At 42.9% G+C, this 72,089-nt stretch overlaps 1 protein-coding gene, 1 non-coding gene and 1 pseudogene across 2 annotated transcripts in view; all 3 read left to right on the top strand.

Moving 5' to 3' along the window:
• The window catches only part of SDK1 (sidekick cell adhesion molecule 1), an 819,863-nt gene extending 815,358 nt beyond the window's left edge, over positions 1–4,505 (top strand). Inside the window, exon 44 of the mRNA XM_004385956.1 lies at positions 4,236–4,505. Coding sequence (XP_004386013.1) covers positions 4,236–4,505 — 270 coding nt within the window. The remainder of the gene's footprint in view (positions 1–4,235) is intronic.
• An 11,927-nt stretch (positions 4,506–16,432) lies between these two features.
• LOC101350745 (cytochrome P450 3A21-like) lies at positions 16,433–62,475 on the top strand (annotated as a pseudogene).
• TRNAG-UCC (transfer RNA glycine (anticodon UCC)) lies at positions 56,876–56,946 on the top strand. The gene has a single exon. It is a non-coding gene; the product is annotated as a tRNA-Gly (tRNA).
• Positions 62,476–72,089: the final 9,614 nt, after the last annotated feature.

Raw genomic sequence — 72,089 nt, 5'->3', positions numbered from 1 at the left:
CTGTTTTTCCTTGGTGGTGGTTGTGGGATCCTGTCTCTGCTCTGGAATTGGCTCTCTTTTAAGCCTAGCAGGATGGCAAAACTGACCAATCCCCTTGGTGGGCCAAAATTGCCTTAATTGCACAGTTCCATACAGTCACTTAGGTGGGACTTATAAGACTGTGGCGAGAAATGCCACACAAAAGCGATCCATTGCACTGCAGTCCACTCCCTGGCTTTTCTAGCCACAGTTCTTTCATGTTTGGAGGATAACTCCCCCCTCCCAATCATTTTACCAGTCCAAAACAGTCATTAACAATTAGTCCTTCAGCAGAGCAAAAAAGTCCTAAGGGTGAGGTTACTCAGGCCTGATGCAGGTATCCATCCAATTTGGTCAGGTTCTCCAATAATTTGTTTCATCATCACCCTTTTGGATGTCTGATAAAATTTAACTGAGAGAAGATTATATTCCCTTACTCTGTGCCTCAGGAGATATCAAAATAGCAAAAGCTTCAAGGGACTTTAGGTTCAGCCACTCTACTCGAGTCCAGCAGTGCCTCCCCCTTAGTCCACTCTTTCACACTTACAGCTTCTACACTTACAGTTTTTGTAATCACAATTAACCCTGTTAACAATCATTACTCACAACTGAATTATATAATCCTATCAGCACCTTCCCCCACCCTCCCTTCCTCAGACCCATGAAGAAAACAGGAATCTATTCAGTGGGGATCCTCTCTTGTCCCCCTAAGTTAATGTAAGCATGCCCACAAAAGCGTGTAAGCCAGCCACTTCATGCCTTTATCTCTCCTGTTTTAGATAGCCAGTGTTTAAATTGCCTGTCCCTATCCAACCAGTTTTTTGTTTTTTTTTTTTTTAAATCAAACTGGTACTCTGAGGAGATAAGCATGTTCCTTGGTCTTGAAGAATCTTCTGTTCCGTTTGGAACTTTGAACATCTGCATCCGTAAACAAACTCCAGTCCAGAACAAGCCATCAAATTGCAGCAGTCTGCACCAGCTCATGGTGTCACACATCTTTCTCTTCATTCGGTCAGGTTCTGGTCAGCTCATCCCTAGCCATCCAAGCCAGGTCACAATGGGTAGCAGCCTTAGGCTGGAGCATTCACACACACCTCCTGGCACTTCAGACAGCCCCTTTACACACTCTCATCCCTAGCCCCCTTGGGCTAGGTCAACAGGTGCCAGTGGAACATGTCCAAACTTATCCCGTCTCTTCATTGCTGCACTTCCCCCACTTCCACTCATGAGTGGACCCAGGTGGTCACCAACAAGCAAATATACCAAGCTGTCTACTCGTCAGCTCCCTTTAACTTCCAGTCCTGGAAAGCGTTTCCTTCTGATGGGCACTGACTTTTCCTGCCTTGATGCATCCAACAGCATGCTTGAAATTCAAAAAGCAAAACAGTAACTTTTTTCTGCAGGTCCTTCCTTCAAATACAAATCTCCTGTTCTCTCAGTACTTCTAGGTGGTTCTTATGTCTTTGCAAATGCAAAATCTGGGTGGGGTTCAGGTTTTCAACCTAAGTTCCCACTCTATACACAGGGTTACTGGCTTGAAACAAAAAGCCTGTTTCTCCCTGGCAAATCCTAGTTCCCCTTTTAGCATATCCAATCAAGTATTGGCTGAAGGCAGAGTTATATACTCTCTGTAATCTATAATACCCAATATTCATTTCTACCATACATTTAAGTCTGCTTTACAACACTAGGTGGGAGAAACATTCAGTATCAATAGCAGATAAACACATAACTGCTATTTAAAACATTCCAGTTTCATCTTCTCTTCTCCATCCCTCAACTATCTTCCCATTCATATGAATATGGCCTTAGACCTCTGGCTGGGTGGAACTAGTAGACCCTGGCCCCTATCAATCATCCTGCTTATCTGGCCTGGCTTTTGCCCTCACTCCAGATGTGGCTTTTCAGCCATTAGAGGTAACAACAAAAAAATAACCATCTAAGAATCAAAAGTTTCACTTTCCAAGCCCCTTCATTTTTGTCTTACAAAGTTCCATGCTTCCATGAATCTGGAGCCATTGCAAAGAATCCCACTTTTGACACCAACTGTAAAAATGGCATGGGGGTGGTGTCTGACCTCCTTGTCTAACTTCGCAAGGGAGAAGGAGAATCAAGATCAACAGACCAAGGCTGATTCCTATGAGGTGGAGATCAGACATGCCTCCTTTCTCTGCCATCTCTACCAATTCTGACACCAACTGTCCCACCTACAGCACCCTCTACTTCTGTGCTGGGTTTGATAATTCATTGCAATGGTCACATGGAACTCACATACAATTCTCATGATTAGGGGGTTTATTAGGGAAGTAACAGATTACAGTTCAGGCTCAGGACAGCCTCTTCCCAGCCGTGCTACAGGCACGCCTCTCTCTGGCCCCTTGGCCTCTGCCCTGCTCAGGCAAGTGTTACACAGCTTTTTTAGCTCTGCCAATAAGTGCCCAGAGGTACCCGTCTCTGCCAGTAAGGCTTGGCTCCAAAGCAGTCAGCTTCCTCACTCTGTGGGCCAGGAAGACCACTGCACTGTCTCCTGCCAGTCTCTCTTGTCATTCTCTCTTGCTGCCGCTTCTCTGCCACTGCTTCTGGCTGCCTTCAGTGTTACAGCTGTCTCTCTCTCGGGTCTGGGAGCTTCTCAACGCAGGGATCTTGGGTCCAAAGGATGCGTTCTCCACTCCTGGCTGTTCTTCCTTGGTGGCGGTAAGGTCCTCTCTCTGCTCTGGAATTGGCTCTCTTTTAAGCCTAGCGGGATGGAAAAACTGACCAATCCCCTTAGGGGCCACGGTTGCCTTATTGCACAGTCTCAGCCATCACTTGGGTGGGAATTACAAGACCATGGCTAGAAAGGTCACACAAAAGCGAATTTAGCTTATCTTTTTGGGGGGCACAACTTAGATCGTCCAAGCCAAACCAACTGCCATCAAATCAATTTCGACTCATGGTGACCCCAGGTGTGTCAGATTAGAACTGTGCTCCATAGGGTTTCCAATGGCTGATTTTGCAAAAGTGGAATTGCCAGACCTTTCTTCTGAAGTGCCTGTGGGTGGACTCCAACCTCCAACCTTTTAGTTAGCAGCTAAGTGCATGAACCATTTACACCACCCAGGGACTCCAAATTCAATCCATAACACCTGCCGTAACACCACCCAGGGCACATTTCACCACCAAGTGGCTTACAAAAAGGGTTTTGGAATTACAAATAGGGGGTTGTGAACCTGTTCAACCAATGCCAAGATGCTACCAGAGCTGGGACTGAGTCCTCCTGTGTGCTGAGGCTGCAGGTCCCAGGGGTTCTAAGGCTCCACTGTCTGTGGAAATGCTCTCATCTGCCTCCACATTCTTCTTCACTAATCTTTCAAAGGGCTGAAGTCAGCCTGAAAGACCATAACATCAAATTTTGCTTTAAGGAAATGAGCAGAGAAATCATGTGGACTAAGTGTTCTTAAGGGACCATGCTGATTCATTTTATGAAAAGAAAAATAAAAACTTGAAGGGACTGTCTTCCAACACCAATGGGCTGCCCAGCTCAGCCACCAGCATTTCTGACCCAGGGGCCTGGGGTGTGGGGCAGGGGTACCGAGATGTGTTAGGAGTATTTGTGCTGCAGTGACTCCTTCTTCTGCAGACCCTCCATGTCTTCTTTTGCCTGGGGGGAGGTTAGGGGGTGATCTCAGGGAGGCACGGGGGACCCGCCATCCTCACCTCCACACTCGCACTTCACGTTGATCTGCAGCTGCCTCAGGTAAGCAAAGCTAAGACCTTGGGCCTTTCCCACACCTGTTTCTCTTCTATGCACTAAAAGGACAGACAGAGTGTCCCCTCGGAACAGCAGTGACCATATGCTGCGTAGACCTCTTACATGGCTGGGGAGCTGTGTAGACCACCCCTGGGGCAGGGGAGCCATGTAGATTGCCCCTCGGGTAGGGAAGTCATGAGGATCACCCCTGGCAGTGATGCTGTGTGGACTGCCCCTGGGACAGGTGTCCCAAAGCTCTGAGACCAGCCCGATCCAATGAGGAGCAGCAGCTCAGAAAGCGCATGGCTGCCAGCCGGCAGCATGATGAGGGCCAACCTGAGCCAGTGCTGGACATGGGGCTGAGGACAACCCAGGGTGCTGGGTTCTCACCTGAGCTCCGTGTGGGGGACGTGGGGGACAGCGGCATTAGCAGATGCCATGCACCCCTCCCACCTTTGTGTGAATAACAGCGTCCCTCTCCCTGCAGGCCACTGACTCTGACTATGAGGATGAGCTGCCCAAGCACTCCTTTGTCAACCACTACATGAGCGACCCCACCTACTACAACTCCTGGAAGCGCAGGCCCCCCAGCAGCAAGGCCCCAGCGCCCTACCGCTACGAGGAGTGTGAGGCGAGCGAGCCCGGGCCCCGCTTCCAGACAGTGGTCACCACGCAGAGCTCGGGCGGTGTGTACACGCCTGCGGGCCCCCAGCCCAGCACCCGTACGCCCCTCACTGGCTTCTCCTCGTTCGTGTGAGCACGGCTGTGGGCCGCTATCAGGGTACAATGGATGTGGACACTCATACGTCTATTTTTTTTAAGACAATCAACTCTGATAACTTGAGCTGAGGTTTTTGTTTAAAAAAAAATTCTGATAAGTGATGCTTTTAACTACTTGTGAATACTAGATTTCAATTAGAATGGTTTTTTTAATGGCTTTTTGTAACATCACTGCAGGAAGCAGATTTCGTTCCTTTTTCTTTTCTTTTTACGAGAAGGTGTATCTCCCTGGTGCACTGGCATTCGGCACCTCTGTGACTCTGAGGAACCTCGGAGCTCCCCAGTCCTGGGCTCTCCATCCTAAAGTCCATCTAGGAAGGCTGGAGGTGGGGGAGAATGGCGGGGGGGAGTGCAGGGAAATCTCAGAGCCGCCTCCTGGCCGACTCCTTTCTTTTTTCTACCTCCTCTTTGGACGAAGCAGCTAAATCTCATTCTTCTCCATCTTCCAACACCTTCCAGCTGAAGTTCACTCCTGGGGTTCCAATCACAAATGTTTCACCTGGGCTTAGTACTTTTGACTCAACTCCATGCATTTCTAAAATATTCTCACTTGGCAGTCTCCAGGGGCAGAAACAGCTCTAAGGTTCCAGGCAACAGGGCAGGTGAGTCTAAAATAAGATGGTCCTCTTGGTCCCTATTGAGACCTCGCTATTGCATTCTTTGACATTGCAGTGGTAAAATATTCGGGGCTCCCCACTCTTTTAAGCCTGTTAGAAAGGAGCTTGGTTTGGGCAAATGGTTAAGAGTTCGGCTGCTAACTGAAAGGTTGGTGGTTCGAACCCATCAGCAACTCTGTGAGAGAAAAGACCTGATAGTCTGCTCCCGTAGTGGTTACAGCCTAGGAAACCTCATGGAGCAGTTTGACTGTCACATGGGGTGGCTATGAGTCTAATTCGATTCAGTGGCACCCAACAACAAGGCTGGTAGTAAGGAGCAGGAAGCCTGCCCCAAGGCGGGGAGCCACTGTACTGGTCCTTAGTGAGCTAGTCCCTCCACGTGAATATAACTCTAGCCAGCTCCGCTAAGCAAGAGCAAGAAAGAAGGCATTCCCGGAATCGCTTGTGATGTAAACAGTGTGCATTGTTAACAGAGTATTTTTAAAATCTTTTTATCTTTTTTTTAAAAGAGATGCCACATGAAATGAATGAGTTTTTGCTGTCTCCAGGTGCCTTTCTATTCATTGTTCTGCTTTGTACGTGGGAAAAGAGAAACAACAACGGTGTCCACATGAAATAAAGTAAAACAGCTTGGAAAAATCAAGGTCACAGATGACCTGGTGCGCACCAGAGCCCTGTCCTCTGAGCACGGCTTCCATCCCTCCCCTGTTCCTGCCTGCCCCTGCCCCCTGACCCTGGTGCTGCTATCTGTCCATCCCCTGTTCACTGAGGCCTGATTTTAGCCTTAACAGCTTTTCTGGAAAAGTTTGTTATTTTGTTTTTAGCTAAATGAAAATGTTATGAACTGCTTTGAAACATACAAAGTTCAGACCTTACCAGGCCTCAGCTCACCACATCAATTCTGCAACAGGTTTGAGATGGTTGAGGTACAGGTGGGCCAGGCTCTCCTTCCCAGGCCCAGTTCTAGATGGAACTGAGGTGCTGCTGGTACTGACCAAGGTATGTGCCTGGGCCAGCACCAAGTCATAGCCAGGGCCAATGTCCCTGCTACAGCAGTAGGCATGGGGGATGGGGTGACATGATGTCCTCCTAGGTGACTGGCCAGTGCCCTGAGGGTGTAGGAAACATGGTCTCTACTTGGCCATTTTCTTTGTACACCCCGTGGAGCAGAGGACGTGAGCACTGTCTTGATGTGCTGCTCTCAAGGTTGCTAGGTGTGGCCCCAGGAGACAAGGAGAGTTTTGTGTTGGGTGAAAAACATCTTTTCAGTTTTTCCAAAATTAGAAGGTGTGGAAAAATTTCTCTCTTTCCCATCCCATCCTCCTTCCCTCGCTTTCTCCCTCCCTACCTCAGTCTTGCATCTTTCCTTCCTTCCTTTCTTCTTTTTCTGAGTGAGGGGGAAATACTCTCAACCAAAAATCCTAGGCGCTCTGTCCAAAGCCCCTTTAGTGTGAGAATCACCACCTGCCATCCTCTGGACAGGACCTGCCTCGGCTGAAGGACCCACCGTCCTCATCTCTGGCTCCAAGACGGCAAAGTAGAAGGAACCCGCCACGGAACCACTGGGATCTCTCGGAAGACAGACCATAAATGGAGAACATGGACAAACATGGCCTTTGTGCCCTCTGGCCACTCTCTTAAGCCATATGGACATTGCTTTAAATGAGGGGGAAGTGTCTGAAACATCGTAGTTTGGGGAAGGGTTGGTTGGAGGTTTGCTTTTTTTCTTTGGGTTTCTGTGTTGACAACATGATGGGGTTTTTTAGGCTCATTGTATTTCCTGTATCCCCTCTATTTTTAGTAATTTTTTTTTTTTTTTTTTTTTGGTATGGAATTGCCTATACGGTGTTGCAACGGTCGCTTGGCGGCTGGTGGACCGTTCGTATTTGCACGCGGCCCTGCCACCTGGGCTATGCCCCTGAGAGGCCCCACACCACAGGACTGGGGTTGGATGTTTTGATTCCAGCCTCCTGGAGCAAAATGGGCATTGAGACGCCGAGTCCATTCCAGAAGAAAACAATCACAAAGCAGGACAATGGATATCGGATTCTAAGTTCGGTTCTGAAAAAAGGACAGGCAAGATGTCTATAGCCAAGGCAGGATGTTTCCTTCTTACATTTCTCTTGTGGCATTGAAAGTTGCCTCACTGAGCAGCAGCTGTGTCTCCCCAATGAAGCCCTCAACGGGGTCACCTAGGGACCTGTCTGCAGAAGAGCTGCCAGCAGGGGGCACAGGGATGGGTTTGCAGGGAGCACCCTGTCTTCACCCAGGAGCGCCAGGGGCACAGGTTTCCAGAAAGCAGAGCGGTGGGGACGGAAAGCCATCTTGACCTCCTGCAACTCCCACCCCCTCCCCGGAATGAATCACCCCATCTGAGCCCCTTTCTGCCCCAGCCTTCCCTGCAGCTCCTCTCCCTCATGCTTTCAAGGAGGCGTTATTAGATGTCATGTCATAGCAACCTAAGACGTGATGTAGGGGACATGGAGGTCTTCCTCACTGTGAGCACGGGCAGCCGCCACCGCCGCTAAAGCTTCCCTGCAACAAAGTGACGCTCCCTCTGTGCTTGCTCTTGATCGCTAACGGACTGAAGCATGGGTTTGTTTGCATAGTGGTTTGCAGCACGGATTGTAGCTGTTCCCAGATCTTGGTGCACAGTGTAGTTATTTTCCCAATGAGCAATCAACCCATGTATCCAAATGGGGCTCTCTCCAACCCCGCGTCCCTGCAGCATGGAGGGGGAGAGGGAGGTAGACATTCTCGACTGGAGCTCGTCTGCGGAGGCCGGTTCCTTTCCCGCCCGTCATCTTCTGGTTTACAATAGCTTAGGTCAGTCCAGAGGTTTCCCTACAACACTTCCTGGAATTGTGCAGGAAACCAGATCTCATTTCAAAAAGCAAAATCAACTTGTAGGAAGACAGAGAGGTGCTATGGGTACAATTTTTAATAAAAACATCATTTTGTTCCTTAAGCTCTTGTGGTTTTCTTCAGTGGGTCTTTATTACACGACTCAGGAATCCTGTGGACATTCATGAATTCTAAGACTGTAAAGATGAGACACTCAAACTTAACTCTGATGTTGAATATAACAAACACACGCACATTCGTGCACACACACATGCACACACGTGCACATACAAGTATATGCACAAACGTGCATACATGCACTCATATACACACACACATCTACACACTTGGACACATGCACATAAATATCCTTGGACACACATTACACATGCACAAATGCACACGTGTATACACACAAATACACACACGTGCACACACATACATACATGCCCATACGTGCACACACATGCCTATATGCACACACATATACACCCATAAGCACACACACATACATTGTTACCTGAACCGCATTCCTGTTGAAATGCAGTGGTACACGTACATTGACAATACCTCCAAACTGGAGTTGAGTTTAAAGGGACCCTGACCACGGAGCCAGACAGCTGGCGGCAGCAGGAGCCTGAGCTTGGGCCCTGGATGGATGGGTGGCCATTCTCAGAGCCAGCGCCAGTCCTCCACCTGGCTGTCACCCCCAAAGACTTGGCACCCCTTCCCATCATGTCTACAAGGGGAGCATGCTCCTCACCAAGCTCACCTTAGCCAGGTGGAGGAAGCCCTGTGGGCAAGACTGCCTTCCTCCCTGAAGGAGCTGGCCTTATGGGGGGCCTCACAGGCGCTCAGCAGGTGCCCTGTATGAAGGTGAGGATACAAGGCCATTCCCTTCCCTCTCTGGAATGGAATTTTCAAATCCATGTCTTTTCTTCAGCCATGAAATTGCTGGGTGTGTGAACAGGGCTGGTGCAGCTGCAGTCCCAGGAGTCCACCAGGAGGGGGGGTGCTTCCCTTTATCATCCAGCCCTGCCCAGCCTTGGGCAGTTCTCACCTTGGCTGCCCAATGGAATCACCCAGAACTTTAAAAAATCCCAATGGCTGGGCCACATCCAGACCAATTGGGTTAGAATCTCTGGGGGCTGGACCCAGGCATCCGACTTATTTTTTCAGGCTCTCCAAGTGATTCCCAGTTGAGGCCAAGAAAGAGGGGGACGGGGCAGGGTCCCAGGAGAAGCGAGGGTTGTGCAGGACCCACTGTGGCCGATGGAGCATTTTGCTCCAAATGAGGGACTTCTGGGTGAGCCAGAGGTGAGAACACTTCCATTTTTCTCTCTTTTCCCCACCAATTTTCTGCCTACATTCCACCACCCACAAATACGGAATTAAAATCCACATATTTCAGAAATCCCAGCTGTCGTGTAAAAGGTAGTTGGCATCCACTGAACACTGCTTTATGAAGACAATGCTCCTGTAGAATTCCCACCAGAGTCCCTGGGTAGTACAAATGGTTAAGTGCTGAAAGGTTGGCAGTTTGAACCCACTCCATGGTGCCTTGGAAGAAAATCCTGGCAACCAGCTTCCCTAAGGTCACAGCCTTGAAAACCCTACGGAGTACAATTCTGCTCTGCAAACGTGGGATTGCCCTGAGTCTTAGTCGACTCAACAGCAACTGACAACCACAACAACAGAACTCCCAGCATGAGCACATGAGGCAGGTACCGTCCGGATCCCATTTTATCGATGAGGAACCGTGCCCAGAGAAGTAAAGCAATTGCCCAATGGTAGACCGCTAGCAGGAGCCCTGGTGATGCAACAGTGAAGTGCTTGGCTGTCAACCAAAAGGTTGGCGGTTTGAACGCACGTGTAGCTTCACGGGAGAAAAGACCTGGCAATCTGCTCCTGTAAAGGTTACAGCCTAGAAAACCCTATGGGGCAGTTATACTCTGTCACATGGTGCCACTATGAGTCAGAATCAACTGCACAGCACCCAACATCAACAGACAGCCAGCAGGTGGCAGATTCAGAGTTCAAATCTGGGCATTCGGGCTCCGGAAACTGAGATCCTAACCACTGCATAGCACTGCCTTCCAGGGAGCTGTCTGCTGTCTCATCCCATTTCTCAAACCTGTGGTCAGTTGGCCTTGGAGAAGGTACGTGCTGCCCCGTGTGACAGAGAGCCACCGCCAGTACACTAACACGATGTGAATGTACGTGATGCCTAGGCGATTTTATTTTCCCTACATTTCACCTTGAAGTCCCTAGGTGATGCAAATGGTTAAGCACTTGACTGCTAACCAAAAGGTTGGCAGTTCAAACCCACCCAGAGCACCTCAGAAGAAAGGTCTGGCAATCTGCTTCCCAAAGGACACAGCCTTGAAAACAATATTTGTCCTTTTATGGAGCACAGTTCTACTCTGCACATATGGGATTGTCATGCACTGGAATCGGCTGGACAGCAGCTGTTTTTCTGGGTTTGGGTTTTTTGGTTTGTTTTTATACTTCCTCTCCATCAAAGAAGAGAAAGTGCATGAGTTAACTTTGCATGTGTCATGCAAAGACTTGCCATTATTATTATTGTTATTGAAAAGTTAATGGAAGAACTTTCAAAATGCGACCATTTCTCACAGAGAAAAGACATCCCCATTATCGTCTTAAATGACAACTGGAGAAGAAAACCCACACAAGAAGGAAAAATGAGTTAGAAGAGAATTTCAGCTGAATTTTGGTGGATGAAGCGGAAAGGAAAAAAAAAAAAACTCAAACCAGCTGCCGTGGAGTCACTTCTGATTCATGGCAACCCCATGTGTGTCAGAGAAGAACTGCCTCTGTAGTGTTTTCATGGTTGTGACCTTTGAGAAGTAGATCACCAGGCCTTTCTTTGGAGGCACCTCTTGGTGGTATGTTTGAACTGCCAACCTTCCAGTTAGTAGCCCAGCACTTAACCATTTGTGCCACCCAGGGACTCCTAGATTGGAGACCAAAAAAAAAAACAAACAAAAAAAAAAACCACAAACCCGTTGCCGTGGAGTTGATTCCGACTCATAGTGACCTTATAGCACAGGGTATTCCAAGGAGCGCCTAGTGGATTAGAACCACCAACCTTTTGGTTAGCAGCCATAGCTCTTAACCACTACGCCACTAGCATTTGTTTCCTTAATATTACCTCTGGGATTCTGAATCGGCACTTCGTTCTCCCTGAATAAGAAAGGGGAAGAGGCTGGCAGATTTGCTTAAAGGCCCTGTTTCAATGCTGATTTCTTCTTGGGAGGATCCCAACCACCATCCTCCCCTAGCACCAAGGCTGAGACGGTTGTCTCCAGCATCAAAGATTCAACAGTTCAGGGGAGGACCAGTTCACAGTGTTCTTCAGTTGTAGCCTTCCACCGCCAGCTGGTCTGCTTTCCACAAAGGAGGCATCCCCAGGGCAAAATGCCACATGAAAACCATGGACTCATTTTAAATGGCCCTGCCAGGCAGGAGCCCTGCTTTGTAGGTCAGCATGGCTGCACTCACCCAACAGAAATATTTGGGATTGACTCAGGTAAAGGATAACATAAAGCTGGTTTCCTCCTTTCTCTGCATGTCCCCTCCCCCACCACGACCTCCTCCCAACCCTGAGTGACAGGCAATGAGTCATCCCTATTGCCCCCAACTGATGTAGGGCCATTACTTCATTGTACACAGAGACGCCAGTTATCAAGGGGCCAAAGGGTTTACCAGAGTCATGGGGTAGTGCAAATGGTTAATGTGCTCGGCTGCGGACTGAAAGGTTGGAGATTCGAGTCAACCCAGAGTCACCTTGGAAGAAAGGCCTGTTGATCTGCTTCGAAAGATCAGCCATTGAAAACCCCATGGAGCACAGTTCTGCTCTGATGCACATGTGGGTGCCATGATGTGGAGTCAACTCAATGGTAACCGGCAACAACAAAGGGTTGACTGCGGAAAGCACCTGACTGTACTGAGCTGACAAGTTTCAGGGAGCCATGGAGCCCCCACCGCCCCCACTGTGTGATTCTAAGGTGACTGCAGTGGTGACTCTCCAAAGCCTCGATGGTCTTGTTCACCCTGGTTAGTACCATAGCATTAATGAGACTCAAGTGCTAAGAAAAATGCCAAAGCAAGGACTGGTCTCCAGGCTGGTGGCAAAGTCTTGCAGTACTTCCTAAGAGGAGTAAAATTTGACATGGTTGCTGCCAATTTCTGTTAAGTTCACAATTAAGTTATTTTTTCACAATTGTGGTAAAATATATATAACAAAATTTACCATTTTAACGATTTTAAAGTGGCATTGATTATATCCGCAAGGTTGTGCAACCATCACCCCTATTTGCTTCCGAAACTTTATCGTCACCCCCAACAGAAACTCAGTGCTCTGTAAACAATAACCCCCTCCCATCAATTTATTCAAGAGTCATTTAGGCCAATGTTCCAATGGACTAGTGATAATGTACTTTTGTAACAAAAATTGAATTTGATTTCCACTCAGCAGTGCTGATTGGGTTATTGATGTTAACAAATGAACATTTACTGCAGTATTTTCAACAGGCTATTCACTGTACTAGATTGTAAGAGATGCTATAGGATAAGTTTCTCTGGTCAAACACAGTTGGTAATACTAGATTTAGTAAAAATTAAACAGTCCTCTTAAGTACAATTTAACTAAGAGTCCTTAATATGCTAACAGGCTGTGTGAATCTCTGAGGAAGAAATAGCATGCAGTGTTTCCAAACATATTTGATCATATAATTCTTTTTTTCTACATCTTTCCCAGGAATAATGTGCTGAGGAACAAACTTTTAAAAAACAATAGAACAAAACAAATCGCTCATTTATGATTGAGATTAATTTTACTTCTAGCCTCTTTGAGCCTATGTATAGTTATCTGAAAAATTGATGTAGGAGGACCATTCCTCAACTTTCTTCACACAGTTACCCTGACCATCATTTGCTCTGTGTCTGAACAGAGATATTAAAGAAAGAGGCCAGATGGCTCTTTCTGCCAGATGGATCGCTTAGCCCTGGTCCTCAGGTTTGCAGAACTCCAAACCCAGGATGTCCAATCACTCACAGCTAACCAATGTTAATGAAATGTACAAGAGAAGGATTAATATAGCACAAAATAAGAAGAAAGCTGTATCCGTTTTCATTCAACCAGTATTGAGTTCCATTATTTACCATACGCTATGGTAGATGAGGAAACTCTGGTGACATAGTGGTTAAGTGCTACAGCTGCTAACCACAAGGTTGGCAGTTTGAATCCACCAGGTGCTCCTTGGAAACTCTATGGGGTAGTTCTGCTCTGTCCTATAGGGTCACTGTGAGTCCGAATCAACTCCGCAGCAACAGGTTTGCTTTTTTGGTTTATGGTAGATGTGAAGCCCTGGTGGTACAGTGGTTAAGAGTTTGGCTGCTGTCTTAGGCTGGGTTCTCTAGAGAAGCAAAACCAGTAAAGTGTATTTATATACATATATATATAGAGAGAAAGATTTATATCAAGGAAATGGCTCATGTGGTTTTTAGAGGCTGTAACGTCCCAAGTCCGTGGGGCAGGAAAGAGGATTCTCCTGATTCACGTAGCTGCAGGGGCTGGGGAACCCAGGATCAGCAGGCCAGAGAGCAGGGCTATTGCAGGCTGTGAAGATTGACAAATCTCAAAGTCGACAGTCCAGACTGCAGGTAAGCTACAGTTCAAGTCCCAAGAACCGGAGGTCAGACCAGAAGGAGCCAGTTGCAGGATCTAGAACAAGCAAAAGCCCTGGCAAGGCGAGCAGGAAGAGCTAGGTGGTGGAGGGAGGAGTGGTGAAGGCTGAGGGGGCCTTGAGCTGCCACAGGCCCTGTCCCTGCTGGTACCAAGTAGGTCCCATCATGGAGTTGATCACATATCAAATTGCAACAGGGAAGTGATCACAATGTTAGACTACTGCCAAAACACTGAGAGTCATGGCTCAGCCAAGATAACACACAATCTTAACCATCACACCCCTCATTTCCCCATTCCCCCTGCCCCTGGTAACCACTAATCTTTTTGTCTGTATACATTTTCCTATTCTGTATTTCATATAAGCAAGATCATACAATGTTTTTCTCATATGTGTCTGACTTATTCCACTCAGCCTCGTGTTTTCAGGGTTCATTTATGTTGTAGCACGTACCAGAATTCCATTTCTCTTTATGGTTGAGTAATATCCCATTGTATGGATGGACCACATTGTGTTTATCCATTCCTCTGTTGATGGACATTTGGATCGTTCCACAATAAAGTTTTAGAGGTTTGATTTTGCCATGAAGTGGAACGATTTTCAGATAGTTCATCTGGGAGCCACAGAAGGTTTTTCAAACCTTACAATCAAACAACCCATTTTTCTAAAATGATTGGTTCACCAGACACGTAGTTTAAAATGCTTTGAACATGTCCATGGCTTTGCTTGTACAACCTCAGTATTTGCCAAAAATTCTTTCCCTTTAATGGTTTAACTCAATTAACGGGCGGCATGGGCAAAAATTTCAAGCTGTTAATTTTGTTTTCTGTGATCTTAAAATGTCCTACTTCTCAGATAAGACAATCTTTGGCAGTCATTAAGCAAACCACTACATTATAGGTTGAACTTGATCCAGACTCCAATATTTTAATAAAAAATTCATATTTCTGGGGCACCTAAAACAGGCTTCTGTTTTTGTCTGATTCTCCAACCAGATGGCATCATGAGCCTGCTGGCTTTGTGGGTCCAGAGAATTCCATGGGGTCCCCAAGTGGACCATTTCAAGAAAAAAGAACCGCTCACCCCATAGTGCCACGGAGTTTGCAGGTGAGAGTCCAGTCGCCTCCCTCTGAGGGAGGGAACATTTTGGAGAACACTGAGCACTGGAGATTTGGGGACTTGCTTGCTCCAGACACGAGGGGTGACGGAAACAAGACTGAAGTCAAACAGGCCACGCAAAATTTCCCCGGGGGATTTCTGAATGGGAATCTAAACTGCTGTGTAAATCTTCACTGAAAATGCAATAAAGTATTATTTAAAAAAAAAAAAAAGACAGTTCTCAGGTGAGAAAAAATGGAATGCTATAATAAAGTTAATGTGAAGTTTGAACTACAAAAACAGAAACAACAAAGAAGTAACCTAAATATGCACTTACCATAGGACCCTGGACATTTATCCCAATGAGGAAAAATTATGTCTGCCCCCAAACCTGCAAACAATGGTTCACAGCAGCTTTATTTGTAATAGCTAAAATATGAAACAATCAAAATGTCCCTCAGTAGGTGGTTGGTTAAACCGACTGTAGAATGCCCGTACCACAGAATCTTGTCTTTACCACGTGAACCCATGGTGGCACCAAAGGAAGAGAACTGAAAGGTTGGAGTTTCGAGTCCACCTGGAGGTGCTTCAAAATAAAGGCCTGGGAGCCTCTGAAAACCCTATGGAGGGCAGTTCTACTCTGACACACGTGGAGACACCACGAGTCAGACTTGTTTGGATGATAACTGGTTTTCATTAGAGACAAGAAAACAGATGCAAAGAGCTAGTAAATTTCCCAAGATCACACCCCAGTAAGTGGCTGGTTCGGACTGGACTGGAATGTTGCTTGGTCTTAGGCCAAGGCTAGCATCTTTTTTCTCCTCTCAAGGGAGAGAAGGAGTCAGAAAGCAAGAGGAGGACTTGGACAGGAGGCACAGGGGCAAACACAGGACCAATGCCGGGGATGGTCCTGTTCTCTGGGGGCTGCAGGGAGAGCGGTTCTTTATCAGAAAGCAAGACTCCCATCCCAAGTGCACTTGAGCTTGTGCCAACCAGGAGACAGATGGAGCTGCATTGCTGGCCTCGGGGCCGTGTCACCTGCATGTTGAACTCCCAGACTAGCTGGGGAGCAGATCTGAGGACTCGGAGGTTGTCCTGCCTTGCAGGTGGCCCTGCTAGTGATCTTGGGGTCACCTGCTTTGGGACTAGCCCAGCATTCTGAAACAAAAACACGTGTCATCACAGGAAATCAGTGGGTGCCCAAACCTCCTCTTCCTGTTAGAAAGGGAGATTGCGCAAGAAGCTTCCCAGCAGGCCATCGTGTGACCTGCAGCCAAGTAAACAAAACCCACACAGCTGCCCTGCAGACCTGCCCTTCTGCAGCTGGAGGCCCAGACCCAAGCCTGGCATGACCCTTCTACCCAGCCTTGGGGCAGAGACCTGGGCACTCCTGGTAGCCTGTGGCACCCTGTTGCTGCTGTGAGTCTCCACCATTTTTTCCCACACTGGGTCTTTGTGGGTGGCCGGGAAGTCCCCATCCAATTGAGGATTAAAAGGGGTGGGTGGGGGGAGCTCAGTCTCCCCAATATCTAAGGCCCTGAGATTGCTGCGTGGGGCAAAAAGGGGTAGGGTGGGAGTGGGGGGCTGGATGGGGTGAGGAGAAGCAGGAGGGTGTAGGGGCCTGAAAGGGTGACGAGATGATAGGCAGTGTGTGGGAGGCAGGGTGGAGTGAGGAGAAGCAGCAGGATTTTACAGGCAGGTGGGATGTGGAGATATGGGGAGGGTGTGAGGGGCTGGGAAGGGTGGGGGGAGCAGGAGGGTGTGGGGGGGCTTGGTGGGGTGAGAAAAAGCAGGAGGGTGTAGGATGCTGGATGGTGTGCAGAGGCAGGAAGGTTGGGGGGGGCTTGATGGGTGAAGGGAAGAAGGAGGGTGTACAGGCACCCCTCCCTGGAAGAAGGAGGAAGCCCTGGTCTGTGGAAATCTGCTCAGCTGGCTGGGGTGCTCCTGCCTCTCTGAGCAGGGCCTTAGGGCTACACCCAGGGTGGGTGGGTGGGGTACCAGGTGTCCATTCCACATAGGCTGGCACTGCCCAGGGCCTGGTGTCTGAGCTTGAATTCCCAACACAGGACCTGCCTTTCAAAGACCTTGTTTCCAAATAAGAACATGTTCACTGGCACCAAAGGTTAGGACATCAATGTATCATTTTTGGGAACACAATTCAACTCGTAACACAAGGCTGATTAATCCTCATACCACACTCTCTATAAGGTACTTCCTCACTAAGATGGAGTCCTTGGCTGGTGTATGGTTAACATGCTTGGCTGATAACTGAAAGGTTGGAGGTTTGAGTCCATCCAGAAGTGCCTCGGTAGAAAGGCCTGCTGATCTACTTCTGAAAAATCAGCCATTGAAAGCCCCATGGAGTGCAGTTCTACTCTGACACACGTAGGGGCGCCATGAGTTGGAGTCAACTTGATGCCAACTGGTTTTCATTAGAGAGAAGGAAACAGACGGAAAAAGCTAAGTAAATTTTCCTGGATCACACAGCCAGTAAGTAGTTGGGTCAGGACTGGAATGTTGGTCAGTCCAAAGCCAAGGTTAGCATCTTTTTTTCTCTCCACATCTTCTAATAAAGGAATGAACTTTATAAGCTATAGCCCTCCCCTTTCGCCTATGCACAGCTGCTTCACCATTAAATGGAAACATTTTTGTAATTGGTTTCTGACTGGTTCTTCAGAAGAAGAGCATTTCAACAAAAGGAAGCTCTTTGCCTCCAGGACAACTGCATTTGGTCCATAGACAAAAATACTGCCCCGATTTCTAAAAACCCACTAAAGGCAGAAAGTCTTCCCTCATCCTGAGAGCTCCTGTATCTTCCAAGTAACCCATTGCTGTCGAGACACTTCCGACTTATGGCAACCCAAGTGTTACAGAGTAGAACTGCTCCATGGGTTTTTTTTGGCTTTGATCTTTATAGAAGCAGATTGCTGTACCTTTCTTCCACAAACCTGATGGGTGGGTTCGAACCTCCAACCTTTAGGTTAGCAGTTGAATGTAAACTGCTTGTGCCGCCCAGGGATCTGACATCTTCGGTGGATAAAAAGGATTCTCTCTGACCTGCTGATCATGGGAGCCCAAAAGTTGAATTTCTGCCTCAGATTTGTCTAAATGAATAAAAACATTTATAGCAATTAGATTAATTGGTGGATTTCCTTCCTATTTGTTGTGGTGGATTTTTAAGAAAATATGATGAATGAGAAATTATACTCCAACAAATTTGAAAACCTAGAAGAAATGGACAAATTTCTAGAAACACACTACTTAACCAAACTAAAGCAAACTGAAGTGCAAGATCTGAACAGACCCATAACAAAAGAAGAAATTGAAGAAGCCATTAAAAAAAATTCCCACTAACAAAAAAAGCCATGGCCCAGATGGCTTCACTGGAGAATTCTATCAAACATTCAGAGAAAAGTTGACGCCAATCCTACTCAAACTATTCCAGAGCATAGAAAAGGAAGGAATACTCCCTAATTCATTCTGTGAAACCAGCATAAACCTAATACCAAAGCCAGGCAAAGACATCACTAAGAAAGAAAATTACATACAAATATCCCTAATGAATATAAAAGCAGAAATTCTAAAAAAAAAAAAAAATTCTAGCGAATATAATTCAACAGCATATAAAAAAAAATAATAATACATAACAACTAAGTGGACTTCATACCAGGTATGTAAGGATGGTTCAACATTAGAAAATCAACATAATCCACTATATAAATAAAACAAAGGATAAGAATCATATGATCATCTCAACCAATGCCGAAAAGTCATTTGATAAAGTCCAACACCCATTCCTGATAAAAGCTCTCAGTAAAATAGGAATAGAAGGGAAATTCCTCAACATAATTAAAGGCACATATACAAAACCAACAGCCAGCATTTTTCTTAATGGAGAGAGACTGAAAGCACTCCCCTTGAGAACAGAAACCAGACAAGAATGCCCTTATCTTCACTCTTATTCAATACTGTACTGGAAGTCCTTGCTAGAGCAATGAGGCAATAAAGGGCATCTAAATTCGTAAGGAAGAAGTAAAACTACTCACAGATGACATGCTCATATATGTAGAAAATCCCAGAGACTCCACAAGAAAGCTACTGGAACTAATAGAAGGATTCAGCAAACTGACAGGGTACAAGAACAACATACAAAAATCAATTGGATTCCTCTACACTAACAATTAGAACACTGAAAAGGAAATTAGGAAAACAATACCCATTTACAACAGCCCTCAAAAAGATAAAATACTTAGAAATAAATCTAACAAGGGACATAAAACACTTATGCAAAGAAAATTACAAAACACTACTGCAAGAAACCAAAAGAGACCTACTTAACTGGAAAACATACCATGCTCATGGATAGGAAGACTTAACATTGTGGAAATGTCAATACTACCCGAAGCAATCTATAGGCATACCTCAGAGATATTGCAAGTCCGGTTCTAGATCACTAGAATAAAGCAAATATCATAATAAAGCAATTCACACTTTTTTTTTCAGTTCCCAGTGCATATAAAAGTTATGTTTACACTCTACTGTAGCAATAGCATTATGTCTAAAACAACAATGTACATACCTTAATTAAAAGATACTTTATTGCTAAAAATGCTAACCATCATCTGAGCCTTCAGCAAGTCATAGTCTTTTTACTGCTGGAGGAGCTCTCCTCGGTGTTGATGGCTGCTAACTGATCAGGGTGGTAGTTGCTGAAGGTCGGGGTGGCTGTGGCAATTTCTTAAAATAAGACAACAATGAATTTTGCTGCATCGATTGACTCTCCCTTTCAAGAAAGATTTCTTGGTAGCATGAGATGCTGTTTGACAGTATTTACTCACAGTAGAACTTCTTTAAAATTGGAATTAACCCCCTCAAACCTTGCCTTGCCCAACTAAGTTTATGTAATATTCCAAATCTTTTGCCGTCATTTCAACAATGTTCACAGCATCTTCACCAGGAGTAGATCCCATCTTAATAAATGACTTTCTTTGCTCATTCATGATAAGCAACTCCTCACCAGTTGTCTTAGGTTTCTAGTGCTGCTATAACAGAAATACCACAGGTGGATGGCTTTAACAAAGAGAAATTTATTTCCTCGCAGTACAGTAGGCTGAAAGTCCAAATTCAGGGCGTCAGCTCCAGGAGAAGGCTTTCTTTTTCTATCGGCCTTCTGATCAATGTTCCCCCGGACTAGGCGCTGCTCCAAGCAGGGATCCTGGGTACAAAGGACGCACTCTGCTCCTGGCATTGCTGTCTTGGTGGTATAAGGTCTCCAATTCTCTGCTTGCTTCCCTTTCCTTTTTATCTCTTGAAAGATAAAAAAGAAACTCCTTTACATTGGATCAGGGATGTGACCTTAGTAAGGGTGTTACAATCCCACCCTAATTCTCTTTAACATAAAATTACAATCACAAAATGGAGGACAACCACACAATACTGGGAGTCATGGCCCAGCCAAATTAATGCACACATGTTTTGGGGGGACTTAATTCAATCCATGACACCTGTTAAAGTTTTATCATGAGATTGCAGCAATTCAGTCACATCTTCAGGTTCCACTTTTAATTCTACTTCTCTTGCTATTTCCACTACATCTGTAGTTACTTCCTCTGCTGAACTCTTGAACCCCTCAAACTCAGCCATGAGGGTTGGAATTAATTTCTTCCAAACTCCTGTTAATGTTGATGTTTTGACCTCATCCCATGAATCATGAATGTTCTTTTTTTTTTTTTTTTAATTGTGCTTTAAGGGAAAGTTTACAATTCAAGTCAGTCTCTCATACAAAAATTTATATACATATTGTTATGTGCCACTAGTTGCAATCCCTATAATGTGACAGCATGATCCCCCTTTCCACCCTGGGTTTCCTGTGTCCATCCAACCAGCCTCCTGTCCATTCCTGCCTTCTCATCCTGCCTCCAGACAGGAGCTGCCCATTTGGTCTCATGTATCTGCTTGAACTAGGAAGCACACTCTTCATGAGTATTATTTTATGTTTTATAGTCCAGTCTAATCTTTGTCTGAAGAGTTGGCCTCAGGAATGGTTTTAGTTCTGGATTAACAGAGAGTCTGAGGGCCATGTCTTCGGGGGTTTCTCCAGTCTCAGTCAGACCATTAAGTCTGGTCTTTTTCCTAGAATTTGAGGTCTGCTCCACATTCTTCTCTGGATCCATCAGGGATTCTTGGGATTCTCTGTTGTGTTCCCTGTCAGGGTAGTCATTGGTGGTAGCTGCCCGCTATCTAGTTCTCCTGGTCTCAGGCTGATGGAGTCTCTGGTTTATGTGGCCCCTTTTGTCTCTTGGGCTAATATTTTCCTTGTGTCTTTGGTGTTCTTCATTCTTCTTTGCTCCAGGTGGGTTTGGACCAATTGATGCATCTTAGATGGTGGCTTGCTAGCTTTTAAGACCCCAGATGCCACTTACCAAAGTGGGATGAAGAACATTTTCTTAATAAATTTTGTTATGCCAATTGACCTAAATGTCCCCTGAAACCATGGTCCCCAGACCCCTGCCCTTGCTACACTGATCCTCGAAGTGTTTGGTTGTGTTCAGGAAACTTCTTAGTTTTTGGTTTAGTCCAGTGGTGCTGACTTCCCCTGTATTGTGTGTTGTCCTTCCCTTTACCTAATTGTTGTCTACTATCTAGTCAGCGAATACCCCTCTCCCTCCCTCCCCACCCTCATAACCATCAAAGAATGTTTTCTTCTGTGTTTAAACCTTTTCTTGAATTCTTATAATAGTGGTCTCATACAATATATGTCCTTTTGCGATTGACTAATTTCACTCAGCATAATGCCTTCCAGATTCATCCATGTTATGAGATGTTTTGTGGATTCCTCACTGTTCTTTACTGTTGCATAGTATTCCATTGTGTGAATATACCATAATTTGTTTATCCATTTGTCCACTGATGGGTACCTAGGTTGTTTCTATCTTTTTGCTACTGTGAACAATGCTGCAATGAACATGGGTGTGCATATATCTATTAGAGTGATGGCTCTTAATTCTCTAGGATATATTCCAAAGAGTGGGATTGCTGGATCGTATGGTACTTCTTTTTCTAGCTTTTTAAGGAAGTGCCAAATCAATTTCCAAAGAGATTGTACCATTTTACATTCCCACCAACAGTGTATAAGTGTTTCAGTCTCTCCATAACCTCTCCAACATTTATTATTTTGTGTTTTTTGGATTAATGTTAGCCTTGTTGGGGTGAGATGGTATCTCACTGTAGTTTTGATTTGCATTTCTCAAATGGCTAATGATCGTGAGCATTTCCTCATGTATCTGTTAGCACCTGAATATGTTCTCTGGTGAAGTGCCTGTCCATATCCTTTGTCCATTTTTTAGCTGGGTTATTTGTCTTTTTGTTGTTGAGGTTTTGCAGTATCTTGTAGACTTTAGATATTAGACACTGACCAGATTTGTCGTAGCCAAAAATGTTTTCCCAGTCTGTAGTTTGTCTTTTGACTCTTTTGGTGAAGTCTTTTGATGAGCATAAGTGTTTGATTTTTAGGAGCTCCCAGTTATGTAGATTCTCTTCTGGTGTTTGTGCATTGTTAGTGATGTTTTGTATTCTATTGTTGCCATGTATTAGGGCTTCTAGCGTTGCCCCTATTTTTTCTTCCATGATCTTCATCGTTTTCAATTTGATATTTAAGTCTTTGATCCATTTTGAGTTAGTTTTTGTGCATGGAGTGAAGTATGGGTCTTGTTTCATTTTTTTGCAGATGGGTATCCAATTATGCCAGCACCATTTGTTAAAGAGACTATCTTTTCCCCAATTAACGGACTTTGGGACTTTGTCAAATATCAGCTGCTCATAGTTGGATGAATTTACATCTCAATTCTCAATTCTGTTCCATTGGTCTGTGTGTCTGTTGTTGTACCAGTACCAAGCTGTTTTGACTACTGTGGTGGTATAATAGGTTCTAATATCAGGTAGTGTGAGGCCTCCCATTTTGTTCTTCTTCAGTAATACTTTACTTATCTGGGGCCTCTGCCCTTTCCATATAAAGTTGGTGATTTGTTTCTCTACCTCATTGAAAAATGCCGTTGGAATGTGGGTCGGGATAGTGTTGTCTCTGTAGATTCCTTTGGGTAGAGTTGACATTTTCACAATGTTGAGTCTTCCTATCCATGAGCAACGTATGTTTTTCCACTTAAGCAGCTCTTTTTTGGTTTCTTGCAGTAGTGTCTTGTAGTTTTCTTTGTATAGGTCTTTCATATCTCTGGTTAGAGTTTATTCCTAAGTATTTTATCTTGTTAGGGTTATTGTAAATGGTATTGATTTGGTGATTTCCTCTTCGAAGTTCCCTTTGTTGGTGTAAAAGAATCCAACTGATTTTTGCATGTTTATCTTGTATCCTAATACTTTGCTGAAATATGCTAGTTTTCGTGTGGATTCTTTGGGGTTTTCCGTGTATAAGATCTGCAAGTAGGGATACTTTTACTTCTTTCTTACCCATTTGGATGCCCTTTATTTCTTTTGCTAGCCTAATTGCTCGGGCTAGGACCTCCAGCACAATGTTGAATAGAAGTGGTGGTAACGGGCATCCTTGTCTGGTTCCCATTCTCAGGGGGAATGCTTTCAGACTCTCTCCATTGAGGATAATGTTGGCTGTTGGCTTTGTAGAAATGCCCTTAATTATGTTGAGGAATTTCTCTTCTATTCCTATTTTGCTGAGAGATTTTATCATGAATCTGTGTTGGACTTTGTCAAATGCCTTTTTGCATCAATTGATAAGATACGTGTGTGGTTCCTGTCTTTTGTTTTTGTTATGTGATGGATTACATTAATTGTTTGTCTAATGTTGAACCATCCTTGCATACCTGATATGAATCCCACCTGGTCACGGTGAATTATTTTTTTGACATGTTGCTGAATTCTATTGGCTAGAATTTTGTTGAGGATTTTTGTGTCAATGTTCATGAGGGATATTGGTCTGTAATTTTCTTTTTTTGTGATGTCTTTACCTGGTTTTGGTATTAGGGTTATGCTGGCTTCACAGAATGAAATACCTTTAGTAGTAGTGGTTTTAACTCTTCTCTAAAATTTGGTAGACTTCTCCAGTGAAGCCATCAGGGCCAGGGCTTTTTGTTGGGAGTTTTTAAATTACCTTTTCAATCTCTTCTTTTGTTATAGGTTTATTTAGTTGTTCTACCTCGGTTTGTGTTAGTTTAGGTAAGTAGTGTGTTTGTAGAAATTTTTCCATTTCCTCTAGGTTTTCAAATTTGTGGTAGTATAATTTTTCATAGTATTCTGTTATGATTCTTTTAATTTTAGTTGGGTCTGTTGTGATATTGCCCATCTCATTTTTTATTCAGGTTATTTGCTTCCTCTTCTGTTTTTCTTTTGTCAGTTTGGCCAATGGTATATCAATTTTGTTGATCTTTTCAAAGAATCAGCTTTTGGTTTTGTTAACTCTTTCAATTGTTTTTGTACACTCTATTTCATTTAATTCTGCCCTATTTCTTATTATTTCCTTTCTTCTGGCACCTGAGGGCTTCTTTTTCTGCTCTCTTTCTACTTGTTCCAGTTGTAGGGTTAATGTTTTCATTCTGGTCCTTTCTTCTTTTTGCATGTGTGCATTTATCTGTATAAATTGACCTTTGAGCACTGCTTTTGCTGTGCCCCAAAGATTCTGGTAGGATGTGTTTTCATTCTCGTTTGATTCTATGAGTTTATTTATTCCATCCTTAATTTCTTCTATAACCCAGTAGTTTTTAAGCAAGGTGTTGTTCAGTTTCCTTGTATTTGATTTTTTTTTCCTTGCTTTCCCTGTTATGGATTTCTACTTTAATGGCTTTATGGTCAGAAAAGATGCTTTGTAATATTTCAGTGTTTTGGATTCTGTTAAGGCTTGCATTGTGGCCTAACATGTGGTGTATTCTGGAGAATATTCTATGTGCGTTGGAAAAGAAAGTATACTTGGCTGCTGTTGAGTGGAGTGTTATGTATATGTCTATGAGATCTAAATGTCTATGTCTATCACATTTAGATCTTCCGTGTCTTTATTGAGCTTCTTTCTGGATGTTCTGTCCTTCACCAAAAATGGTGTGTTGAAGTCTCCTACTATTATTGTGGAGCTGTCTGTTTCTCTTTTCAATGCTGTTAGACTTTGTTTTATATATTTTGGAGCCCTGTCATTGGGTGTGTAAATATTTATTATAGTTAAGTTCTCCTGGTGTATTGACTCTTTAATCATTATAGAATGTCCTTCCTTATCCTTTGTGGTGGATTTTGCTTTAAAGTCTATTTTGTCAGAGATTAATATTGCCACTCCTGCTCTTTTTTGAGTGTTGTTTGCTTGATACATTTTTTCCCATCCTTTAAGTTTTAGTTTGTTTGTGTTTTTAAGGTGTCTCTTGTAGGCAACATATAGATGGATCATTTTTTTAATCCAATCTGCCACTCTCTGTCTCTTTATTGGTGCATTTAGTCCATTTATGTTCAGCATAATTATTGATAGATATGAGTTTAGTGCTGTCATTTTGATGGATTTTTTTGTGTGTCATTTACAGTTTCTTTGTTCCGCTTAATTTTCTGTGCTGTGTCGTTTTTCTTTATGTATTTTCTTTTTGTCTTTTTCCTTGTTGTTGATTTTGTATTTGGTGAGTCTTTGTGTTTTTCTTGTTTTTTATTTTGATGTGTAGGATTGTTACTTTCCTTTTTGGTTACCTTAATATTTACCCTTATTTTTCTAAGTTTAAACCAGTCTTTTATTTCTTTATATTGCCTTGACTTCCTCTCCATATGGAAGATCTATGACTACATTTTTCAGTCCTTCTTTTTTATTTTAATGTTGTCACCTTTTCTATATTGACGTCTCTGTTTCCCTATTTTCAGTGTTTTACCTTTGATTTATTTTTGTGACTTCCCTATCTGGGTTGATATCTTGTTGCTCTGTCCTGTGTTCTAATCTTGGGTTGTTATCTGATGTTATTGATTTTCTAACTGGAGGACTCCCTTTATTATTTCTTGAATTTTGGTTTGGTTTTTGCAAATTCTCTGAACTTCTGTTTATCTGGAAATGCCCTAATTTCACCATTGTATTTGAGAGACAGTTTTGCTGGATATATACTTCTTGGCTGGCCATTTTTTCTCTCAAGGCTTTATATATGTCATCCCATTACCTATTGCCTGCATGGTTTCTGCTGAGTAGTCCAAACTTAGCCTTACTGAGTCTCCTTTGGAGGTAACTTTTGGTTTATGTCTAGCCGCTGTTAAAATTCTCACTTTATCTTTGCTTTTGGCAAGTTTTATTATAACACGTCTTGGTGACTTTCTTTTGGGATCTACTTTGTGTGGGGTTTGTTGGGCTTCTTGGATAGATATCTTTTCATCTTTCATAATATCAGGGAAGTTTTCTGGCAATAAATCTTCAGCAATTCTCTCTGTGTTCTCTGATATCCCCCCTTTTTGTACTCCAGTCACTTGTAGGTTATTCCTCTTGACAGAGTACCACATAATTCTTAGACTTTCTTCATTGAAAAAAAATTCTCTTATCTGATTTTTCCTCAGATAAGTTAGTATCAAGTGCTTTTTCTTCAATCTCACCAATTCTGACTTGCATTGCTTCAATTCTGCTCCTATGACTTTCTATTGAGTAGTCTAATTCTGAAATTTTATTGTTAATCTTTTGGATTTCTGTTTGCTGTCTCTCTATGGATTCTTGCTGCCTGTTAACTTTGTCATTATGCTCTTGAATAACCTTCTTAAGTTCCTGTATTGCTTTCTCTGTATGTTCCTTGGCTTGTTCTACTTTTTGCATGATCTCCTTCCTGATTTCTGGAAGCATTCTGTATATTAGTCTTTTGAATTCTACATCCAGTAATTCCAAGAAGTTCTCTTCCTCTGGAAGGTTCTTTGATTTTTTGTTTTGATGGCTTTCTGAAGCCATCATGGTCTTCCTCTTTTTTTTTTTATTGTTGTAGTTTAAGTGAAAGTTTACAATTCAAGTTAGTCTGTCATACAAAAATTTGTAAATACATTGTTATGTGACCCTAACTGCCCTCCCTATGCTATGACAGCACACTCCTCCTTTCCACTCAGGATTTCCCATGTCCTTTCAACCAGCTCCTAACCCTCTCTGCCTTTTCATCTCACCTCTGGACAGAAGCTGCCCATTTAGTCTCATGTATCTACTTGAGCTAAGAAGTACACTGTTCACGAGTATCATTTTATGTCCCACAGTCCAGTCTGATCTTTGTCTGAAGAGTTGGCCTCAGGAATTGTTTTAGTTCTGGGTTGACGGAGAGTCCAGGGACCATGCTTTCTGGGATTCCTCCAGTCTCAGTCAGACTATTAAGTCTGGTCTTCTTATTAGAATCTGAGTTCTGCACCCTATCCTTCCCCCACTTCATCAGGGACTCTCTGTTGTGTTCCTTGTCAGGGTGGTCATTGGTGGTAGCCAAGACACCGTCTAGTTCTTCTGGCCTCAAGCTGATGAAGTCTCTGGTTTATGTGGCCTTTCTGTCTCTTGGGCTAATACTTTCCTTGTGTCTTTGGTGTTCTTCATTCTCCTTTACTCCAGGTGGTTGGGACCAATGGATGCATCTTAGATGGCTGCTTGCTGGCTTTTAAGACCCCAGACACCACTCACCAAAGTAGGATGCAGAACATTTTCTTAATGAACTTTGTTATGCTGATTGACCTAGATGTCCCCTGAAAGCATGGTACCCAGACCCCCACCCCTGCTACTCTGTCCCTCAAAATGTTTGATTGTATTCAGGAAACTTCTTAGCTTTTGTTTGGTCCCTTTGTGCTGATATCCCCTGTAGTGTGTGCTGTCCTTCCCTTCACCTAAGATAATTCTTGTCTACTATCTAGTTAGTGAATAACCCTCACTCTCCCTCCCCAGCCTTGTAACTATCAGAGAATGTTTTCTTCTGTGTTTAAATCTTTTCTTGAGTTCTTATAATAGTGGTCTCATACAATATTTGTCCTTCTGTGCCTGACTAAATTCACTCAGCATAATGCTCTCCATATTTGGTCTGCCTCTTTATGTGATTTGATATTGACTGTTTTCTCTGAGGCATCAATAAGTTATTACATTTATTTATTGTATGTTTTCTTACTGTGTCCTCACTTCTTGTTCTGTTTTGATATGCCCAGATAGGCTGCTTATGTGAGCTAGTTTGATTTTTGGCATCTTTGAAGCTCTCATGTCCTGTCTCCAGGTGGCTAGAGCTGTTACTAGGTATGTGAGCCCAAGAGTCAGTTTACTTTTCTTGTGTGGATTCAGCTCAGGTGTCCATGTTGTCGGTCACCAAGTGTATGGTGCAGGCTCTCTCCTGCAGTCCTAGACAAGCAGGGATTATTGGAGTACACACAGGTATCTGGCTACAGTAGGGGGTCATGTGCTGATCAAGGCAGGGGGCTGACTGCTGCCCCTAAGTGTCTGTGTGGAAAGTATGTCCCTGTTCCCTAGAGCACATAGGTAGGTGGGTTTTGCAGCTGGACTATAGGCACCCAATGCTGTTGGCTGTAAGGAATGGGTGTCACCACTTATTCTTGGACTCCTGTCAAGGGTGGCTTGGTGGAGTGGGTGGAGTCACCAGTCCTCAGGTCCCTGATGTGGGTAGGTGAGGACCCTGATTAATGGGCAAGGCAGTGCCAAATATCATGAATCTGACATCCCCCCCCTTATAGCAAATACAGATGAAAATAGGCTTTAAGTATATACCCTGTTATATTGTGCTAATGAGGGCCTACGCTGTTGAAATGGGCCCACACAGGTCTACACAGGCGTGAAAGGCATTCAAAGCCCGTTGACCCCTTATGCCTGTGCCTAGGCAAACATGCTGTGCCTGCCCTGAATTCCTGACTTAGGGGAGCTGGCAGATTACTTTTCCCTGTTTGTTAATTTGTTCCTTCTCCAAAGCTGAGAGAATCGCTCAGGGCACATGACGGATCCTACTTCCTGCTCAGGGAGTGCAGCACTTTCTGAAGCCAGACCTGAACCAGAGCAGAGTAGGGAGAGAACAGGTAAATGGAGAGAGGTAGTTCCCAAAAGTAGGGTTTTTTTTTTTTTTGATCCGCCTGGTAGGTTAGACGCTTGTACTTATCTTTCACTGATCAAGTGTTGTTTCTTGCTGATTCTGGAGGTTTGAGCTGACTCTCCATTGCTTGGTCTCTCCCGATGTGGAAAATGCATCCCGAGTACCACTGCTTGCCTCACCACTCCCACCAGCCGATCTCGCCTGCAGGGTGCTGGTACTGGCCAGATCAGGTCTGGCAACTCTTCACTGCTTCTTAATGGTCTCTCCCTCCCCCTGCTGCTCAGTCTGATTCCTCAACTTTGTCTTTGATGTTCAGGGCTCCTAGATTGTCATATATAATCAATTCACTTGTTTTTTGGGTCTTTGTTGTAATGTTGTTGGATGTTGTGTTAGCAGTTATGAAAACAACATTAATCTCCTTGTACATCTTCATCAGAGTTCGTGGGTTACCAGGTGCATTGTCAATGAGCAGTAATATGTTGAAAAGAATCTTTTTTTTTTTTTTTCTGAGCAGTAGGTCTCAACAGTGGGCTTAAAATATCAGTAAACCATGTTGTAAACAAATGTGGCATCATCCAGGCTTTGTTTTTCCATTTATAGAGTACATGCAGAAAAGATTTAGTGAAATTCTTAAGGGCCCTAGGATTTTCGGAATGCTAGATGAGTATTGCCTTCAACTTAAAGTCACCAGCTCCATTAGCCCCTAACAAGAGAGTCAGCCTATCCTCTGAAGCTTTGAAGCCAGGCATTGACTTCTCCTCTCTAGCTATGAAAGTCCTAGATGGCATCTTCTTCCACTATAAGGCTGTTTGGTCTACATTGAAAAATCTGTTGTTTAGTATAGCCACCTTTGTCAATTGTCTTAGCTAGAGCTTCTGGATAACTTGCTGCAGCTTCTACATCAGCACTTGTTACTTCATCTTGCACTTTTAGGTTATGGAGATAGCTTCTTTCCTTAAACCTTATGAACCAACCTCTACTAGCTTCAGATTTTTCTTCTGCAGCTTCCTCACCTCTCTCAGGCTTCATAGAATTGAAGAGAGTTACAGTCTTGCTCTGGATTAGGCTGTGGCATAAGGGACTGTTGTGGCTGGTTTGATCTTTCTCCATATCAGCAATCAGGCTGTTTCTCCATATCAGCAATAAGGCTGTTTCGCTTTCTTATCATTCGTGTGATTACTGGAGTAGAACTTTTTAATTTCCTTCAAGAATTTTTCCTTTGCATTCACGATTTGGCTAACTGTTTGGTGCAAGAGGCCTAGCTTTCGGTCTATCTCATCTTTTGACATGCCTTCCTCACTAAACTTAATCATTTCTAGCTTTTGATGTAAAATGAGAGACACGTGACTCTTCCTTTCGCTTGAACACTTAGAGGCCATTGTTGGGTTATTAATTGGCCTAATTTCAATACTGCTGTGTCTCAGAGAATAGGGAGGCCTGAGGAGAGGGAGAGAGACAAGGGAACAGCTGGTCGGTGGAGCAGTCAGAACACATACAACATTTATTGGTTAAGTTTGCCTTCTTATATGGTTGCATTCAAAACAATTACAATAGTAACATCAAAGATCACAGATCACCATAACAGACATAATAGTAATGAAAAAGTTTGAAATATTTCTAGAATTACCGAAATGTGACACAGAGACACAAAGTGAGCACATGCTGTTGGAAAAATGGCACCAAAAGACTTGCTCAACACGATGTTGGCACAAACCTTCAATTTGTAAAAAACGCAGTATCTGCGAAGTACAATAAAGCTAAGGGCAATAAACAAGGTATGGCTGTACAAGTATAATGAAATCTTGATCCAAATTCCAACAGCATTCTTTAATGAGGTTGAAAAACTAATCACCAACTTAATATGGAAAGGAAAGAGGCCCAGGTTAAGCAAAGAGTTACTGAAGAAGAACAAAGTAGGAGGCCTAACCCTCCTCAATGTCAGAACCTACTATACACCCAACCTAGTCATAACAGCCTGGTACTGGTACAACGATAAACACATAGACCAATGGAACAGAATTGAGAACCTAGAAGTAAATTCATCCACCTATGGACAGCTGATCTTTGACAAAGTGTCAAAGCCCATTAAATGGAGAAGAGAAAATTTCTTTAACAAATGGTGCTAACAAAACTGGATTATCTATTTGCAGAAAAATGAAACAAGATCCATACCTCACACCATACACAAAAACTAATTTAAAATTAATCAAATACCTAAATGTAAAACCTGAAACTATAAAGATCATGGAAGAAAAAATAGAGATGACACTAGGGGTCCTAATATATGGCATAAATAGTACACCAAACATAACTAAAAATGCACAAACATCAGAAGATAAACTATATAACTGGATCTCCTAAAAATTAAACTCTCATGCTAATCAAAAGACTTTGCCAAAAGAGTAAAAAGGGAGCATATAGACTGGGGAAAAAATTTTGACTTGCACATATCCAACAGGGGCCTATTCTCTAAAATTTATAGAAAACTGCAATGTCTCAACAACAAAAAGACAAACGATCCAATTAAAAAATGGGCAAAGGACATGAACAGACACTTCACCAAAGAAGACATTCAGGCGGCGAATAAACAGATGAAAAGATGCTCATGATCTTTTGTCATTCCCAAGCCCAAGCCTATTGCTGACAAGTCGATTCCGACTAATCATAATCTTATAGGACAGAGTAGAACTGCCCCATAGAGTTTCTAAGGAGCTGCTGGTGGATTTGAATTGCTGATCTTTTGATTAGTGGCTGAGCTCTTAACCACTGCACCACAGAGAGATGCAAATCAAAACTACAATGAGATACCATCTCATCCCACCAATAATGGTACTGATAAAAAAAAAAAAGCAGAGAATGACAAAAGTTGGTGAGGTTGTGGGGAAATTGGAAATTTTATACACTGCTGGTGGGAATGTAAAATGGTACAACCACTATGGAAAACATTATGGTGCTTCCTTAAAAAGTTAGAAATATAATTACCATATGATCTAGCAATCTCACTTCTAGGTATATATCCTAGAGAAATAAGAGCTGTCACATGAATAGACACATACATACCCATGTTCATTGCAGCATTATTGACACCAGCAAAAAGATGGAAACAACCTAAATGCCCATCAATGGATGAATGGATAAATGGGTAAACAAACTGTAATACATACACACAATGGAATATTATGCAATGATAAAGAATAATGATGAATCTGCAAAATATCTCACAACACGGATGAACCTGGAGGACGTTTCGCTGAGTTAAATAAGTCAATAACAAAAGGACAAATAATGTAAGAGACTATTTATATAAAAAGTCATGAGTAGGTTTACACACAGAAAGAAACATTCTTTGATGGTTACCAGGGATGTGAGGGGGAGGGAGAGAGAATCACTAATTAGATAGTAGACAAGTGTTACTTCTGGTAAAGGGAAAGGCAATACACAATATTGGGGAAGTCAGCACAACATGACCAATGCAAAGAAAGACACTGAGAGATACACAAGAATAAAGGGCAACTACAGTAAATGCTGTAACATACACAATCCTGCAACAACAGTAATAACAAACAATAATTTGTGAGTAGATACATAGGCTAATATGTATGCTAAATAGATGAGGGAAGAAGTACTGGAGTATAACCACGTACATATATAGGTATGTTGTTGTTGTTAGGTGCCGGCAAGTTGGTTCTGACTCATAGCGACCCTACGTACAATAGAACGAAACACTGCCAGGTCCTGCGCCATCCTCACAATCGTTGTTATGCTTAAGCCCATAGTTGCAGCCGCTGCATCAATCCATCTCATTGCGGGTCTTCCTCTCTTTCGCTGACCCTCTACTTTACCAAGTATGATGTCCCTATCCAGGGACTGATCCCTCCTGATAACATGTCCAAAGTATGTGAGATATAGTCTCTCCATCCTTGCTTCTAAGGAGCATTCTGGCCATACTTCTTTCAAGACAGATTTATTCATTCTTTTGGCCTCCCATGGTATATTCAATATTCTTCACCAACACCACAATTCAAAGGCGTCAATTCTTCTTCAGTCTTCCTTACTCATTGTCCAGCTTTCACATACATATGAGGTGATTGAAAACACCATGGCTTGGGTCAGGCGCACCTTAGTCTTCAAGGTGACATCTTTGCTTTTCAACATATAGGTATGGTTGTGGATATTTCTACATACATATTTGTAAGTGCTGTACGTATATTCATATACATAACAGAGCACATACTGGCAAAATTATAGAAATGACTTAGACATCGGGAATGAACTACTGGACTTGAAGGTTAAGGACCATAGTCTCAGGGGACATCTAGGTCAACTGGCAAAACACAATTCATAAAGACAATGTTCTGCATCCTAGCCTGGTGAGTAATGTCTGGGGTCTTAAAAGCTTTCGAGCAGCCATCTAAGAAGCAGCTATTGATCTCTTCCTGCCTGGAGTAAAGAAGAACAAAGAAAATCAAAGACTCAGGGAAGCAATTACTCCAAAGGACTTATGAACCGTATGAACCACAGCCTCCTCTAACCTGAGACCAGAAGAACTCGATTGTGTCTGGCTACCACTACTGACCACTCTGACCAGGATCACAATAGAAGGTCCTGGTTAGAATGGGTAAAAAAAGGTAGAACAAAATTCAAATTTAAAAAAAAAATAAAAAACACTAGACTTACTGATCTGAAAGAGACTGGAAGAACCCGGAGACTATTGCTGTAAGATAGCCTTCTAACTTGAAACTGAAGACATGCAGGCCACCTTTCTGCCAAATAATAGACTGGGCTATAAAATAAAAAATAATACCCTTGACGAAGGTGCTCCTAGAACAATCAACTATAAGAGACGAAAAGGGCAACAATTTGCCTAAAACCAAAGGTAAGAAGGCAGGGAGTGACAGGGAAACTGGACTAATAGAAATGAGGAACGCAGGGAGGAAAAGGAGAGAGCGCTGACTCATTGCAGGAATTGCAGCCAATGTCACCGAACGATTAGCGTAAGAATCATTGATTGGAAAACTAATTTGCTATGTAAACTTTCACCTAAAGCACAATAAAATGTTCAAAAAGAGAAAATATGATGAAATCATACATACATTATTATTCTGTAGCTTACTATTTCACATAAGTTTTGGAGCTCTATCATGTCAGAATGACATGAGTAGGTCATGTAGGTCAGATAATTCTTTTTATCCAGAGTTAGATGTCAAGCCCCTGGGTGCTGCAAGCAGTTTACACTCAGCTGCTCAACTAAAGGTTGCAGGTTTGAACCCACCCAGCAGCTCTGTGGAATAAAAGCCTGGGGATCTGCTTCTGTAAAGATTATAGCCAAAAGCCAAAAAACCCTATGGTGCAGTTCTACTTTGTAACACAAGGGTTGCCATGAGTCAGAACTGAGCTGACGACAACAGCAATAATCAAACTATAGAAATCTATACGGCAACTTAAAAAGTAAGGTTCCCATGGAGATCCCATGTGTGGCAGAATAGAACTGTGCTCCATGGGGTTTTCAATGGCTGATTTTTCAAAAGTAGATAACCAGGCCTTTCTTTCAACTCACATCTGGGTGAACTGGAACCTCTAGCCTTTCAGTTAGCAGCCAAGTGCATTAACTATTTGCACCATCCAGGGACACCCCTTCCCTCATCATTCCCTATAAATGAAGAAATGAGACAGGTGGACTGAGGGGTGTTTTGGCTCATTTGATTATCTAACTAGCCCTTGAATGGATTCAGGTCCTCATTCCCACTAGCCACATTTCAGGTGTTGAGTAATTGCATGTGGCTAGTGGCTACCATTTTGAACAGCACTGATATGGAGCATTTCTATCATGGCAGAAAGTTCTACTGGACAAGCATCTTCACTTTCAGCCTCTCTTTCCTTCACAGGTATGGAATATAGCCATATAATTTTTTTAAGAAGCTGGGTATTCCTGGACCCAGGCCTCTGCCATTCGTTGGGACATTTTTGGAATATTGAAAGGTGAGTGTGTGTCAGAGCCATTTTGCCTCCTAGAGCTTGGAATCTCTTGGCCTGTTCAACTAATTCTAATTCTTTTGTCCTCTGTCTTGAAATTAAGAGGTAGAGTTAGGAAGACAAGGAGGAAGGAAGACTAAAACTGAGGCCCAAGGCAAGGCTAAGAGGCCTTGTTATTACAGTGTCCACGGGAGAAGGTTTGACTGGCTGAAGGTGGAAATAATTTTTCACAAGCCCCTGGCCCAGATAGATTCTCATCATGGAATGTCTGGATTTCTCTTTTTAAATTTCCTGGGAGCAATGTCTTCCCCCTGTGCTCTGGGTAGATGAGATTTTATTCCTGTGTCCCATAGCTCTCTCAGCACTAAGTGGATGAAGGCACAGCCAGTAGGGTGGAGATTGGTTCCATGGTAAATCCACCCCTTGCAGCTAAAAGTTCCACTTAGTGGACCAATTTGGAAAAACACATGCAAAGCAGTGCTGATTTTTCAGGTTGAAAATGGTGGAGTAGAACACTTGGCTTTCTGGGCTTTCTCTCCCCATCCCTGGGTGGGAATTATGTCAGGCCACCGGCTAATGGTTTAAATCCCTGCGTGGTCTCCTTTTGTACATGGTCAGGATTTTGAGCTAGTCCAATGTTGTCCAAATTTCTGACATTCAGGTACCATTTTCACTGTGTTTGCCCATGACCAAATACCACCTCTACTATTATTTACTTAATGATTTTTTTAAAACCAATCCCCCCCACCCTTTTTCTTTTACCAGAATCAATATAACCATTGCCATCAAGTCATGGTGCAGAGGTTTGTACTTGACTACTAACCTAAAGGTTGGAGTTTCAAACCCGTCCAGTGGCACCACAGAAGAAAGCCCTGGTGATCTGCTTCTGTAAAGATCACAGCCAAGAAAACCCTATGGAGTATAGTTCTACCGTGTAACACCAGCATAAATCTTTATAGCTTTATCTTCAGAAACAATATCTTAGAAATTCTTAATTTAATGTGTTATAGTTATATAACTATAATAAAATATAACTTTTTCTAATTTACCTTAAAATAGTTAATTTTAATAGAACAAATATTTGTGCATGTTCCCACAAAATCATCCTGCATATTCCTTTGGGAAAACAATGGACAAGGAGATGGAGAAGGGCCCTTGGAGTATCTAAGCAGTAATTACACAGCATTTTATGTACAGCCCTTTTATCATCTGTCTAACAGACTTTCTTCTTCTACAGGGAATGTTAGAATTTAACCTGGAATGTTCTAAGCAATATGGCAAAATATGGGGGTAAGACTCTCACAATTAAGCCCTCTCCCACACCCACAGTAAGATAAGGCATCAGGAGTCTTCTCTTTGGAGCAGTACCATGCTGTATAAAAGCCCAGCCCATCAGCCAGCCTGGAAATGAGGCAGCAAGGCCACAGTGTCTACTGTCATCTTTGTTGGCTAACATCCCTGACATTCAAAGCTGGTCACTTGTATAGTGGATTGGGAGGCATTTCAATATCCTAGTCAACCTGAAAATTAATCAGCCAGTATATGGGCCACAATTATGCATTCAGGGTCCTGAATCAGGCACAAGACAAGGACTCACCCTTCCAGAATCTTCTTGGAGGAACTAATATCAGAGTAGGATCTTGAGAAATGTATTGATGAGGATGTGGAGCAACTGGAACTCTTACACATTGCCAGTAGGGGTGTAAAATGGCACAACCACTTTAAAGGATGGTTTGACAGTACTTTTCTCAAGTTAAACATACATTTACCCTATGGTCCAGTGATTCCACCCCTAGGTCTTTACCCAAGAGAAATAAGAACACATGTCACAAAAAGACTTGTATTAGAATGTTCCTAGCAGCTGCCTTAGTTTCTAGTTCTGCCATGGCAAAATACAAAAGTGGGTGGCTTTAAAGAACAGAAATTTATTTTTCTGGAGGCTAGAAGACCAAATCATGGTATTGGCCATGTTGATTCCTTCTGAGGGTCCTGAGAGAGGAACTGATCCATACTTCTTTCAGGGCTTCTAATGGCAATCCTTGGCGTTCCTTTGCATCTTCTCCCTATGTAACTCTATCTCCTGTTCTCCCCTTTTATAAGACATCACTCAGAAGAGACAAGGGTCCACCCTACTCTGGTATAACCTTGTTTACTTAACTGATCACATCAAAGAAAAACCGACATCCAAAAAAGATCTCATTCACCAGTACAGGGATTAGGACTTCAACATATCTTTTTGGGAAACACAATTCAATCCATAACAATATCCTTATTCATAATCCAAATGCCCAACAGAAAATGAATAAACGAACTGTGGCATATCCATATCATGAAATACTTATTACTCAGCAATAAGAAGAAACAAACTATGGATACTTATACCAATGTGTACGAATCTCACCATCATTATTTTGGGCAAAGGAAGCTAAACATGAAGGAATACACTCCATATGGTCTTGGGGTGGGGAGATGTTCTGTATCTTATTAGGGGTCATAGTAACCAGATTTGTCAAAACTGATTCAAATGGAACTTTTAAGATAACACGTCCAAAGCAGAACAAAGCAAAAATTCTCCGGAATATTCTGTGCCCAGTAAGGACTAAAGATTTCAACATGGCTGAAAGATAGGATGCTTGATAAAAAACTGGGCGATAGGTAGGTGTGAGATAGTGAAAAAAAATATTAGGCTATATCCTTGTAATTAGATACTCAGATTTTTAATTAAGTGATAAGGGGAAAAATGAAAAGAGGGTTGCTTAATAATGAAGTTCCTAGAGAGAAAATAACCAAAAAGCTAAGCTTGCTAACTAGCAAACTATGGGTTGGGAAACGTTTTTTAAGTAGTGAATTAAGTCATTCACAAAAGGGCTAATGTTGAATGATCTCACTTATATGAAATATCTAGAACAGGTAAAAACATACAGGCCAAATTTTTATCAGCGGTTACCCTGGCTGGCAAAAACAGTGTGTGCTCAGCTGCTAACGAAAAGTTGGTGGTTGGAACCTGCCCAGCACCTCTGTGGACAAAAGGCCTGGTGATCTGTTTCTGTAAAGATTACAGCCAAGGAAACAATTCTACTCTGTAACACATGGGTCACCATGAGTCGGAATCGACTCCACGGCACAAGACAACAACAACCAGGGGTGGGAGGAAGGGGGAGTCATTGTTGAGGAATCGGTGAGTTTCTGTTTATGGTGATGCAAGATTTGGCAATGATGATTGCTGGTGGTTACACAGCATGATTAATGTGATTGATATTGCTAAATCATACAAGTGAAAAATAAATAGTCTATTTACCTCTTGTTTTGTTTTGGGTGTTGGTGCATGCAACAGCATCTATCAAGGCAGACAGCCTAGCCTGACCATCCTGGATCCTGTCCTCATCAAGACAGTTCCGGTCAAGGAATTCTACACCCTTTTTACCAATCAACGGGTAGGTTCTAATGAAAGCTTGCTTCTTACACGTGTGTTCTTGAGAGGAATCTAGGTCAACTTGGGTTTTCTTCACTGGTTATTTCCTTTCCCTCACTCTAAACCTGAAATAGGAATGAATTATGAATTAACATGCTTAAAGCCCTTTTCCATATTCATATTTTCATTTCCTGTTATGAGGATGTCTCAGTTATTTAGTGCTGCTATAACAGAAATTTATATTCTCAGAGTCTACGAGACTAGAAGTCTGAATTCAGCATGCCAGCTCCAGGGGAAGGCTTTCTCCTTCTGTTGGCTCTGGGAGAAGGTCATTGTCATCCATCTTCCCTCGTCTAGGACCTTCTCAGCACAGGGACCCCGGTTCCAAAGGATGCACTCTCTCCTGGCTGTTGTTTCTTGGTGGTATGAGGTTTCCATGTCTCTCTGCTTGCTTCTCTCTTTTAGATCTCAAAACAGATTGACTCAAGATACAATCTAATCTTGTAGATTGAGTTCTGCCTCATTGACAAAACTACCTCTAGTCCTACCTCATTAACATCATAGAGATAGAATTTACAACACATAGGAAAATCACATAAGATGACAAAGTGGTGGACTATCACACAATATTGGGAATCATGGCCTAGCCAAGATGATATACATTTTTGGGGGACACAAGTCAATCCATAACAGAGGGCTTTGAAAAATATGCCTTGACTCTTTAAAATCAGCCCAGAATCTAAGAGGCTGGCCAGTTGCCTGAGAACCATGGTGATTTTCGGAAAATAAAGGCAAGTTAATATGGAAATTACAATAGCCAATGGTGGCATCCAAAGTAATGTTGTTTATCGTCTTGAAAAGTTAAAGTAGCCATATGTCATGGCAGCTAGGATCTAAGTGATTATGATGGATTAGGGGCCCTTGTCAATTCCCAGTGTCACATGCAAGGGGATTTGAGAGATCTTGGGTGGGCCCCTGTACAAATCTCTCCCACTTCCACCTGTCATAATAACAACAATTCCACTATTGGAGATTAATTCTTTGGTGTCTCTGGGGCCAAGATCATGTTTTAATCAATTTCGTAATCACCCTTCCATTCACCCACAGCACAGTAATACCAACATTAAATAGTGCTTAAATATGCTGGACTCCAATTTTCTGGAAAGTTCTCTTCTACTTTTCTCAAGCTGTTATTAATGGCAAATGTTCCAAACCTGGTTTCTAGTACCATTTTTGGCTCAAATTGGGCTTATGACCAAGGCAAAATGCACACCCTTTAGGTACCTGAGTTTCTTCACATTTCAAAGAGGGTGGTGGAAGGGAAGGGGTGTCATCCACTCTTCACACAAGATTTCAACAATCTTCTCTCCAATGTGTTGTATTAGACTAAAAACTCATTGTTCAGAAACATTCATACCCAATTATCTCCTCAGCTTGACTCTGGCAAAGAAATAAAGAAATAGACTGGTTAGTTCTGCTGCAAGGACTCCTTTTAGAACACCCTACCCTAGTGACAGAGACACTCTGCTTTGCAAAGTGTGAAGTTCTCAGAGTTAGATCTCAGCAAACCATCTCAGACCTGCTGACACATTGTCTTCTTCCCTGACTGCCCACCTTGGCAACCCACTGCTAAACACTCCAGGAAGAGGCAATGTCACACATTATTTGATTCAAAAAATTTTTTGGTAATGCATCTAATTCTACCTTGGATAAACTCCCAAGCTGTATTCTCCAACCCAAGCTGTGATTGTTTTCTTTCACTTAATCCTCTTTAGAACTTAGGGTTAGATGGAGGTCTGTCATCTAGCGTCAGCATTGCAGATGATGAGAAGTGGAAGTGGATCACAGTCCTTCTCTTTCCAGCCTTCAGCGGTGGCAAGCTCAAGGAAGTAAGCATGGGTAAGCTGGCCCCAAAAAGTGGGCCTGGGAGGCTCAAAGCCATTAAGACCAAGAAGAGGGAAGATGCCTTGGCAGGTGGGGAGGGGGTCAGGGTCTCGGGTCTTGGAGCTCTTGCCATTTCCTATCATTGGGTTCCCTTCCTCCTTCCCTCTCTTCTTTCCTTCTGCCCTTCCTTCCTCTCTTCCTTCTACCTTTCTGTCATCTCCTATTCCTTTTATGCTCTCACTTTCTCCTTCTCTCCCATCCTTCTTGTCTTTCTTCAGTACAGATTTACTATATGCCAGTCATTGAGAGATAAACAGTGTACATAAACATGCCCATGCCTTACACTCTAGTGGTAGAATCAGATATTAATCAATGGATCTATCAACTTCAGATAATGGCACTAAAAGACAGGAACCTAGGTTCCTGAGTACGTAAGGAAGAAAGCCACCCTGAGGATATAAAACCACCTTCTGTCAGGGAAGTTAAATATCTGATTTCAAATTCTCTTAAATTCTTAGATTATAGGTAAACTTGAGCAACACCATTATATCAATAATATGTGTAACAACATGATTTAACCGGTTGCCATTGAGTCAACTCCAATTCATGGCGACCACATGAGTGTCAGAGTAGAGCTGTGCTCCATAGGGTTTTCAGTGGCTGATTTCTCAGAAGTAGATCACTAGGCCTTTCTTCTGAGGCACCTCTGAGTGTACTCAAACCTCCAATTTTTCAGTTAGCTTGCTCAGGCTAACAGTTTGCACTACATGGTTTAGGTATACATAAATCAGTATTTTTAAGAAGCAAAGAAGGGAAAACAGGTCACAGAACTCAAGTGTTCAAATACAAGTATGGTGATGACATTCTCTCTTCTTGTGAGTGTCTGGTCTACTTGTTAATCCCTGGGAACCTGGGGCAGGGGTATTTTGGGAATCATGGGCTCAGATCCCAGGGACATGAGGAAGCCTGCAGTGGGAATGACCATGTAGGACTTCCCTTCTCCTTCCTGGAGCCAGGGAGAGAGGAAGCTCTTGGGGCTTTGCCCACACTGGGAAGAGGTTCTTGTGCTGGGCTTATGGAAACTTCCGGAAAGTGCTTTAAGAACATATCCTCTCATGAGAAAGGAATTTAAGTTGTGGAAATACAGGAAAAAACGAGTCCTCTAACCCCGGGAGAGAAGCAGAATACTTCCTTAAGGGAAAGAAGGGCGGGTGGGCTGTGAGTAGGAACCACATTGGTCACTCCAAACAAATTTTTAGGAGAAATTTAAAATTGCAAACTCCACAGTTAGCTTGTTGGATAGTTCTTATAAAACCTCCAGCATCTTGAAGGAAAGGACAGAGTTTGTACTGTTGCGAATTTTCATTAGCCAGAAACAAACTGAAAGTCTCAATTTGTCTGGATTTTTATCTGTACTTGGCCTCTAAGCAAAAGGGATCAGAGGACAGCAGAATAAATTCATAGCTGGAATTAAAAAAAAAAAAAAATTCTTTCCAGGGAAAGTACACCCAGTGGTGAACTGGAGCCAGACTGTACTGCCTGTGAGAGTTAACTGTACACATCTCTTCCCAGCTCATGTTGAGACAACACCTTGATAGCTTGAAATTAGCCATGGTGGGAGTATTTACACCAGGGAAACTAGTAAACACCACAAATCAGGGTTTTTACCCTTGGAGAGCCGGTTGTTAAACATTTCCCACCATACCAAGGCTGTCCTTCCATCTAGAGCTCCAGCCAATTTCCTCTCTTGCATGGTGATTGATAAAACTAAGATGATTCTTAAGTCCCATGTCCAAGAAAGACTTATATTCATGGACCTGAATTACAAAAGCAAGAAAGTAGAGTCAAGCTTCAGAAACGTTTTAAGAACCATGGTGAAAAAAAGTCCTTTTCTTGCTCCATCTCATTAATCGGTATACCCCCTTCCTCTTTTAATTATCCTGAACCTTCCTTTCTTCAACAGTTCTGATTAATGGAGGTCTTATAGTAAATACACCCAAGAGTTTATTTTGAGGCTGGTTGTCTATAGGTCCCTGGGTGGCACAAATGGTTTGCATTCAACTACTAACTGGAAGATTGGTGGTTCAAACTCACCCAGTGGCTCTGTGGAAGAAAAGGCCTGGTAATCTGCTTCTGTAAAGATTACAGCCAAGAAAACCCTATGGAGTGCAGTTCTACTCTGTAACACAGGGAGTTACCATGAGTCAGGATGAACTTGATGGTAATGGGTTTGGTTTTTTGTTTGGGTTCCTATGGATACACCAATGACTGAATGCAAATGGCTATTGTTTTTCTCCAGATGTTCCCCTCATCAACACCACGGAGACATGCTAGCTCAAAACATTGAGAAGAAAGTGGCTCGGGATGAGGCAGTGAACATGACGGAGTGAGTATGGACCTTGGGGAGGAGTGGAGATGTGGTGGCCTCTCATGGTGTCTGGGGATCGGAGCAAGATGAATGTATGGGGCTTTGGTCCAGGAGCCCAGGCATAAATATTCAGGATGTTCTTCTCCCCCTCTTTTTGTAGAAGATAGTATGACACAAAGGAGCCCCAGTGGTGAAACAGTTAAGGGCTTGGCTACTAACTGTAAGGTTGTCGGTTCAAACTCACCTAGCAGCTCCGTGGGGGAAAGAATTGGCAATCTGCTTCTATAAATATTACGGCCAACAAAAACCTATGGGGGCAGTTCTACTGTATCACATGGGGTCACCAGAAGTTGAAATTGACTGGACAGCACCTAACAACTACAAAAGTATGAAGCAAGACAAGTCCCGTTGGCCTTTTCCCAGTCCTGTCTGTTATCAGCATGGGCTAAAAGGCCCAGAGCCTAAATGAGTTTACAACAGTTATAAAAAAGTATGGGAGAATTTTACTGACACTAAAATGATGACCTGAAGCCTCAGTCATGAGCTAACTCTGTGCACCTGCAGGCCAGGCCATGGAGCGTGGAAGTGGGTCTGGCTGTTCCAGTGGCATCCGGTGTGGCTGCCCAGACACTGGGCCTTTGCAGGCTGGGAAGTCTTCCATCCCTCAAAGGCCTGAGCCAAGATCAGATTCCGATTAAAATATAAACCCTTCTCTCCCCTTGCAGCATCCTTTCATCCCGCCTAGAGGCTTAGCATTTTAGTTAAGAATAAATGGAAACTCATTGACTGGAGATAAGAGGAAGGGATAGGAATGTGTCTGCAGGGGGGACAGTGGGGTGTCCTTGAGGGAGGCAAAGGGTGAGAACTAAAAGCTGAAGGGCAATGAATGACACGCCCTGCAACTTGGACTATTTACCCAGCATCTGCTCTAGGCTGCTTAGCAGAAAGGAGGGAAAACTTAGAGGGAGGCTTCTGACACCATCTGCAGCATTTCCTTCATTCATTCAACATCTGAGTATTTTCTGAGCAACTCCTGTACATCTCAAACTTCATGCCCCTACTCAGACCCTCTCAACCTCTATTTTCTCTCTTCTGTAAACAATTAGCGCCAGGAGAGGAGCCCTACTGGCCTCACTTCCTGTGCTCTTGCTGAGGGCCTGCTGGTCTCTCTTTGTCCTCTTGACACCACAGATGCATGCTGAATTGCTGTAGCTGCTAGCCATGGTTTTCTGAGTGTTAAAGCAGCTTTCAACATTGGCATTGGCTGGCTGGCTGAGTGCCTTCAAGTACAGGGCATTGTTTTTAGAAACAAAATAAATCTACATATTCCAAATCTCCAAAACATATCTTGTTCAATGAAGTTTTGAGGGAAGGACCCTCTTGCTTTAGAATACCGATCATTTCAAAACATCTTCCCTAGTGATGGGCTGGAGAGGGGAGGGAGAGACAGTGACTTGGACAAAAGTTTTTGCAAAGATGTATATTTCTCCTTCCCAAAGTTGTAAGAATGAGAATCTGCACAGATCTAAAGCGTATGGTGTGGTGAATTTTTACATATGTACTAACCTGCGGAGGAGTCCTGGTGGTGCAGTGGTTAAAGAGCCTGGCTGCTAACTGAAAAGTTGGCAGTTGAAACCCACCTAGCTGCTCCATGGGAGAAAAACCTGGTGATCTGCTCCCAGAAAAATTACGGCCTAAGAAACCCTATGGGGTAGTTCTGTAGTCACATGGAGTCACTACGAGTTGGAATCGACTCGATGGCATCCAATAACAACACTGACTCACCTGTGTAAACACAAACGAGATTAAGATATAGAATATTTCCAGCATTCCAGAAAGTTCCCTTGTGCTCCTGCCCACACCTTTGCCAGGGTAGTGCCCGGGTACTACTCCTCTACTGCTATCACTCTAGGTAAGTTTTTGAACTTTATGCAAAAGTAATCATGTAGTAGTTGTCTTTGTTTCGGGCCCCCTTTGCTCAACATTATGTCTGTGAAATTAATGTTGGTTGTATCCACGCTGGGTATAGCTGTAGTTCATTTGTTTTCATTATTGTTAATATTTCCTTCTATGAATATATTAGGATTTGTTTATCCATTCTACTGTTGATGAATGCTTGGGAGTTTACAGTTTTGGACTGTTATGACTAAAGCTGCTATGCATATTTTTGTACATATCTTTTGGTGAACATAAGCACTCATTTTCTGGGGGATATATTCTCAGGAGTGGAATTACTGGGTCACCTATGACCCAGTACTGGCTTTGGTAGAAACTGCGTAACCGCTTTTCAGAGGTGCAGTCCATTTTGCATTTGCACCAGCAATATGTGAGAGTTTCAGTTACTCTTCGTCCTTGCCAACACTTAATATTGTCAGTCATTTTCATTTTAGTCATTCTGGTGGGTGTGTAGAGTTATCTTATTGTGTCTTTAATTTACATTTCCCTATGACAAATGATGCTCACCATGCTCTCTTTTTCTTTCCACTTATCTAAATTCTCTTCCACTTTTAAGGCTAGACTTGTATTTTCCCTCTTCCACGAACCCCTTTCTGATGGCTAAACTTCATGATTCATTCCTTCTTTGGTTGTTTGTTAGAAAAGCAGACAGCCAGCCCACTGGAGATGAGAACTTAGTTGTTCTCTAATTGATTCTCTGATATTCATTTCATAATTTTTTTCTCCATATCCTCACCATACCAGCAGAACCCTTACACTGCAGATACTCAATGATGGTAGGATGGTTTGGTTTATTCTTCTTGATTGCCCAGTGAGTCCAACACTGAGGTGGGCGCAGGACACGTGAGTTGGCACTTGAAGCCTTTGCTAACTCTGTTTGATTTTCTTACATTTTTAAGTTATCTTTTCCAACCTAGGATTTTTGGAGCCTGTGGTCTGGATGTCATCGCCAGCACTTCCTTTGGTGTGAACACTGATTCCATCAATAACCCGGATGATATTTTTCACGACCACGTTAAGAAGTTAATCTCCTTCCCTTTTAACAACCCCCTGATCTTCCTCATAGGTACAAAGACCTTTTCCCCTACCAAAAGGCAACATAAACATACTCAGCTTTGACCCTTAGCCATCTTTGAACATGCCACGTTTCCCAGTACTTTGCCCTCCACTGCTGCACCTATAGGGTTACTGAGAGGATCAGATGAGCTAAGGCATGTGAAAGGGAATAAATAAAGTAAACAGTTGGCATCACTAGAAAAAGTCTCTATTTTTTACAGTATGGTTTTACAAGAGTATATTTAAAATATTTTTAAAATAGAGCAAATCCTTGATACACAACTCCAGTATATTCCAGGGTCTCCAAGCTCTTTTGATTGCATATCCATACAAGCAACAAGTTTTTGAGCATGCATCACAAATATTTGTATATTTATTTATTGATGAAGCATGCATATGTGTGACCGTGCTAGTATATTATGTACTGCCTTAGTTATCTAGTGCTGCTATAACAGAAATACCACAAGTGGATTAACAAAGTGGATTAACAAAGGGAAATTTATTCTTTCACAGTCTAGTAGGCTAGAAGTCTGAATTCAGTATGCCAACCTCAGGGGAAGAGTGTGTCCTTGGGCAAGTTCTCACCTCAGTTTCCTCACCTGTAAAATGGGTGTAATAATGGAAATGACCTCTGAGACTTGGAGTACTAAATGAGGCAATGCACGTAAAGTCCTTGGCACAGAGCAGGCGCTAAGCAATTAATGGAAGCTATTCTTATTTTTATGCACAGTTATTTGTATTCTTTTTCTGGGTGGTGGAGGTCATTTCCAAAATCTCACATCCCTAATAGCCTCCCCACCCAAGATACCATGGGTCCCATATGGGGTTTGGATTCTGCTCTAGGTGGCCCTGTTTGGAGTTTATTGATGTTTTCTTTTTCTCATACCACCCTAGAGTTGTTCCCTTTCCTTGTGCCATTGCTGGAAAGGATGAATGTGTCTCTGCTTTCCAGGGAGCAGTGTGACTTCTTTGTGAATGTAACCCAGCATCTTAAGGAGCAACGGCTAGCAAGTGGATGCAGGGTAAGCCCAGGGCTCCTCACCTACCAGGCTCCGCTAGTTCCATTATCCAGACACCAACGTGAGGTCACAGAGGCACATCTGCCTGGGTGGTTCTTGCATACCCATTTAGTTCAAACTACATGCTTTAAGGATTAGCTCTTGGCTTCACCCAGAACTATCTAAGTGTCTAGAACTGGACCTAAATGCTAACGATCCAGGTAGAATTTGAATGACCTGAGCAGCCAGGTTCCAGGGGTAGCAGGCCAAGAAGCAGAGAAGCTGGACACAAAGTTGGACTGTCTAGAGTTGAAGGTGGGTTGTTGTGACATTAGAGTAAGCAAGAAACAAGTGGTTATGATCCCTGTCCCTTTTGTAGGAAGAGTTTTGTCATAAACAAAGATGGAGACAAGATGATGGCCAGGTGGTCTGTGCCCCTTTGCTGGTACTAGATGGAAAGGCAGCTGGTAGTAGCAAGGCAGAAAAATTGAGGAGATGGGTTCAACTTCTGACTTTCCCAAAGCCCTGTGATAGATGAGGCTGAACCCAGACAGTCAAGATCCCTGGCTACTCAGCAATACTCAGTGTCAGTGTTCCTGGGGCTAATCATGTTTGCAGAGACAAATGGACATGTTTTGGGCCCCAAATTCTCTCATTTGTCAAATTTTGACCAAAAGCAGAGAGAAGGGATGATGTGTGGAAAAACAAAAACACTCTTCTATAGGGTGGGTTGGATTGTGGGGTTGGTTTGTGTGGGTGCCTGTGACATCACTCGGTGTTTGCTCAGAGAGGAATAATCTAAGACCTAAGAGATTTCATCAGTGAATCTCCTACCCCAGCCTGCTACTGATTCCCATCACATACTGCTCGAGAGTCCTTCTCTAGACTTAGGTTGTGGTCCATTATTTAAATGCACAGGTCCTTTGATGCACTTATCCATTAAGCTATTTCCAGTCATTGTATCTCATTATGAAAAAAGAAATAATTTCTTACGGCATTTCCCCATGCACTAAGAAATTAAGCTGTTGGCTGTTACCAAAGGTAACACTCAGAGATGCCTTGTAAGAAAGACCTGGGGATCTACTTCTAAAAGATCACAGCCTTGAAAACCCTATGGAGCACAGTTTTACTCTGACATACATGAGGTTACCAGGAGTTGGAATTGACTCAATGGCACCTGAAGCAATTTTTTAGTATATAGTTTACGATACTTGTATAAGATTCCATTATGTGAGTATGCCATCATTAATATAACTCTTCTTTTAATTCTATTTTTTTAATCTTGCAAATAATGCGCCGATGAACAAATTTCTCATTAAGAAAAAAAGATAACCTCTATGAGTTCATACGATACAGGTGTTTTGATAGGCATTTTCACAGTATTATCTCATTTCATCTCCAAATTGTCCTCTTGTACAATTTTATCCATTGTTCAGATAAATTACATGACCTGCGCAAACGTATACAGCAAGCAAGTGGAGAGGTAGTATTTGAGTTCAGGAATCGAGGCCCCAGATTCCATGATGTTTCCCCACTGCCCCAGGCTTCCTCAACACGAATTTATGTATAGGACCTACATATGAGTCCGAATCGACTAGACGGCAACAGGTTTGGTTTTGGGTTTTGGACTCAAGAGTGGGCCCCTAGGCCCAGTGGTTAAAGCAATCAACTGCTAACTGAAAGGTTGGCGGTTCAAAACTACCAGCTGCTCTGTGGAAGAAAGATGCAGCAGTCTGCTTCTGTATAGCTTTACAGCCTTGGAAACCCTATAGGATCTCTATAAGTCAGAATCGGCTCAACAGCAGTGGGTTTTTTGTTTGTTTGCTTTACCTAAGCATAGGTGGGGCTCTGGTGGAACAATGGTTAAGCACTCGGCTACTAACTGAAAGGTTGTGGTTTGAATCCATCCAGAGGCACCTCAGAAAAATGTCTGGCAATCTACTTCTGAAAGATTGCAGCCATTGAAAACCCTATGGAGCACGGTTGTACTCTGACACACATGGGGCTGCCTTGAGTCAGAACTGATTTTTTTTTTTAACCCAAACATGACCTTTTCTGGAAAGGAAGAGGAGAGCATATGGAAACCCAGTCTGAAGAAGGGAAGAAGTCTGCAAAAAGGGACAAGAGAAGAAATTTTAAACAATATTTATCTACTTTATTAAAAATGCAAATACCAAGCTGAACAAAATGTCTGTAGCAAATATGATAAATAAAGCATTAGTAGACTTAATTACAAAGAGCTCTGCAAATCAATAAGAAAAATACCAAGACATTCCTTAAAGAGGAAATACAAATGCAAATAAATACATGGGAAAACTTTCAGCCTCATTAATAACAAAAAAATGTGGATTAAGAAAAGATTATAGTTTATTTTCCTATCAAATTTGAGTTAAAAAATAATAATACGTGATGTTGGTAAGAGTCGGAGGTATGGGCACTGTTAGTGGGACTACACATTGATTCAAACTGTCTAGAAAACGGGTAATATGGATCAAAAGTCATAATGAGACCTATCCTTTTCCTAGGGATTCCACTTCAAAAAAATCTATTTATTCCAATACAATAATTAGAATGGTGTACCAAAGAATTCTAAAGAAATTTTGTTCTTTGGAGCATTAGTGACAAATAAATAAAAATAAAAAAAAAATCAAAAGGAGTAGTATAAATGATGGCATGCTCATATGATGGAATCTTACAAACAGGTGCTGTAAACTGTGTGCTGAAGAATTTCTTAGGGCATGCCAAAATGCCCTAACCATAATGCTAGGTGAAAAATACCAAAATACAACATTGTACACAGAGTGTGAGCTTATCTACATAAGCAATGCTTGAGAAAGGACTAGAAAGAAACACACAAAAATGCCATAGCACAATAGAACGTATCTTTATGTATTGAATTATGAGTCACTGTACAACATTTTGAATTTTCAAAAATATACATAAATCTAAAAATATAATTTGGATGCAAGCATAATTTTAGAAATTCCTACTTTAGTATTTTTGCCTAAGGCCAGCTCTAAAAATGAATGGAGTGGGAGGTGGGACTGGGTAGGATGCAGACCAGAGCAGGAGGTGACTGCCTTCTGGTTTCGCTCAGACAACGTCCCCAGATGTGACACAGGCTAAAGCTTGGGAACCACAGGAGTGGCCTCTCTTCTTGTGGGAGCCATGAGTGACGTCTAAGACTCAAGTCTCTCTTGGGCTGTGTCAGCTTCACTTTCTCCCTTCTCTAGCTCTCTTTTCCAGAACCATGTGGATTCGCTGTAGCTAATGATTGATTCCCAGGCCACAGGTAGCCCTGAATCCAGCGAGGCAAACCAGTCCCCTAAAGGTAACATCCTAGAGGTACTCAGGGTCCTGCCTCCACGCTGACTTGAGGCCATCCTCAAAGCCTGCATGTAAGAGACCATTAGTAATTTCCAAGAACAAGTCATTACATTACCAGCTATAAACACCAAGTTCTTCTGTTAAAAACATGTTGTTGTTGCTGTTAATTGCTGTGGAGTTGATTCTGACTCATGGCCACCACATGTGTGCAGAGTAGAACTGCTCCCTAGGGTTTTCAAGGCTGTGGCCTTTTGGAAGCAGATTGCCAGGCCTGTCTCTCGAGGTGCCTCTGAGTGGGTTCAAACTACCAAGCTTTCGGCTAGTATTTGAGCACTTAACTGCTTGCACCACCCAGGCTACCTGGTAAAAACATACCTTATACTAAAGGATCTGGCTCAGCTTCTACTTCACAGTGACCTTGACTAAGTCACCTCTTGCCTCCAGTGTCCTCTTTATCATTAGTAAAATGAGGAGGTTGACTTTCATTATCTCTAGTCTCCAGCTCACAAAAACCCTTTAGCCTTTAATCTCTTTCTACTACCCTCTTCTCTTACGAACTGTCACCAGATCATCATCTTCCAGTTAAACTTTGTGGGATGATTGCTCCTAGTTCACCATCTGCTCCTAAGAGCTTCTGCTTCCCAGCTCCTTTCTTCTTTCTCGCTTTGGCATTTCACAAGAACAGAAGAGGGATAGTAAAATTCTTATGGCCAAAGAGTCAGGAACATACCAGAAGGAAACTTCTCTCTAAGTCCACAGTCCAGGGAGGTACCCCGAATCTGGTCTGTTGTTTCTACATCTGTTCATGGTGCCATTTTTTTTTTTTTTTTCCCTCAAAGCTTTGACGGACATGGAGATTGCTGCTCAAGTCGTCACTTTTATTTTTGCTGGATATGAAACCTCAAGCTTAACCCTCAGCTTCATAGCTTACAACCTCACCACTCACCCCAAGGTGCAAGAGAGGCTTCAAGAGGAAATCAACAGTGCCTTGCCCAACAAGGTGATGTGGCCTGGCAACCTCCATGGGGCCAACAATCCTGGCTTCTTAATCTCACATTTTAAGTCTGAATCCAAACCCTAGAATATCCCCAGAAAGGGAGATGCTAAGGTCCTTGGGCCATGGAATATGTGTTATCAGACACCAGATGCTGACTCCAGGATCTCAAAGGAACATGGCAAAATACGAATCCTGCCTCAAAAGAGCTAATTAGGAAGGCAGGAATGAAATTGTGGAATGGTTAAGAATGCCTTGAAATTACATAATATGTGCAGAGTGGCCTGACCTCTAGGCATTCAGAAACTCTTTGTTAATGCCAGAGTAGACCAGACCATAGTCATGCTAGCTGTCAGGGACGTAGTGGTAGACAGCTAGACCAGGACTCTGGCCTCAAGGAGCTCTCATTACTGTTGTAATGGTTGGGGATGGGGACAAGTTCATGGATGTGCTACCTGTGCTTGCTATGTAACTGCTCCCGGGTGGGAGGAGACAGACAGGCAATGAACAAGCAAACCAATAAATGAGCAAGATAAATTCAGATGGTGATAAGTTTAGTGAAGAAAATAGAAGAGGACAACAGGTCAGAGACTGTGGAGTGAGCAGAGGGTGGGGATGGGGTTGGGTTGAGATCAAGTGTTCTTGGAAACCATCTGTGAGGAGGTGGTTTTTTAAAAAAAATTTTTTATTGTGTTTTAGGTGAAAGTTTAAAGAGAAAATTAGTTTCTCATTAAACAATTAATACACATACTGTTTTGTGACATTGGTTGCCAACCTCGTGATGTGTCAACACTTTCCCCTTCTTGTCCTTGGGTTCCCCTTTTCCATTTGTCCAGTTTTCCTGTCCCTTCCTTCCTTCTTGTCTTTGCTTTTGGGCTGGTGTGCCCATTTAGTCTCCTAAACATGGTTGAACTATGTGTGTTATTGTTTGTTTTATAGGCTTATCTAATCTTTGGCTGAAAGGTGAACTTCAGGAGTGACTTCAGTACTGAGTTAAAAGGGTATCCAGGGACCATACTCTCGGGGTTTCTCCAGTCTCTGTCAGACCAGTAAGTCTGGTCTTTTTTTGTGAGTTTGAATTTTGTTCTGCATTTTTCTCCTCTTCTGTCTGGGACCCTCTATTGTGATCCCTGTCAGAACAGTCGGTGGTGGTAGCTGGGCACCATCTAGTTCTTCTAGACTCAGTCTGGTGGAGGTCCATTAATCCTTTCGACTAATCTTTCCCTTGTGTCTTTGGTTTTCTTCATTCTCCTTTGCTCCAGATGGGGTGGTACTAGTAGATGTATCTTAGATGGCTCCTCACAAGCTTTTAAGACCTCAGATGCTACTCACCTAAGTAGGATGTAGAACATTTTCTTTATAAACTATGTTATACCAATTGAGCTAGATATCCTCTGAAACCATGGTCTCTAGCTCTCAGCCCAGTAACTCTGTCTCTCAGGGATTTTGGATGTGTCTATGAAGCTTCTATAACTTTGCCTTGTTCAAGTTGTGCTGACTTCCCCATTATTGTGTACTGTCTTACCCTTCACCAAAGTTGCCACTTATCTGTTGTCTAGTTAGTGTTTTTCCCGCCCTACCTGTGGTTACTTCATAACCATCAAAGATTCTTTCATTCTGTGTGTAAACGTTTTCATGGGTTTTTATAATATTGGTCTCATACAGTATTAGTCCCTTTATAATTGACTTATTTCACACAGCAAAATGCCCTCCAGATTCATCCATGTTGTGAGATGTTTCCTAGATTCATCATGCCACTGAATTGTACTTGTAGAAATTGCTGAAATGATATATGACTGTATATATTTTCACCAAAATTAAAAAAATTACAAATACATGAAATAAATAAATAAGTCCTTCTCTTCTGCAGGCAGACCCCACCTACGAGGTCCTCTTCCAGATGGAGTATCTGGATATGATAGTGCATGAGAGCCTCTGGCTCTTCCCTCTGGGGGGACATCTGGAGAGAGTTTGTAAGAAGACTGTTGAGATCAATGGGGTCACTATTCCCAAGGGAAGAGTGGTGATCATTCCCACCTATGTTCTGCAGCGGTATCCCAAGTACTGGTCTGAGCCAGAGGAGTTCTGTCCTGAGAGGTAAGTAGACTGGATGCTTCAACTTCTGGGAACTTTCAGAGTTGTGTCACTATGGAACTTTTTTAAAAAATAATTTATGTTATTTTTGTTGTTGTTGTTGAAAATAAACACTGCAGAACATACAGCAATTCAACACTTTCTACATGTACAATTTAGTAACACTGATTACATTCTTCAAGTTGTGCGACCACTCTTGCCCTCCTTTTCTGAGTTGTTCCTCCCCCATTAACATAAACTCATTGCTCCCTAAGCTTTTTATCTAACCTTTTGAGTTGCTGTTGTCAATCTGATCCCAAATAAATAGTTCTTAAAGCAGCACAAAGCTCAAGGCAGATGTTCATTATTAATTAAGCCAAACTATTGGTTGATTTTTATTGTTTGGTTTAAAGAAGACACAGGGGATATTTTTGGTTTAAGATTTAAAGATTACCTCAGGGCAATAGATTCAAGGGTTCATCCAGCCTCAAAAGCTCCGGAAAGTCTGGAGTCCATGAGAGTTTGAAATTCTGTTATTACAGAAGTTTTTTTATTATGAAGTAATATACACGGGAGCCTGGGTGGCACAAAAGTTAAGCACTCGGCTACTAATCTAAAGGTTGGCTGTTCGAATCCGCCCAGCAGCTCTGCCAAAGAAAGGCCTGGCAAACTGATTATAACCAAGAAAACCCTATGGAGGAGTTCTACGCTGTAACAGGTGGGGCTGCCATGAGTCAAGGGCCTACTAAATGGCAGCTAACAACAATGACAACAAAATGTTTATATACAGCAAAATGCACAGATCAAAAGTACACACTTCAATAAGTTTATATACCCATGTAGCCACCATGCCAAGATATGGAATATTTTCATTATCCTGGAAAGTTCCCTCATGCCTTCCCCCCACCCAGTCAATCTCCACCTTCTGGTAGGGAACTACTGCTCTGATTGCTGAAAGTGAAGAGAACCTGAAGCACTTACTGATGAAAAGCAAAGAATATAGCCTTCAGTATGGATTACACCTCAACATAAAGAAAACAAAAACCCTCACAACTGAAACAATAAGCAACGTCATGATAAACGGAGAAAATATTGAAATTGTCAAGAATTTCATTTTACTTGGATCCTCCATCAATGCCCATGGAAGCAGCAGTCAAGAAATCAGATATCAGTGATATAATAATTGCACTAATTAAGGGTAGCATTGCTCAGCAGATTATTGTAATTGCTGTCAATAATTTGTACACCTGTAAAAAGTTGAACTGGCAAAAGTTGTGTGATAGATATATTTACAACAAAGACAAAAAAAAAAAAAGAGTAGCTGCTGAGGCTGCTTATGTACATGTAAACATCTCATGGGATTTGGTTCCTTTGTTTGAAGGTTTACAGTCATAGTTTCATGGGACATTGCAGTTAATTGGTCTAATAACGTGTTTGGTGCTTCTGTTCTACCTCCTACTTCATTGTGAGGTGCCTGGGGTCTTAAAAATTTGCAAATGGCCATGCAAGGCACAACAATTGGTCTCTGTTTGCCTGGAACAGCAGAGGAAGAAGGAGAGTCAGGAATAGGAGGAGGAAATGGAATGTGTGGCTAATTGCCTCCATGAACAACTGCCTTCTTTGCCATGAGACCAGAAGAACTGGATGGTGCCCAGCTACCATTACTGAGCATTTTGATCCAAGATTCCATAGAAGAATCCCAAATAAAGGAGGAAAATGTAGAACAGAATTTCAAATTCCCATGGACTGTAGACTTTCTGGAGCCATGGAAGGTGGAAGAACCCCTGAAACTATTGTCCTGAGGTAGTCTTTAAACCTTAAACCAAAAATATCCTCTGAAGTAATCTTAAAACTGAACAGTAGTTTAGCTTAACTGGTAAAAAAGGACTGCCTTGAGCATCATACTCTTTTAAGAACTATCTATATGGAGACAAATAGACAACAGAAACTCGAAGGATTAGATGAGAACCTTAGGGGGCAGTAAGTTTATGTTATGAGGGAGGAACAACTCAGAATAGGAGGATGAGAATGGTTGCACAACTTGAAGAATGTAATCAATGTCACTAAATTGTAAATTGTACATGTAAAAACTGTTGAATTGGTGTATGTTTTGCTGTGTATAGTCTCAATAACAACAACAAAATAAATAAATTTAGAAGAAAAAAAAGAAATCAAATGGTGTTTTGCATTGGGCATATCTGCTGCAAAAAGACCTCTTTAAAGTGTTAAAAAACAAAGATGCCACCTTGAGTACTAAGGTGTGCCTGACCCATCGTATTTTCAATTGCCTCTTTTGCATGCAAGAGCTGGACAATTAATAAGGAAGACCAAAGAAGAGTTGATGCCTTTTAAATTATGGTGTAGATGAAGAATATTGAATACCATGGACTGCCAGAAGAATGAACAAATCTGTCTTGGAATAAATTCCACCAGAATGCTCCTTAGAAGCGAGGATGGTGAGATTTCATCTCACGTACTTTGGACATGTTATGAGGAGGGACTAGTCCCTGGAGAAGGACATCATGCTTGGTAAAGTAGGTCAGCAAAAAAGCGGAAGACCCTCAATGAGATGGATTGACACAGTGGCTGCAACAATGGGCTCAAGCATAACAACTATTGTGAAGATGGCTCAGGACTAGGGGAGTGTTTCGTTCTGTTGTATATAGGGTACCGATGAGTCGGAACAAACTGGACAGCACACAACAACGATGACAACAGAAAGTTCCCATATGGCCCCTCCCAGTCAATCTCCACCCGCTGCATAAGGAGCCACTGTTCTGATTCTATCACTACAGATCAGTCTTGCTGGTTGTTGACCTTCATCAAATGGAATTGTACAGTATATGCTTTTCGGGTAGCTTTTTCCTTTTTATTGCTGAGCAATAGTTTGTTGTGTGGATGACCACAACCTGCTTATCCATTCTCCTTGTAACAGACATCTGGGTTGTCTTTTGTTTGGGGCTAACATCGATAATGCTGCTTTGATCATTCTTGTATAAGCCTTTCATGGACACGTGTTTTCATTTCTCTTGGGTCAGTATCTAAAGGTGGAAGATATCTAAAAGGTGGAAGCATCATTATTGTTTTTGTTAGTTGCCATCAAGTAGGTTCCGACTCATGGTGACCTTATTTATAACAGATGAAAACATTGCCATTCCTGCGCCATCTCCATGATCAATGAAATGTTTGAGTCCATTGTTGTGACGATTGTGTCCATCCATTCTTGGGGGGCTTCCCTCATCTTCGCTGACCCTCTACTTTACTAAACATGATGCCCTTTTCCAGCGATTGGTCTTTCCTGATGATATGTCCAAAGTAAGCCAGCCCAAATCCTGCCATCCTCACTTCTAAGAAGCGTCAGAAGGATTTTTAAAGGAGCCTTAGAAAGTACCATCTCCCACCCAATTCCAGAATGCGTCCACCCATTCCACACTGATACCATTGTAGAGAGATAACCCGAATGTTTACCCAGATGCTGGCCACAAACACCTAACCCACTATCTCTAGCTAAGGAGTTTTATGATCTCTGTTTGAACACTGCTCGAAATTTAATTAACTATATTCAGGAAAGTGACACCAGGACTAGCTTATAGTAGCTGTAACATTGGGGAGTTTTTGGCCAGATATTAACACCAAAGCCATTGGGAGACTGGCTTGGAGCCAGGCAAATCTGCAGCAAGAAGGGTAAAGATGTATTGAAAAGAAAATTTAATTTTCCAGCTGCGATTATGGGAAGTCGTATTCTGGCTTCACTGTGGGATCAAAGCCTAACAAATGAGGCAGGGATCAGGGATGGCATTGGAAGCCCAAGCAAGCAGTGGAGTGGGAAAGATTCTGCACCTTGCATGTGGATGGCAGCAGTCACAGGAGCAGCCTCAATCAAGGATGTTAAGGCCATGTCCTTTTTTGCATCAATCCTCATGGTCCCAATCAAGAGAATAACCTGGGACCTATTTAACTCCATTGTCTTTCACAGTAGGTCAGGCACAGGAGGAATTAATCCTACATTCTACTCACCTGGAGTAAGTGTCACAGAGGGGCAGTGGTGGTTCAGTGGTAGAATGCCCGCCTTCCATGTGGGAGACCCGGGTTCGATTCCCAGCCAATGCACCTCATGTACAGCCCCACCCATCTGTCATTGGAGGCTTGCGTGTTGATGTGATGTTGAACAGGTTTCAGCAGAGCTTCCAGACTAAAAGGGACTAGGAAGAAAGGCCTGGCAATCTACTTCTGAACATTAGCCAATGAACAGCCTATAGGTCCCAATGATCTCATATGTAGCATAGGGATGGCAGCATTTCATTTTGTTGTGCATGGGGTCACCACCAGTCAGGGACTGACTCGACAGCAGCAACAACAGCAATAACAAAAGTGTCGCCACTCAGCCAGGCCTGGTCTTTTGGGTCAGACTGGCCACATGGTCAAATATGTAGCCACCACATGGACGAATTTGACCCGCTTCCAGCCTGGTTCCTGGACTCCTTGTCTCTCCTTCCATTGGCTCTGCTGCCCAGACATGCCCACCTTCTCTGGATGTACCTGTATCTCACACCTTGGCATCTTGCTCCTGCTGGTCTTTCTCTCCTCCCCACTCCTGGAACACCACCTTCTTTCATGGTCCATCTCAGACACCGCCTCTTCCACAAGACCTTGGCCAGCTTACCTGGTGACTCAGCTTCTCCCTCTCCTGTGTGCCCTTCCTTCTCCCTTCCTCTCCTGGGGGCCTGACTGCTGTGTGTCCCCTGTGAGCACAGACAGGTCCCGCCCACCATACCTTTCTCAAGGGTGGGGACTATACTCTATTCATCTCTGCTCTCCAGTGTGTTGGTGTTCTGGGGCTGCCATATCAGCACCACAAACTGGGTGGCTTAACATGACAGAAATTTATTTCTCACAGTTCTCACAGTTCTGGAGGCTGGAGTCCAAATTCAGGGTTTGTCAGCTGGGGCTGACTTCCTCCAAAGGCTCTAGGGGAGGATTCTCTCTTGTCTCTTCTGGCTTGTGGTGGCCCCAGGTGTTCCTTGGCTTGCAGCTGCAGCATAACTGCATCATCACATGGCCATCTTCTCTCTGTGTCTCTCTTTTTTATAAAGGCACTACTCAGATGGGATTAGGACCCACCCTACTCCAGTATGACTTCATGTTAACTTAACTGGTAACTTCTTGAAAGACCCTGTCATGAACTGAATTATGTCCTCCAAAAAATGTGTGTATCGGTTTGGCTGGGCCATGATTCCTGGTATTGTGTGATTTTCCTATATGTTGTAAATCCTGCCTCTATGATGTTAATGAGGGAGGACGGGTGGCAGTTGTGTTACTAAGGCAGGACTCAATTTACAAGACCGGATTGTGTCCCGAGGCAATCTCTTGAGATATAAAAGGGAGAAGCCAGCAGAGGGATAGGGGGACCTCATACCACCAAGAAAGCAGTGCCAGGAGCAGAGCGCCTCCTTTGGACCTGGGGTCCTCGTGTGGAGAAGCTCCTAGTGGGTCCTAATCCAATGTGACTAATGAGAAGGCCGATAGAGAGAGAAAGCTTTCCCCTGGAGCTGACACCCTGAATTTGAACTTTTAGCCTACTTTACTGTAAGGAAATAAACTTCTTTCTGTTAAAACCATCCACTTGTGGTATTTCTGTTATAGCAGCACTAAATGACTAAGACAGACCCTATTGCCAAACAAATTTCACATGCATAGGTACAGGGAGCTAGTACTTCAACATATCTTTTTTATGGGTACAATTCAACCCATACACTTGTTATATATTGAAATATTTCCCCTCAAAATAAGTGTTGTAAATCCTAACCCTTATACCTGCAGAGGAAACCCTGGTGGTGTAGTGGTTAAGAACTACAGCTGCTAACCAAAAGGTCAGCAGTTCAAATCCACCAGGCACTCCTTGGAAACTCTATGGGGCAGTTCTACTCTGTCCTATAGGGTTGCTATGAGTTGGAATTGACTCGACAGCAACAGGGTTTTTTTTTTTTTTTTTTTAAATACCTGTGGATTTCTTGACTGCTGCTTCCAGGAGTGTTGATAGTGGATCTAAGTAAAATGAAATCCTTGACAACGTCAATATTTTCTCCATTTATCATGATGTTGCTTGTTAGTCCAGCTGTGAGGATTTTTGTTTTTTCTATGTTGAGGTGTAATTCACACTGAAGGCTGTAGTCTTTGATCTTCATCAGTAAATGCTTCAAGTCCTCTTCACTTTCAGCAAGAGAGGTTGTGTCATCTGCATATTGAGGGTTGTTATTTAGTTGACCTCTAATCCTGATGTAGTGTTTCTCTTCATATAGTGCAATTCTTGAATATTTGCTCAGCATACAGATTGAATAAGTATGACAAAGGATACAACCCTGACACACACTTTTCCTGATTTTAAACCATGCAATGTCCCCTTGTTCTGTTCAATACCCATGGAAGCAGCAGTCAAAAAATCAAATGACATATTGCATTGGGCAAATTTGCTTGCAAAAAGACCTCTTTAGAGTGTTAAAAAGCAAAGATGTCACTTTGAGGTCTAAGGTGTGCCAGACCCTCAGCCAGATGGATTGACACAATAGCTACAACAATGGGCTCAAACATAGCAATGATTGGGAAGATGGCGCAACACCAAGCAGTGCCTTTGTTCTGTTGTAATAGGGTCCCTGTGAGTTGAAACTGACCCGATGGCCCCTAACAACAATATAACAATGTAATCCCATTTCGGAATAGGTTTTCTTTGTTGTATTAATGAGGTCATATCAGTGTAGGGCATGTCTTAAATCTAAAAAGAGCAGATTAAACACAGAGAGAAGCAAGAAAACAAAATGAGGGAAAGATAGATTCCATGTGGAGATCTCCAAGGAACACCAGGAACACCAGGGAAGTTGAGACAAAGATTTTTCCCCAGAGTGCATACAGAGTGCTTTTCCTTAGAGCCAGCACCCTGAATTTGGACTTCTAGCCTCATAGCCTGTGAGAGAATAAATTTATGTTCTTTAAAAACACCCACTTTGGTATTTCTAGAGCCCTGGTTGTGAAGTGGTTAAGAGCTATGGCTGCTAACCAAAAGTTCAGTGGTTCGAATCTACCAGCCTCTCCGTGGAAACCCTATGGGGCAGTTCTACTCTGTCCTATAAGGTCGCTATGAGTTGGAATCAACTCCACAGCAACAGATTTGTTTTGTTTTGTTTTGTTTTGTTTTTTTTTGGTTTGGTATTTCTGTTACAGCAGAACTAGATAACTAAGACAATACCCATGAAGCCTATAACAGTGCCTTATACATTACGGGTGTTAAATAAGAATTTGTTGAATTTGTTCATGTACTTTCATTCATCTGTTCATTCATTCACTCATTCAACAAGATAGGGTCACTATGAGTTGGAATCGACTTACCAGCAGATTACAGTAACAAAAGTATGTACTGCCAGGCCATGGGGAGAAAGCAGGGAAGCACAGGTACCAAAAAATTTCCTTCACTCATTTGAATTTATATGAATGCCCAAAAGCAAAGATGTTTCTGCTTTCTCATCTTGGTAATGCTCTCATTGTCTTCAACTAGGTTCAGTAAGGACAACAAGAAGAGGCTGGACCCCTATGTGTTCTTCCCCTTTGGGGCCGGGCCTTGGAACTGCATTGACCTGAGGTTGGCTCTCCTTGCCCTGAAGGCCTCCTTCGTCTTGCTTCCGCAGAACTTCTCCTTGGAGACATGCAAAGAGACCCCAGTGAGTCAGCCTTTTCTCTACTTTTAATGGAATTTTATTAGAAAGTCCACATGGTCTTTGGGTTGGGTCTACAGGAAGCCAGGTGAGTGTGGTGAGGAACCCATGAATATTTCCTAGACATTAATCTGGGCGACTCCCATTTCATCTTCCAAGTTGCAGTGTCAGCCTGCTGCAAAGTAGGGTTTAGAATCTAGATGCATCATGCCTCTAACCCTGTCTTTCTCTGAAGTTCTACTCAGTAACACATAGCGTTGCCATGAGTCAGAATCAATCTGATGACAATGGGATAGTTTTTTTTATTTTTAATTTTGGTTCTTTTATATCAGGCCCACCCCGGCAATACAAAGACTTTGGACTTTAGGAAGAACTTTAGGAACCATTTAGATGGGGGGAAACAGAGACTTTTTAAAAACCACACCTAAATCATTTCTCTTACTTAGAGGGCTCTGTACTTGACCCAGGTGTTCCTTGGTGGTACTAATGGTTAACACACTCAATTGCTAAACAAAAATTTGGAGGTTTGAGTCCGCCCAGAGGCACCTCAGAAGAAAGGCCTGGTGATCTATTCTGAAAGATCACAGCCATTGAAAACCTTATGGAGCACATTTCTACTCTGTCTGAAACACATGGGGATGCCACGAGTCAGAGTCAACTCGATGACAACTGGTTTGGTTTTTGGAACTTGACACTTTGCAGCTCTGAGTAGCAGGTGGCCCCTTTTGTTTTCCTCAAAGTTCTGCCTGCTTTTCTCCACAGATCCCCTTAGAAGTGGACACCAGCAGCTTCATGGTACCCAAGAAACCCATCTTGCTGAAGCACACACCCAGAAAGAAGACCATCCCAGGAGTGAAAAGCAATGATGCTAAGCCAAGGAAAGCTCCATCCACCCTACCCTGTGCCCTGAAGGGGAGCAGAGGGATCGTAAGTCCCAGGGAAGAACGTGCTACTTGGGTTGAGTTACATGTTTGTCTGTCTCCCCACAATGCCACGCTCAACGCCTGGACAACCCCATCTACCACATCCACATTAAAAGAAACTTGATCTGGAATTCCGTGGCTTTGTTCTTTTAAAAAGGGCCCTGGGTGGTGCAAATGGTTTGTTCTCATCTACTAATCTAAAGGTTGGTGCTTGAAACCCACTCAGTTGTGCCACAGGAGAAAGGCCTGGTAATCTGCTACCTTAAGATTGTTGTTGTGTGCTGTTAAGTCAATTCCAACTCATGGCGACCCTATATGACACAGTAGAACTGCCCCATAGGGTTTCCTAGGCTGTAATTTTTACTGGAGAAGATCACCAGGTCTTTTCTCCAGCAGAACAGCTGGTGGGTTCCAACAGGCAACCTTTCAGTTAGCAGTCGAGCGCTTAACTATTGCTCCACAAGGGCTCCTTCTCAGTAAGGTTACAGCCAAGGAAACCCTATAAGCCATTAACCTGTTGCAATCGTGTCGATTCCAACTCTTAGCGACCCTATAGGACACAGCAGAACTGTCCCATAGGGTTTCCAAGGAATGGGTGGTGGATTCAAACTGTCAACCTTTCGGTTAGTAGCCATAGCTTTTAACCACTGCACCACCAGGGCTTGGAGCAGTTCTACTCTGTAACACGCGGGGTCGCTACGAGTTGGAATTAACTTGACGACAACGGGTTTGGTTTTTTGGTATGGGTTCTTTCAAATCAGACCCATCCTGGCAATGCAAGACACACAGAGTGAAAACTCAACCACTCCATCAGCAAGTATGAGTTTTATTGTCCCTTCTTGTTTACATGGAAAGTGGGTACTTCCATAGGCTCAGTGCCACTTAGCCCAGTCTATCAAACCCTTGGGAATTACCCAAAGTTAATGATCAGCGAAGTGATTAGTGTAACCTCAGTGTAACTGGTACTCCGTGACTGCTCTGAAAAGGAGGCCTCCACTCAGGCACAGGAGTAGGAGAGTTTATGCAGCTCCAGATTGCACAATCTTATATGCCGGGCCGTGAGCCTGCAGGGTGGAGGTGAACTTCACCCCAGTGAGAAACAAATGGAGGCAGAGCCCAGCAGCACGTGCTGCTGCCGGCCATTCAGGGAACCTGGCGTAACTTCAGCCCCGACCTCGGCTCCTAAATGCCTCCCCTGGCTTAGATGCATTTCTACCTTTTCTCCCTTTCTCTCTCTTTAAAGTAAAAATCTCATTCCCATCTTTTTTAAGCAGAAAAAAGAAAAATTATTGTGGTAAATATATACATATATAAAACAAAAAAAAAAGCCATTTTTTCCAATTTTGGTGAAAATGTGCACAGCAAAAGATACACCATTTCGACACTTTCTGTAGGCAAAATTCAACAGCTTTGATTACATTCTTTAAGGTGTGTGACCATTCTCACTTTTTCCAACTTACTCCACCATTTTAACCATTTTCGAATGCATAATGCAGCTACATCAATTATATTCACCATGTTGTACAAACATCACCACTATACATTTCCAAACAGAAATTCTGTATCTCTTAAGCAATAACTCCAACACCGCCACTTCACAAGCCCCTCCCTCCCCCACAGCTCCTGGCAACCACTAATCTCCTTTCTGTCTCTTTATGCATTTGTCTATTCTAGATATTTCATATAAGTGGGATCATACACTATTTGTCCTTTTGTGTCTGACTTCTTTCACTTTGCATAATGTTTATAAGGTTCTGGACAGCACTTTTTAATTTACTTCTAAAGCTTTCCTTCTGCACCATATTGTAAACTTATCAAAGAGGAAGGGAATTCCCCATGATGCCTGGCACGGCACGGGCATAGCACACACTTGATTCTGGTTATGGGATTACACCAGTTCTGCACATAGCCTGTCCAGCCCTACAAAGAAAGCATCCTAGAGAAACAAATCAGCAAAATGAACCAATCCTCGGTGTTTAGACTTGTTCCAAAGAGGGGAATTGAGAGAGAATGCCAACAAAATCTTAGCATAAGAGGCGTTAAGAAAAGTTTGCGTGAGGGACTTTGTAGCCAAAAGAGGTATGGAGGTACTTGGGCTGGTGGACAAGAAGGAGCCGTGAAAGGAGCAAGAACCAGAGAAGCCAGTACACAGTCTAACTCTGGAAAAGCAGATGGCATGGCCTCTGATGGCATTTCTGTCTGAATGTCTTAGATTAAAAAATAAGAGCTGGTGTTTGTAGTCATTGGACTTGGAGCCAATTTAGAGAAACTCAGCTGGGCAAGGGAATAGATGAAATGGATTCAGTAGAGAAAATGCTGACTGCCCTGGTGTCTTAACAATAAAACTGTCCTACTCCAAATGCCTCTGCTCCTCAATACATTCCTTGAAGGTGGAAAAAAAATCACCGAAGGCCTTTGTTCAGAGTGCCCGAACTTCCACCCTGTTGATCTAGCTGATTTAGGACGAGTACAGTAAAAGCTAGGGGGCAGTAGTGGTTCAGTAGTAGAGTTCTCATCTTCCATGTGGGAGACCTGGGTTCGATTCCCGACCAATGCATCTCATGCGCTGCCACCACCATCAGTGGAGGCTTGTGTGTTGTTAGATGCTGAACACGTTTCAGCAGAGCTTCCAGACTAAGACAAACTAGGAAGAAAGGCCTGACAATTGACTTCTACAAATCAGCCAATAGAAACCCTATGGATCACAACAGCCCCCTCTGCAGCAGATTATGTGGATGGCACAGGGCCAGGCAGATTTTGTTCCATAGTGCATGGGGTCTCCAGCAATGGGGGACTGACTGTATGGCAGACAACAGTAAAGGCTAGTGTGAGGAAAAGATTTTTGTCTCCACGTGCGGAGGATGCATTTCCTGGGACAGAAAGTATGCCTTGAAAAGAACCGGGCATCACTGAGTGGAAAGGAGAACACAGTGCACACATAGGTAATGGGAGGCTGGCCCAGGAAACAAAATCTTTGTATTTTTATCATTTGGCTAATGAGTGAGGAGCCCTGGTGGCACAGTTGTTAAGTGCTTGGCTGCTAACTGAAAAGTTAGTGGTTTGAACCCACCAGCTGCTCTGTGGGACATAGGTGTGGCAGTCAGCTTCCGTAAAGAAACAGCCTTGGAAACCCTATGGGGTGGTTCTACTCTGTCGTAAATGGTCTCTATGCGTTGGGATCGACTTGATGGCAATGGGTTTGGTTTCAGGTTTGACTAATGAACTTAAGGTCCCTAGGTGATATGTATAATTTGTGCTTGACTGCTAACCTAAAGCTTAGTGGTTTGAACTCACCCAGCAGTACTGTAGAAGAAAAGGCCTAGTGATCTGCTTCCATTAAGATTACAGCAAAGAAAACCCTCCGGAGAACATTTCTACTCTGACACACACGGGGTCACCATGAGCCAGCCTCGACTGATGGGAACCAAAAAAAACAAAAGATTAATGACATTAGAGCTAATTTTCTGTCTGTTGTCCCTCTATGAAACAAAACTCAAAGCTGTTAAACAACCAGAAAAACATTTTAATGGGCTTTCTTTATTTTGTGATTCCCAATCAATAATGTGCTGCTCCTTTCATCACAACAGGCTTTTGACACTGACTGCTAACAGGTGGAAAATGGCAATCGTGTTGTCGAAAATGACAAGAATGATTCAGAGGCAAGCATGCCCCTGTGTAAAGCATGGGGCAGGTGCTGGCCCTTCAAGTCCATGTGCCTCCCAACTAAACGTCTTTCCTCCATATTTGAACTTGGCTGTGAGGAATCCTAGACTGACTTACATCTTTTAGCAGCCAGTATCATCACAGCCAGTGAACATGGACAGTGAAAATCCTTAATAATGCAAAAGTGACCCAAATTTCTGTAGAGTGGAGATATAAAATTGTAACATTGAAATCCTAAAACCCTGTTAGGAGAAACAGGCAGGCTCATAATCTCTCAATGAGAGAAGCTAAAATGCTTCCGGAGAGCACCTGAGGCCCCGATAATAAAGGAGATTTGGGATCTTTTCGGAGCTGAACAAAACAATGGGATTCATGTTAACCAGTTGCATTATGAACTCAGAGTTGCTCTATGTGGTTTATCCCTACACTTATTTCAGAAGTTTTTGTTTTTTTTTTTCACTCAGATTTACATTGCTGGTTAGAACTCTGGTTTCAGATTATAAATATTTGAGGGAATGAAAAACAGGACAGCAATGATAGCACTCTTCCCACCTGTTGCCTTTGAATAAATCCCGACTTGTGGTGACTCTGTGTCAGAGTGGAACTGAGCTCCATTGGGTTTGCAGTGGCTGATTTTTCCAAAGTAGATCACCAGGTCTTTCTTCCAAGGCACCTCTGGGTGGGTCTTAACAGCCAACCTTTTGGTTAGTAGTTGAATGCTTAACTGTGTCACCCAGAGAATCCTGCACACTTTTCCTAAGGTGGGACAAATCAGGGTCATTCACTTGACCTAGTCTGTGAATGACTGCATAAAAGTTTATCTGCAAAGATATGTTCCTGGATAAGTTTGGATTATATCCTGGACATTTTTAATTTCATATTATGAGAGCCTGAGTCTTGTTTAAATCCTGCAGAGAATGTTGATATTCTTGTTTAGTGAGCCACTGGCCTCATTAGGTTGAAGTTGCAACTTCCAACCCCCTTCTGTGGGTGATGGTTCAATGTCAGTTCCATTTTCAAAGCCTTTGTAGCACCTTTAGCATCTGTCCTGTGTGTGGGCCAGGGATCAGTCTTGGGATGGGAAGTGGTCTATCCATCAGTCCAATTCTCAAATCTTTGGTGTGCCAATGGAGACCAGACCTCCACCTGCATAGATAGGGATAGTGCCCTGGAGTCTGTAAACAACTTTACGGGTCATTTTCCTGAATTCCTCTATCTCCACAATATCTCTGGTGCTTTCTGATTCCCCGGACTCCCCTTTTTTATTCTCTAGCCATAGCTTAAGGCTCTAATTACTCCACATGGCTATGCACTTTGGTGAAGGGGCCACATCTGGGCCCAAGTGGTAGGAGGACCAGTCAAAAAAACCAAATCTGTTGCCGTCGAGTTGATTCCAACTCATGGTGACCCTGTGTGTTACTGAGTAGAAGCGCTCCATAGGGTCTTCAAGATCTGACTTTTCGGGAGCAGATCACCAGGCCTGTCTTCCAAAGTGCCTCTGGGTGTGTTTGAACTGCCACCCTTCTGGTTAGTAGTCTAGTTCTTAACCATTTGCTCCACCCAGGGACTTTTCCATAAAGATTGTTGTTGCTGCTGTAAAGTGTTATCATAGTGACCCCATGTACAACAGAATGAAACACTGCCCAGTCCTGTGCCATCCTCACAATCATTGCTATGTTTGAGCCCTTTGTTGCAGCCACTGTGTCAATCCATCTCACAGAGGGTCTTCCTCTTTTTCACTGACCATCTACTTTACCATTGACTCTACTTTGAAGAGGCAGCTCTTCCTCAGTCATATTTTGAGTGCCTTCCAACCTGAGGGGCTCATTTTTCAGCGCTATATCAGACAGTGTTCCACTGCTATCCAAAGGGTTTTCACTGGTCATTTTTTTTTTTTTTTTTTTTAAAGTAAATTGTTAGGTCCTTCTTCCTAGTCTGTCTCAGTCTTGAAGTTCCACTGAAACCTGTCCACCATGGGTGATCCTGCTGGAATTTGAAATACCGATGGCATAGCTTCCAGTGTCACAGCATCATGCAAGCCACCACATATGACAGACTGACAGACAAGTGGTGGATGACAGCCAAGAAAACCCTATGAAGCAGTTCTACTCTGTAACACATGGAGTTGTCATGAATTGGAATCGACTCAACGGCAACCAAGAGCAATAGTCTTTAAGGAAGAAGATTGCCAGGACTTCCTTCCACAGCACCACTGGGTGGGTTTGAACCACTAATATTTAGGTTAGTAGATGAGCACAAACCTGATGGGAAGACAGATAGAAAACAGCACGGGGGTTGGTGTCACTTTTTAAGATCAGGGCTCCACTGAATGTCTAGGAAGGCTCCCTCACTCAGCGTTGTGGCTCTTGCTGGCGCCTTTACCAGCCCCTGTGGGATTGCCTGAGGACTGGGTCATGAGACAAGAGAGAAAGCAAGAGAAGAAAGGAAAGGAAAACAAAAGAGAACAAAAGCTCCAGGGATTCTGTGCTCTCTCTAAGCAGGCTGAGTTCCTCTTGTCTCTTTGAGCCAGAACTAGAGAGCTTGCCCAGTTCTGTCTCAGTTCCTATGCTCACATCTGGATTTCTAGCTGCATTATGTTTAGGCTGGGGATACTGGAAAAAAAGGCGGTAAAATATTTTGAATTATGATGCTCTCCTCTGACCTGCCCATTATTTACTTTTCTGAATACTCAAAGAACATTTGATAATTCTGTCCACGGCCTACAGTTACATACAGTCAGAAAGGTGGGTGACATATACCATGTTACCCAGAAATGGAAAATGAAGGCAGGCCTTTCTTTCACAGTGCCACAGGGTGGGTTTGAACTGCCAGCCTGTAGGTTAGTAGAAGAGCACAAACAGGGGCAGATTAACCAGTAAGCACAGTATGCACCAGCTTGCATTGAGCAAGGTATGCACAGGTTAAATTGCATTTATTTGCTAAACTGTGGTGAGCAATTACACATGGGTTTCTCCATATCTTTAATGTGGTGGGGGACTGGTGAAGTTGTGCATTGCAGATTGGTGGGAAGGCACAACTGGGCCCGTGTGTACCTTGCTTATTGGGAATCTGGCCCTGTGTGAAAACCTGGTGGGAGGACAGAGAGAGAAAAAACACAGGGTTTGGTGCCACCTTTAAGATCACAGCTCTACTGAATGGCTTTAAAAACAAAAACTAAAGAGAGAATGCAAAAAAAAAAAAAAAGAAATTTGGAAGACAGCTACCTGGCCAACAGACTGGAAGAGATCTGTATTTGTGCACATTCCAATGAAAGGTGATCCAACAGAATGCAAAAATTATTGAAGAATATCATTAACATCAACTGCAAGTAAAATTTTGTTGCAGATGATTAAAAAATGGTTGGGGCAGTGCATTGACAGGGAACTGCCAGAAATTCAAGCCAGATTCAGAAGAGGACATGGAATGAGGGATATCATTGCTAATGTCGGATGGATCTTGGCTGAAAGCAGAGTATGCCAGAAAGATGTTTGCCTTTGTTTTATTGACTGTGCAAAGGCATTTGACTGTGTGGATGATAACAAACTATGGATAATATTGCAAAGGACTGGAATTCCAGAACACTTAATTGTGCTCATGAGGGACCTGTACACAGACCAAGAGGCAGTCATCTGAACTGAACAAGGGGATACTTCATGGTTTAAAATCAGGAAAGTTGTGGTCAGCGTTGTGTCCTTTCACCATACTTATTCAATCTGTATGCTGAGCAAATAATCCAAGAAGCTGGACTATATGAAGAAGAACGGGGCATCAGTATTGAGGAAGACTCATTAACATCCTGTGATATGCAGAGGATACAATCTTGCTTGGTGAAAACTGGGGGGACTTAAAGCACTTAGTAATGAAGATGAAAGACTACGGCCTTTAGATGGATTACATCTCAACATAAAGAAAACAAAAATCCTCACAACTGGACCAATAAGCAACATCATGATAAATGGAGAAAACATTGAAGTTGTCAAGGATTTCATTTCACTTGGAACCACAATTAATGCCCATGGAAGCAGCCATCATTAAGATTTTTCAGGCCTTTCTTCTGAGGCACCTCTGAGTGGACTCAAACCTCTAACCTTTCGATTACTAGCTGAGTGCATTAAACATTTGAACCACCCAGGATCTCAGACTTGCTCATAATCCTAAATAAATGGTGGTAGTACTAGACCCTGTGATAGGACATAGGGATGGACAGATGGAGAGATGCATGAAGGAATGCAGAGATGGAGAAATGGACAGATGGATAAATGATGGGTATGGATAGATGGATGAATGGATGGATGGGAAATAGAAGGATGGGTGGATGGTAGATGGATGGAGAGATGGAGGGATGGGTGGATGGATGATGGAAGGAAGGAGGAATGGATGGATGGGTGGATGGATGATGGATGGATGGATGACATCAACACATAGTTGTTGAGCTCTTGAAAAACTTGAGAGCCCAGTGGTGCAAAAAGACAGGTCAGCAGGTACATGGTGAAGTGATGTTGTTGTTGTTAGGTGTCTTTGAGTCGGTTCTGACTCATAGCAACCCTATGTACAGCAAAATGAAACACTGCCCAATCCTGTGCCATCCTCACAATCCTTGTTATGCTTGAGCCCATTGTTGCAGCCACTGTCAGTCCATCTCATTGAGGGTCTTCCTCTTTTTTGTTGACCCTCTGCTTTACCAAGCATGAAGTTCTTCTCCAGGGACTTATCCCTCCTGATAAATTGTCCAAAGTATGTGAGACGAAGTCTTGCCATCCTTGCTTCTGAGGAGCAATCAGGCTGTACTTCTTCCAAGACAGATTTGTTGGTTCTTTTGGCAGCCATGGTATATTCAATATTCTTTGCCAACACCATAATTCAAAGATGTCAATTCTTCAGTCTTCTTCATTCATTGTCCAGCTTTCACATGCGTATGAGGCAATCGAAAACACCATGGCTTGGGTCAGGCGTACCTTATTCTTCAAGGTGACATCTTTGCTTTTTAACACTTTAAGGAGGTCTTTTGCAGAAGATTTGCCCAACTTAATGCATCGTTTGATTTCTTCTTTTTTTTTTAGTTGTGCTTTAAGTGAAAGTTTACAATTCCAGTTAGTTTCTCATACTAAAATTTATACACACATTGTTATGTGACTCTAGTTGCTCTCCCTATACTGTGACAACACACTCCTCGTTTCCGCCTTGGATTTTCCCTGTCCATTCAACCAGCTCCTGACCCTCTCTGCCTTCCCATCTCACCTCTGGACAGGAGCTGCCCATTTAGTCTCATGTATCTACCTGAGCTAAGAAACCCATTCTTCAAGAGTATCATTTTATGTCCCATAGTCCAGTCTAATCTTTGTCTGAAGAGTTTGCCTTGGGAATGGTTTTAGTTTTGGGCTAACAGAAAGTCTGGGGGCCATGTCTTCTAGGGTCCCTCCAGTTTCAGTCAAACCATTAAGTCTGATCTTTTTACTAGAATTTGAGTTCTGCACCCCACTTTTCTCCTGCTCTGTCAGAGACTCCCTGTTCTGTTCCCTGTTAGGGCGGGCATTGGTGGTAGCCGGGCACCGTCTAGTTCTTCTGCTCTCAGGCTGATGGAGTCTCTGGTTTCTGTTGCTCTTTCTGTCTCTTGGGCTAATATTTTCCTTGTGTCTTTGGTGTTCTTCATTCTCCTTTGCTCCAGGTGAGTTGGGACCAATTGACACATCTTAGATGGTTGCTCACTAGCTTTTAAGACCCCAGACTCCACTTACCAAAGTGGGATGCAGAATGTTTTCTTAATAAACTTTATTATGCCGTTTGACCTAGATGTTCCCTGAAAGCATGGTCCCCAGACCCCCGCCCCTGCTACTCTGTTCCTCAAAGTGTTTTGTTGTATTCAGGAAACTTCTTAGCTTTTGGTTTAGTCTAGTTGTGCTGACTTCCTCTGTAGTGTGTGTTGTCCTTCCTTTCACCTAAGATAATTCTTGTTTATTATCTAGTTATGGAAAACCCTTTTCCCTCCCTCTCCACCCTTATAACCATCAAAGAATGTTTTCTTCTGTGTTTAAACCTTTTCTTGAGTTCTTATAATAGTGGTCTTATACAGTATTTGTCCTTTTGTGATTGACTAAATTCACTCAGTATAATGCCTTCCAGATTCCTCCATGTTATGTTTCACGGATTCATCATTATTCTTTTATCACTGGGTAGTATTCCGTTGTGTGAGTATACCATAATTTGTTTATCCATTTGTCCGTTGATGAGCACCTAGGTTGTTTCCATCTTTTTGCTATTGTGAACATTGCTGCAATGAACATGGGTGTGCATATATCTATTTTTGTGGCAGCTCTTATTTTTCTAGGATATATACCAAGGAGTAGGATTGCTGGATCTTATGGTACTTCTATTTCTAGCTTTTCAAGGAAGTTCCAAATTGATTTCCAAAGTGCTTGTACCATTTTACATTCCCACCAACAGTGTATAAGTGTTCCAATCTCTCTATGATCTCTTCAACATTTATTATTTTGTGTTTTTTTGATTAATGCTAGCCTTATAGGCGTGAGATGGTATCTGTCATGGACTAAATTATGCCCTCCCAAAAATGTGTGTATCAGTGTGGCTGGGCCATGATTCCCAGTATTGTGTGGTTGTCTTCCATTTTGTGGTTGTAATTTTATGTTAAAGAGGATTAGGATGGGATTGTATAACAGCCTTACTAAGGTCACATCCCTGATCCAAAGTAAAGAGAGTTTCCCTGGGGTGTGGCCTGCACTACCTTATATCTCTCAAGAAATAAAAGGAAAGAGAAGCAAGCAGAGAGTTGGAAACCTCATACCACCAAGAAAGCAGTCCCGGGAGCAGAGCACATCCTTTGGACCTGAGGTTCCTGTGTAGAGAAGCTGCTAGTCTGACAGAAGATTGATGATGATGAGGCCCTTCCTCCAGAGCAGACAGAGAGAGAAAGCCTTTCCCTGGAGCTGATACCCTGAATTTGGACTTC

The sequence above is a fragment of the Trichechus manatus genome, unplaced genomic scaffold (assembly GCF_000243295.1).
Source record: "Trichechus manatus latirostris isolate Lorelei unplaced genomic scaffold, TriManLat1.0 scaffold00151, whole genome shotgun sequence".
In the NCBI taxonomy this organism is placed as follows: Eukaryota; Metazoa; Chordata; class Mammalia; order Sirenia; family Trichechidae; genus Trichechus; species Trichechus manatus.
This window is presented reverse-complemented; position numbering and strand designations above follow the sequence as displayed.